Source organism: Monodelphis domestica, chromosome 1 (assembly GCF_027887165.1).
Source record: "Monodelphis domestica isolate mMonDom1 chromosome 1, mMonDom1.pri, whole genome shotgun sequence".
NCBI lineage: Eukaryota > Metazoa > Chordata > Mammalia > Didelphimorphia > Didelphidae > Monodelphis > Monodelphis domestica.
Window position 1 is genome coordinate 518,162,643 of NC_077227.1, and position 71,568 is coordinate 518,234,210.

General features: G+C 45.2%; 1 protein-coding gene and 1 long non-coding RNA gene across 2 annotated transcripts; one reads left to right on the forward strand and one right to left on the reverse strand.

Moving 5' to 3' along the window:
- Nucleotides 1–14,126: 14,126 nt before the first annotated feature.
- Nucleotides 14,127–21,084, reverse strand: LOC103102946 (uncharacterized). The gene is made up of 2 exons (XR_008915475.1): nucleotides 21,010–21,084; nucleotides 14,127–14,641 (listed from the first exon to the last, which is right to left on the reverse strand). It is a non-coding gene; the product is annotated as an uncharacterized LOC103102946 (long non-coding RNA).
- FOSL2 (FOS like 2, AP-1 transcription factor subunit) lies at nucleotides 20,822–56,904 on the forward strand. Its single transcript, XM_056813214.1, has 4 exons — nucleotides 20,822–22,778; nucleotides 36,015–36,266; nucleotides 46,456–46,563; nucleotides 50,874–56,904. Exons 1-4 carry the CDS (start codon nucleotides 22,674–22,676, stop codon nucleotides 51,387–51,389), a joined length of 981 nt encoding a protein of 326 aa, XP_056669192.1. The 5' UTR covers nucleotides 20,822–22,673; the 3' UTR covers nucleotides 51,390–56,904.
- The last annotated feature ends 14,664 nt before the right edge of the window (nucleotides 56,905–71,568 follow it).

Here is a 71,568-nt window from a genome sequence, read left to right on the forward strand (position 1 = left end):
CCAGCCACCCAATCCTGGGCAAGCCATTTAACCTCATTTGCCTTGGTTTCTTCATCTGTTCAGTGAGCTGGAAAAAGAAATGGCAAACCACTCCAGTATCTTTGCCAAGAAAACAGAAAAAGAGGGGTCCCAAAGGGTCGGGCTCGAGTGAAAACCAACTAAGCCACTCTCACACGTTATCTACGCAGGTGTTGTTTCCATTATTAAACTAATAATAATAAAATAAAATAGAGGAAGCTCCTTGAAAAACAGGGGCAGTTTTATTTTCATCTCTGTATCCTCAGCCCTTAGCAGAGTGCCTGGAACATAGTAGGTGCTTCATCAACCTTGGTTGAAGAGTGAGATCCCAGAAGGGGGGGGGGGGGGGCTGGCCACCGAGAGAGGGAAGGAGCCCGGAGTATTCTGGGAGGCACTTGGGCCAGGACTTGGTCCCAGCAGCCAAAGGACAGAGCTGACCTTGCTAGTGAGACAAAGGGCACCCTTTGGACGGAGTTAGCCAAGATTGCAGAGGAGTTGGGCGGAGAGGCTGGGGTGGGGATGCCCAAGGCTGGAGTTCATAAGGGCTGGGTGAGGCTCGGGGAACAGGGCGACCTGGACAGGGTGACCCGGGAGATAATTAAATGAGACACCAACCCCTTGTGTGTGTGTGTGTGTGTGTGTGTGTGTGTTCCAGGGGGCCAGTTGGGACATCTTCCAGCAGCCCAGGAGGTGCCGCTGGACGCCCTCCATTACCTGTGTTTGGAACCTCCAGAAGCTTTTCCTTCTTTCTTTTTCTTTTTCTAGAAAGGTTTCCCTGTGTGTCCAGGAGGCATCTGAAATGTTCTTTTTTTTCCCTCCCATCAGGTGTTCAGTCACCTGAGTGCCTGCTCAGGCCTGCCCACCCCCACAATGTACAGCAGGGAACTCCCTCGGGCAAAAAATGTCTCTTCTTGAAGCCAGACAAGAGTTTAATTAAGCCCTAAATGCACATGGTTGAGCTGAAATTAAGGCAGTGAGGGGTGGGAAGGTACTGAAAGCAGCTGAGGATAGAAGGAACTTCACCCTTAAGCTGCCCTAGAGGCTCTTGGCATAGTGGGAAAGAACTCTGGCCCAAGACTCCAGGGACCTGGGTTCAAATCCTGTCTTTCTCACATGACCTTAGACAAGTCATTCTAACCTCTTTGGCCTCAATTTCCTCAGCTGAAAAAAAAAATAAGTGGGTAGGATGGGTGAGGCCTTTGAGATCTTTTCAAACACTCAGTCCAAGAGAGTATAGACCAGTCCAAAGAGAGGATAGACAAGGAGAGGAGATTTATTTCATCAGACTTAGAAAAAACAAGACTCCAAACCAAAATATTTACAAAACCTCAAATGTTCATTTACTAAGGTATTTTCTGACTCTTGGACAAGGGAATGCCTTTTTTTTTTAACCTCACTTCAATAACTTTTTTTTTCTTTTTTGGTTTCTCAAGAGTTGGAAGCAATAAATACTTACAGCTCTGGCTGCATTCCTGTCTCTGCTGGGCTCTTGCATAAGGGATGGCTGCCTTCAGAGGCAGGCAGGTGGGCCCACAGCACAGGCCTCGAGGGTTGGGGGAGAGGGGCTGCGTGAAGCGCCAAGGTTCTGGCAGCCCCAGCTCTGGCTGTTCTGTCCAATATCGCACGGATGGTACAAGATAAGACGGGTGTCTGCGTCCGGGCAGCCAAAGCCAGCCGTGGCAGCCAGATGTTTTCAGGAACTGGCTGCTGCTATCTGCCGCTGGGTCTCAGTTTTCCGGACAATCTCATGTATTTATGTATCTCTTTATTTTTAACAAATGAAAGAACTGGCCGGAGTACTGGTTTGTCCAGCTACGTGCACACATTCTTCAGGAAAGGTCGAGGTCTTGGCCTAGAAGAATAGTAAACAGACTTCTAAAAATTCAGGCCAAGGTTGGGGGAGAAGCAGGGACAGGACTTGGGAAGTTTCCCGAAGGCGGGAGGTTGCTTTCTTCCAGAACCCCCCCCCCCAAAGGCCTCTACAAGGTGCAGTCTCGTTTCCTGGGTAATTGATGTTCTTTTGCCCTGCAACTTGGGCTGGTCCTAATTCGCCTGGGTCTGAGAGCAAGAGTAGACGAGACAGGCAGGCGTGTTATCTCTTGTCTGTCAACAGCTTCTCAGTTACAACACAGGGAGTTCGTGAAGAAGTGCATGCATGAACGTTAGAGAACAGGCTGTGTGCGTGTGTTTGGGAGGACATGCTCATGAGCCTAAGGGGAAACGCTTGTGTGTGTGTGTTTATGTTCTGAACCCCTCCGAGAAGACCCAAAAGACAGGTCAAAAAGGTCTCGGATACCCTAGTGTGCTGAATAAAATGGGCTCTGGTCCTCCGCTGGTTGATGTCAAAGCCAGGCCTGACCCCTTCTCTCGCCAGCTTTTGGGGGAGGATAAAATCTGCGCTCGAGAGCCAAAGAACCCCGTTTCAAGTCTGTCGCTCTCTGGGACGACTTCCCCTTCTTTGGGACTCAGTTTCGTCTCTCCTGAGACCAGAGGGTTAACTTGGAAAGCTCCTGAGATCTCTTTTAGCTCTAAAACGCTGATCCAATTGTCAGATGGGATTTGAGCATCCAGGAGCCTTTAGCAGGTGGTGGGGATCTTCCACTGGGGCAAAACCTGGGCGCAGCTAGCCTGGAGCCCAGCCGGAAGGGTCCAGGAGAGACAGGTGCCAGCAGGTTTCAAGAGCTAATGGGGTTAGCAGGATTCTAAGAGGTAATTTTTTATCCCATCGAGCTGCTTCTACTTGTCTTTCCAAATAAATGCTGCCTTGACCTTTTTTGTATCCCAAGTGATATTCTTTCCAACCAGGAAGAAAGGGCATTAAGACATTAAGTTAGAAGGTCAACTGCTGGGTCACTTCAGAGGGATGATTTAAATCATCTTTTCTTTTTTCCAACTAAAAAACAACAACAAACAACCCTGTCATTGCTCCCCAAAACAAAACAAAAATGGCAGCAGAGTAGAAAGCATAAGAATAAATTTCCTTTTTTCCATTATTTTTTTTTCAAAACTCTCTCTTCTCTCCCTTCCACTTCCCAAACCCAATAAAAAAAAAGCAAGGGAAAAAAATCCTCTCTTAGAAACATGTATCGTCAAGCAAAACAAATTCCAGCATTTACCACGTCCGAAAAAAAAAAAGGCTCAGTCTGCCCTCTGAGGCTGTTACCTCTCTACCCAGTGGTAAAGTAGCCTGTTTTCAGTGCTCTGGTACCATGGTTCGTCACTGTGCTGATTAGAGTTCAAATAGATTTCCTTGATCATATCGTTGGGGGTAGCTAGGTGGTGTGGTGGATAGAGTGCAGGGCTTGGAGTTAGGAAGATCAGCTTGTGCAAATCTGGCCTGAGATACTTACTAGCCGGGTCACTGGATTCTGCCTCAGTTTCCTCATCTGTCAAATGAGCTGGAGAAGGAAATGGAAAACTATTCTAGTATCTTTGCCAAGAAAACCCCAAATGGGGTCATGAAGAATCAGATACAATTAAACGATCCAACAACCACCATGTTGTTATCATACAAATTGTTCTCTTGGTTCTGCTCACCTCCCTTCATACAAGTCTCCCTGGGAATCTCTGAAACCTTTCTCTTCTTTATTTCTTACATCGCAACAGTATCCCATCACATTTGTATGCTGTATCTCCTTCAGCCGTTCCCCAATCGATGGATACTTTCTTCAGGTTCCAATTCTTCACCATCACAAACGAAGCTGCTGAAAATATTTTGGGGGCAGAGAGGACCTTTTCCTCTTTCTTTGATCTCCCGAAGAGAACCCCTACTACTTTGTGTGATCTTAGGTAGATCAGAGGAACATGGAGCTCAAGCTAGGAGAAACTTCTGAGCTTGTCCAACCCAACCCCCTTCTTTTACAAATGAGGAAAGTGGGACCCTGAGAAGTCAGATGATTTGCCCCAGTTAACAACACTGGGATTCAAACCCAGGGCTTCTGACTTAAAAATCCTCTCCTCATCTCTAGGTCTTGGTTTCCTGACCTGTAAAACAAGGGAGCTGGATTAGGTGATCTCTTCTATCCTTTGTATCTCTAAAATTCTGGGTCCAATTTTGTGTGGTAGAACTTTCCTTATTAGAATTCAGAAGGGGTAGAATTTCTGAGAACTAGCTTTGTGGTTTTTTTTTGTATGTGTGTGTGTGTGTGTGTGTGTTTTTTGCTTGGGGGATGGCATTTCCCATTTTCAGCCCCGTCTCTAAGTTGTTTATTGTGGGAAAAAGGCAGATTTGGAAGGTGAGTTTCTGCTGTTTGGCAAATGAAACAATCCCTAACTGGCAGGTAGATGGTTGGCCGAATGACCTCCCGGGAGGGCTTATTCTCTTCCTGGAGACAGGGACTTGGTCACAGGGAATAGGTCAACCCATGCACCTGGGACCCACAGGAACTGGAGGAGGAAGGAAGAAAAGGAAGGCAGAGTTTCCGCTGGGAGGCTCATGGCAGAACATGGCAAAAGCTTGGACCCTTGGGATTTAGACATCTTCATGTGCAAGAGTGGCTAAGCGGTGCTCAGGCCCCACTCCCCTGGGCCCCCCCAGAGTGCACCTGACTCTGAAGGTAGGCCTGGGAGAGGAGATGGGACACTGATGCAGAGGAAAAGAAAATGAGGCTGGGTTTAGCTCTTGGTATGAAGAGAGGAAAAGGAATATTTGATGCAGAATTTAATTTGCATTTTGAAGTTGGGAAGAACATAACAAAGCCTCCAAGTCCACCTCTTTGCCTTCAGGCAAGACAAAACTTCAACCTAAGAGAAACATTTTGGTGCAGCTTAATGGCTCAGTGGATAGACTAATGGGTTTGGAGTCAGGAAGATCTGAGTTCAAATTTGGCCTTAGACTCTTTACTGGCTATATAATTCTCCATACATCACTTAATCTCAGTTTGCCTCAGTTCATTGGAGAAGGAAATGGTAAACCACTCCAGTATCCTTCCCAAGTAAACTGGACAACAGACCAACAGCAAGGATGCCATCTTTCTTAGCCAATCAGTCAATCAACAAACATTTTAAAAGCACCTACAGTGTGCCCAGAACTGTGATAAGTGCTGGGAGACACAAAAATAAAAAGGAAACAGTCTCTGCCTTGGATCAGCTTCCATTCTGCTGCCCTGAGTTCTTTCAGTGCAGGAAGTTTTTCCTTAGGTCTGTCTCACCTGAGGTCCTCCTGGCTGAAAAGGTTCTGGGCTGGTTGGCTCCTAGGGCAGAATCGCTCCACCCCAGCCTAAGCCTTTCCCAGTGATAAGCCTGGCAGCATGAGGGAGTGGACTCCTAATTGCTGGGGTGGGAATGTTTGCCTTTTGCTAATGAAAATAAGTGAAGGAGATACTAAAGAAATGCCCAGCCCAGTGGAGCAGTTCAGGCAGTAATCAGTGTCCCTAACAATCAGACCATGTATTTGCCCATATTTGTGCCCTATAGTTATTGGCTCCAGTCCCTACTTAGAAGCACACCTCTAGGCACAAGGGCACAGTTGGGACACCAGGATAATGTCTACCTTTTGCTCTGATTAAAAAAAAATTATTTAAAAAAAATCTCACCTTCTATCTGAATTGTTACTAAAGTACCAGTTCCAACACACTAGTGCAGTAAGGGCTAGGGAATTGGAGTTAAGTGACTTTCCCAGGGTTACACAGCTGAAAAGTGTCTGAGACCAGATTTGAACTCAGGACCTCCTATCTTTAGGCCTGGTTCTCTATTGAATGAACCACCTAGCTGCCTCTCTGGCTTAAAACTAAATCAGCAACTTGGAGAACAAAGTCTGTTTTTGAAATTAAATTCCAATTCAATTCAATTCAATTCAATTCAACAAATATGTGTTAAGTGTAAGCTAGTATACACTGCCCTGGAGAATATAGTAATAAAATGGAGTCCCTGTCTTCAAGGAGCTTACATTTTAGTGGGTATAAACATGAAGCAAGAAAAATAGAAAGTGAAAAAAATATTCTGCCCTCTATTTTTAGAACATATTTTTTCACTTTCCTTTTCTTGCTTTTTGTTTTTGCAATACAGCTAATATGGAAATCTATTTCACATGACGTCATACGTATAATGAGTATCATGTTGCTTGTCATCTCAATATGAGGGTGGAAGGAGAGGCCTGAGAGAAGGGGTGAATTTGGAACTAAAAATATAAAAAAATGTAAAAAACAACAACATGAGATGTATGACTCTCGTTTAGCCCCAGGGTAGGGTACACAGGCCCCTTCGGTGTCCTTGCTGCTTGAGAGAGAAGTCCTTTCTTCTTTTCTTAATTCTAAGGCACGGCATCCCTGGGCTTCTGCATGCTCCTAGTCTGTGGAAACTGACACAAAGATAGACCCAAGAATCATTCCCAAAGGCTGGCCAAACAATATAGGATCTGACATTCATAGACTTAAAACTGGAAGGGACCACTCAATCCAACTCCTTCATTATACAAACAAAGAAACTGAGGCTCATTGAATTTAATGGACCAGGAAGGTCACCCAGGTAGTAAATAACAGAGATAAGATGATCCAGGGTTCCCCAACTCCATATGTAAGCCTCTTCCCCTATGCCTATGGGAAAATGCCTCTACTAGGTTGCCTCTCCATACAAACAGTTCTCAAAACCAGTGTCTAGATTGCTCCAAATCATAAAGAGAAATGCAAATTTAGAAACAACAAGAGACCTCTGAGGTTTCCCTCCACACCCAGAAAACTGGCAAAGACTCTCTTTTTTTTAAACCCTTATCTTCTGCCTTAGAATTTCTATTGTGAATTGGTTCCAAGGCAGAAGAGCAGTAGGGGCCTGCCTGGGGTCCCACAGCTAGGAAGGATCTTGAGACCAGATGTGGACCTAGGATCTCCCTAGTCTCGAGGCCTGGCTCTCAAACCACTGAGCCACCCAGCTCCCCCCATTCCCAAAGATTCTCTTAAACAAAAGAAGAATCAGCGCTGGAGAGGCTGTCACTGGGAAAGACAGGCATGCTGATATGCTCTGGCTGGAAGCATGAACTGGTCCAACCATTCTGAAAATCAGTTTAGAATGATGACAAGAAAGTGATTAAAATGCTCACATCACATCAGATCTCTAGATCTCTTTGCTTAATCACCTACCCCAAGGAGGCCAGTGATAAAATGAGAATATATATAGATGTAGATAGAGAGAACCAGGCTTAGGAACATGGTCTCTACTACTGTAAAATACTTACACACATGTAATAAATATAGATTCTATGTCATATTTCATATAACAGATATTATATATAATCTCATATTCTATATGTTAGAGATAGAAATAGATATGTACACACATATAATACGGATTCTTTATCTTTTATGTCATATCATATATTCTATATATTAGAGATAGAAATAGATATGCTAGACACACATACATACACATAATAAATATAGTCTACATAATAACAGATATATAATATCACATTCTACATATATTAGAGATAGAAATAGATATACACACATACAAATAATAAATTCTACAGAATATTTTCATATAATAAATATATATAATCTAATTTATTCTATATATTAGAGATAGAAATAGATATGATATATAATCATATATGCACATACTAAATACAGATCCTACATATTTTCATATAACAGATGTGATATATAATATCACATTCTATATATTAGAAATGAAAATAGATGATATATGCACACATACACATGATAAATGCAGATTCTACATATTTTACATAACATATCATATATTCTATATATTCAAGATAGAAATAGATATGATATATACATACATACAATAATAAATATGGATTCTACAGAATCTTTTCATATAACAGATGTTATATATAATATCACATTCTATATATTAGAGATAGAAATGGATATGATATATACACATATACAAAGAATAAATATAGATTCTATAGGATATTTTCATATAACAAATGTATAATCCAATATAGTCTATATAATATAGAAATAGATATACATATACTTGATATATGATATTTTATATGACAGAAAAAGATATCACATAGCCTATATATTAGAGATAGAAATAGATATGATTTATATACATCTATATGACTGAAATAGAGAGTGCCTTCCTAAGCTTGTTATAAGAGAGTCAAGGGGACAAAGGCCCCCTTCTCTGCTGGGAAGACGCGGCACAGAGAGAGAGAAGCTTCCGTCCTTCCCCAGGGTAGCCCAGCCCATGGAGGGACAGAGTTGGGAGCCCTGAGAAGTCAGGCCACTTTCCCACAGACACATACATGGGCATTAAATCCTGCTAGCTCTTTCTCCAGACCTCTTCCTAACCCCCATCGTGGGTATTTTCAGCCGTGTCTTATTCCTTGATGGATGGATTATAAGCTCATTGAAGGCAAGACTTTTTTTCCTTCGTCTTTGTAATCCTTGGAGCCTAGCATAGTGACTTTCTCAGGGTAGACAGATGGTTTATAAGTGCTTATTGGATTGGACTGGATTTCCTATTTCATCATCTAACGAACGCTTGAGAGCTTTTCATCTTCCTCTTTAACTTCCTTCCTTCCTTCCTTCCTTTCCTGAACAGCTCATACCCTTTCAAGTATGATAGAGTCACTGGCAGGAAATGGTGTGATTTAGTCATTTCTGAGGACCAGGAAACCAGAGCACAGGAGAATTTCTCTATTTGTGAAGGGGGTGGGGAGAGGAGGAAGTGGTGATGGGGTAGACTCACAACTCCAGAACTCCATTCCCTACAGGTGTCCCATCCCAAGGGAGCCAAGGCGATGAATCTACAGAACAAAAGAAGCAATTTTGTTTTGTTTTGTTTTTTTTTGGTGAGAAGCTGGTTGACTTTTATAACTAGAAAAGGCCTTAGAGTTTATAGTTTCGGAGCTAGAAGGGAATTTCTTCATGGAAACCCAGAAAAGTTCAATAATTTTCCCAGGATCACTCAGCTATTAAGCATAGAAGGTGATAGTTGAATGCAGACACTGAAAATCCATAATCACAGATCCCAAGCTGAAAGGGGCCTCCTCTAGTCCAACCTTTTCTCTATACCCTCATTTTACAGATGAAGAAACTGAACAAAGCCCACAGAATGGAAGTGATTGGCTAACATGTCAGAGTCAGGTTTCCAAACCAGGTCCCAGAATTCAAATCCATTCCTCTTTTCATGACATCTTTGTTTTCTTTTTTAATTTTTGATATTTTATTTCCCCCCAATTACATGTAAAAAGAGTTTTTAACATTCTTTTAAAAAAACTGTTAAGCCAAATTCTCTCCCTCTCTCCTTATCTTCCCCCCTCCCAGAGATGGCCAACAATCTGATATGGATTTTATGTGTGCAAAATTCCATCTTTTTAATTCTTGACCTTGCTGTCCGTGGAAATGGTGTCATTTATGTGACCCCCAGTATGTGCCTGGCCGCCCTTTCCATTTAAAGACATAAATTAGTGGATATGTCAGCACCTGCCTGACTGGTGTCATAGACCAAGGGGCATTCCACTGATGCTGCTGGATGAGGTTTCTAGTGACAGGGTCTGAGGGATGTAATGGGGAAATTTAAGGCTTCTGGGAGAAGGTTATAATAAAGTAATGGTTACAAATGTGGCTTGAAGTTCATCCATCCTTTTTCTTCCTGACCTTTCTCTAAGCCAATTACTATCTGTACCACCTCAGAAAACCTTGATTCTTAGATTATCTTGTACTTGGGTGGTTTCTAAAGCTTTACTGGTCTCCCCAGAAAGATTTTAAATTTAAAGGACAAGAAATATGGCTTATAAGATTATATTTATATATGTATATAGTTATTTTTTTCCTTTAAACCCTTATCTTCTATCTTGGATCAATGCTAAGTATTGATTCCAAGGCATAAAAGTGGTAAGGGCTAGGAAATGGGGGTTCAATGACTTATGGGGGGGCCCAAGGCTAAGAAGCAACCGAGACCAAATTTGACCCCAGGACCTTCAGTCCCTAGACTTGACTCACAATCTGCTGAGCCACCTAACTACCCCACGATCATAGATTTAAACTTGGAATGGACTTAGAGGTGATCTACTTCAACCCCCTCATTTTACAGATGAAGAAAATAATCCCCAGAGAGTTGAGGTGACCTGCCCAGGAACACAGGGACTCAGTAATAGTAGAATTAGGATTTGAATTCAGGTCCTCTTTCAAAATCAAGCTATCTGTCATGCCCGGCACTCACACACTCCTACCTTGTTTCTTCTTTTAATGACTAACTTAGACATTATCTTTTCTCTGGGAAGTCTTTTGGGATTTCCCCAGTCCACAGTGAACTCCTCTTCCAAAAATCCCTCCTATTACTTGGTCAGAAGAATCCTCTAATTGTGGTCTGCCTGAGAGGAATTCAAGTTCCTGGAGGACAGGCACTGCTTCCTTCTTTGTCTTTGTAATCGCGGTGCCTAGCACAGAGTAAGTGTTTTGACAAATCCTTGTTAATTGATTGAATATTTAGTTGAATTCTGAGTCTTCATGGCTGTGCTTCTTGACTGATGGCTGACCCCTTCTGTAGGGGCGAGGGATGGAGCTCGCTTCCAAAGCACTCATCTAGGAAAGGCCATGCTGGGAGGACGTGGGACTGAATCATAGTGCTAAGTGATGCTGGGCAAATTGCTTACCCCATCTGGACCTCAGTTTCCTCATCTCTAAAATGAGCAGGGTCTCTGAAGTCCTTTGTAGCTCTAAACCTATACTACCACGGTTCCGTGAGTCTTGTTTTTTAGCTGTGTCTCGCTCCCTGACCCCCTTTTGGGATTTTCTTGGCGAAGATTCTGGAGTGGTTTTCCATTTCTTTCTCCAGCTTATTTTCCAGATGAGAAAACAGAGGCCAACAGGATTAAGCCTATGGTCACACAGTTAGTGTCTAAGGACAACTTTAAACTCAGTTTAAGTCTTCCCAACTCTAGGCTGGACACTAGCATTTCACCTCCCAGCTTCCCCTATTCCCATGTAGCTCTAGGTCAAATGTGTCGGACATGCCTTTGTTGGTCACATCCCCTCTTTAATAGAGGAACGAGTGTTGGATGTGGAGTCAGGGAACTTGGGCTCAGATCCTGGTTCCTCCATGTCATACCTGTGTGACCTTAGATAAGCCACTTTACCTCTTTGGACTTCAGTGTCTTCATCTATAAAATAAGAGGGTCTGGTGAACTGGATGCCTTCTAGGTCCCCTTCTGTCTCTGAATTAGAGAGCGGATGTCCAGTTCCAGAGTAGCACAGCGGATGATCCTCACACGGATAATGGAAATGGACATGACCCATGAGCTTGAGGCTGCCCTTCTCCTGGAGATGTAGCATTCAGGGCCATAAAGAGCCAGCCCAGAGGAAATGTGAGGAAGCCTTTGGTCACTGCAGCTGAGCCCCAAGGGGTGGACTGGTTATCATCTTCACTTCTCATGCCTTTAACGTGAGGCAACCATCACCAAAGATGGACCCAGCTCTGTCCCTACCCCAATTCTCTCTTCTCCAACCCAGATATAGACTCACCATCCGGTGTGCATGCATGGGGTGCAGCTGAATCTTGTGTTCCTTCTTACCTACCATCTGAGCTCACATCTATGAATCTTTAAAACAGTCCTGGACCAAAGCACCGGAGAAGTAAAATCTGCCGTGGCCATGTGTGGGAAGCAGAGGTGCTAACTTGGTGACTGAGCAAGATCTCACTTCGGTTCTTTTGATCTACCAGAGTTAAGGAGGACAGAAGAAGTGTGGGTTCAGGGCCTGGCAGGTGGTGAAGTTTTTCTGGTGACTGGAGGAGTATGGAAGAAATGCATCTTTCTAGTATTTCTGGCTTCTCAGCACCATTACTGGAAATGACCATGATTATGTTCTTAAGTCTCCCTATGTGCACCTTTATGAGTAGTTCCTCCCCATAGCTCTGACCATATTATTCCCCTGCTCAAGAAACTCCAGTGCCTCCCTATTACCTCTGAGATCAGATAAAGACTTCTCTTTGGCATTTAAAGCCTTTCACAATCATGCCCCGATCTACTTTTAAGAAAAATTTATTTTTAAAAAACACTTGCCTTGTGTCTTACAATAAATAAGTGGGTATTGATTCCAAGGCAGAAGAGTAGTTAAGGACTAGACGATGGGGGTTAATGACTGGCCCAGGGTCCCACAGCTAGGAAGTATCTGAGGCTAGATTGGAACCCAGGACCTCCCATCTTCAAGTCTGGCTCTCAATCCACTGAGCTACTTAGTTGCCCCCATCCCAATCTGCTTTTCCAAATATTACTCCCATTCATGATGTCCAAATGGGTAGGCTTGAAGTTACTCATGGCGTGTCTTCTGACCCCTGCCTTTGCACAGTTGTTCTCCCAGTGCTCAGAGCACCCTGCCCCCCATTTCCTCTTCTTAGCATGGCCAGTTCCCTTCTGAGCTCAGCTCGAGCATCCTTCCCTGTCCTGATTCCTGTCAGGTCCTTCACCTTCTCTGCTCGAGTGCCCCCGTGACTGTGATTCACTGGAGTGGCCCTCACCGTGCTCCATTGGAGGAAGTCCTGAACATTCCAGGGCCTCTTTCAGGGGGAAGTGACAACTTTTTCCAGAATAATATGAAACCATCTTTATTTCTAAAATGGGAACTACCGATAGGTATCATCCACACCAACAGAGGCTCTTTGTGTGTCCCCAACAATCTTTAAGTCTAAAGAGACCCAGAGGCCCAAAAGTGTGAGAACTGCCAATTTACTGTTTTTTTTTCATAGTCTCACAGTTACTATTCTTTACACATCTATAGGCATTTGGTTGAAGGAGTGCCAGGCAGAAAGTCAGGAAGACTCCTCTTCCCGAGTTCAAATCTGGTCTCAGACCACTACTGGCTGTGTGACCTTGGGCAAGTCACTTAACCCTGTTGGCCTTAGTTTCCTCATGTCTAAAATGAATTAGAGAAGGAAATGGCAAGCTACTCTAATATCTTTGCCCAGAAAACCCCCAATGGGGTCATGAAGAGTTAGACCTGCCTGAAAAAAGACTGAACAACGAAACATATGTGATACGCTGTCTCTCCCCACCCTGCCCAGACCCCCAAGTAGAATGTAAGGTCTATGAGAACATCAACTCTTGCCTCTTTTTCTCCCTGGATTTCTAGGGCCCAACTGGTACAGTAGGAGGCTGTTGGGGTATAGTGACACAAACACTGATCAGAAGATCACGGTTCAAGTTCTGCCCCTGCCCCTTATGAGTCCTGTGGTCTCAGGCCAAACATAGAGCTTTTTTGAGCTTCCATTTCCAAATCTTTAAAACAAACAAACAAAAAAAACAAGTAAAAATTAGAAAATAGTGATTTCATCCCTTATAACTCTGTTGGGAAGAAAGAATTGTGTTTTGCAAACCATGAATACTTTTTTATTATAGTATCATAATATTTTATAATATATAAATAATATCATAAAAATAATCCTTAACATTTATGTTAAAGTCTGTGGTAAATTATATATAGAGAGAATATTTGTATATATGTGTAATATGGTTCCTATATGTATGTATATATATATATGTATACATATATATATATATATATATATATATATATATATATATATTGGGCAGCTAGGTGGCACAATGGACAGAGCACCAGGACTGAAGTCAGGAAGACCTGGCCACAGACACTTACTAGCTGTGTGACCCTGGACAAGTCATTTACCCTTGTTTGCCTCAAGTTTCCTCATCTGTAAAATGGCAAATCACTCCAGTATCTTCACCAAGAAAACCCCCCAATAGGGGGACAGAGTCATGAACAATAACAACAAATGCATCTATAGGCATATCATAGATCTAGAACTAGATGGGGCCTCAGGGGTCATCTAGCCTAGCCCTCTCATCTTAAGGATGAGGAAACTAAGACCTACTGTTTTAAGTGACTTGCCCAAAGTGATACGGTTAATAGGTGGCAGAAGTGGGATTTTGATCACAAAATCCAAAGCCACCTCCTTACCCTGTTGTCTGCCCATTAAAAAGCTTTCGCCTATTTATCTCATCTAATGTGCTCAATAATTCTGTGACTTAGGCACGGTGGGTATTATTATCCTTGTTTTACATGAGAGGCAGGGTGCAGAATGCAGGGGTGTCAAATAGAAAGGGTGGGAGGGGGCATTTCTAACCCATCAGTAAGAATCCCTGCAGGCTGCATATAGTCTTAGAAAATCACAAGTTTTCATATTTTCTCTTTTCTTTTAATAATGCAATTTTTTCAGGTGACATGTCAATACCATTTGTAATATTCATTTTCTGACATTTTTCAATCCATGTTCTCTCTCTCCGTCCCACTCCTCCTCCCTCCCCAAGAAGGCAGGTAATTGGATATCGGTTCTACACAGATGATCATACAATATCTATTTCCATGTCCATCATGTTGTGAAACAAGACACATATTGCCTACACTAGAGAAAAAAATTCACGGAGGAAATAAAGTAAAGAATGGGCTGTTTCCACGTGCATTCAGACTTGGTCTGTTTCCCCCGTGGCAGAGGATAGTCTTTTTCTTCACCGATCTTGGCGTGGTCCTGGATCTTTGCTTTTCTGAGAACAGTCATTCATTCATAGATGATTGTACACTGTTGTTACCGTGCCCCACTTTCTCCTGGTTCTGCTCACTTCACCTTGCATCATTTCATATAGATCTTTCCAGGTTTTTTCTGGTCATCTCATTTGTCATTTATGGGTTTCCTTTTAAAAAAATATTGACACATTAAAATCGGATAGGAATCACCTTTCAGTCTGGCTCGGGAGCATCGTGTACGTCAATTGGCCTCCCCGTGTCTGACACCTCTGTGTTATTTTAGACATAACCTGTCAGTGATGGAAGCAGTTCTTTAAGACCGTGAGCTGCAGAGAAGATGTTGTGCTGGCAGAAGGAGTTTCCTCACCTGGGAGGTCCCCGTTTCCATGAAATCACAGATCTTTACAGGTGGGAGGAAACAGAGAGGTATGATCAGCTCTAGCTAAGGCTGGAGCCCGGGGCTCTGCTGTCCTTCCCCTTCGACACTGATCTATCTCTAGAAGAGGAACCGAGAGGAAGTTTTTCCCTGTTCCTCTTGGCTGGACACGGCAAACATTCCAACCATGGGTGATTTTTGTTCCTGACTCATAAAGATATTTCTGGAGATCGTTGCTGCTTATTTATCACGAAGACGCAGCAGACATAAAAAATAATCTTTGTGAAGAAGTTCCCTCTGTCCATCCTACGTCCATCCATCCACAGTGCCAAGCGGACTCCTGGAGGAGTTGAATGGGGCCAAGTTTGGCTGTTCAATAGTAAGAAAGACCTTATCTGCATATGGTTTGTGGGAGATTTTGCATCTAATTTAAATGTGCATGTATCAACTGTACCATCTGATCTTAGGAAAATTTTAGTGTTTAAATGTTACCATTGCCCTTAAAGTTATAATTTAAGAAAAAAATTTCCTCCCTATATAGATTCCTGGAAAGAGAACTCGCAATTGGAGTCACTAACCTCTTTGAGCCTCTGACACTTTGTTTTTCATCCTGACTTGGCCATTTTCTGTGTGACCTTGGGCAAGTCATATCTCAGAATTGAAAAGAACCTTTGAGACCATCCAGTTCTTACAGCAGTGAGAACATATCTGACAATTGGTCATTTAGCCTGTACTTGAAGCTTCTGGGGACTGGAAGCCCAATACATCCACCCCTTTCTGCTTTTGGATGTTCCTAATTATTTGTTGAGGTAGCTAGATGGCTCAGTGGATAGAGCACTGGGTCTTACACTCAGGAAAAGCTGTCCTCAGACACTTAATAGCTGTGTGGCCATGGACCAATCAATTTACCTTTCTTTGCCTTGAAGCAGCAAGGTGGCTCCATGGGTAAAGTGACAGGCTTGGGGTTAATAAGTCTTTTAAAAACTGTATTTATTTAATAAATTAATTTAGAATATTTTTCCATGGTTACATGATTCATGTTCTTTCCCACCCCTCCTGCTTCCCCATTCCTGGAGCCAACAAACAATTCCACTGGATTTCACATTCATCATTGATCAAGACCCATTTCCATATTATTAATATTTGCAATAGAGTGATCATTTAGAGTCTATATCTTGAGGTTAATAAGTCTTGAGTTCAAATCCTGGATTAGACATGCATAAATTGTGTGACTCTGGGCAAGTCACTTAACCTGTTTGCCTTAATCCACTGAAGAAGGAAATGGTAAGCTGCTCTGGTATCCTTGCCAAGAAAACCCCAATTGGGACAAAAGTCCAACCTGACTGAACAATTGTTTGGTAGGAAGTTTTTCCGCATCAAGTCTAAATTTGCCCTCCAGGCAACTCCTGTTTCTTGTTCATTGTTCTGCCCTCTGGCCAATTAAAACAAATGTTCTCCCTCTACCTCAGAAGATAGCCCTCCAAACTCTGGGAGGCAGCTATCCTGTCCTGCTTTTCATAAAATCATGGGATTATAAATGCAGTCAGAAGGGACCTGGGGAGGACATCTAAGGCCAGATAAAGATACGGAACTATAGAGAAGTGAAATGACTTGTCCAACATAGGAAGTAAAAATATAGAGATGGAATTTGAACCAGGTCCTCTGATTCCAAATTCAGTGTTTCCTCTTTTCCTCAGAACATGGAAAAACAATCTATATAATGATGTCAGCAATGTAAATGGAAAGAATTTTTAAAATGAAGCTGAATCTTATGTAGTTAAAGAAGAGATAAGAAATGAATCTCATTCCCTTTTTTGTAGAGGTGGAGGACTATGGTTATGGAACATTGTATATAATGTTGGATGTGGTTGATGTATTGATTTTGTTTTGCTGAGCTCTTTTCTTTTTGGGGGGATAAAATGATTCTGGGTGAAAGAGAGAAGGATATATTTGGAAATGGAGAGGTCAAAACAAAAGATATCAATAAAGCTTTTAAAATTTTATTTAATCTTTTAACCTTTATTTAACCTTTTAAAGAGACTCTATGAGGCTCTTTCTTCATCTATAAAATGAGACTTAAGTTGGATTAGGTGATCTCTCAGTTCCCTCCTAGTTTTAAATCCTAATATGATACTTAAATTCCATACCTCAAATAAGGAATGAACTTGGGGCAAAAGGCATGTACGTCAAACCTGGAGCACTAGCTTTTTGAGGAGCCCTACCCTCTCTGCCTTAGAATCTGAAGGCTTAGGAAAGATTATGGGAGTCCTCAGCAATTTGTGAAATCTTTCTCTGAGAGAAACCTTTCCCTTTGATAAAAACCAAAAAAATAGATAGCTTCAAGAAGGACAGAGAAATTCAGGGATAATAAATGTAGATTTTATACATGTATATTAGGAAAATGTACAGATGTTTGTCTGTGTTTCTAGAACAACTGCCAAGCTCTCTCACTGCCAGAGACCAAATGTGACCCTGAGTGGACCCAGTCTGGGCAGGGAGAGTGGCAGAAGCCAGTAAAAGACAACAGAAGTCAGACCTAGTTTCTAGTGCCCAGCTCTGTAACTGACTCATTGGGTAAAATAATACAAGTCACCTCCTTGCTCTGGGCCTCAGGTTCCCCATCTGTAAAGTGTGGAGGACAGACTGATCTGCAAGGGATCTTCTAGGGCTAAGATTCTATGATTCTATGACTTCTGGTCCATTTGAGGAAGGATGATGGGAAGTTATCCTTTTCCAGCCTTCTTTCCTCCTTATCCCATATTCTTTTTTAGCTTCGACTTAGTTAAAAAAGAAAGGTTCAGTCATTCATTCATTCAACAAAATTATTGAATGCTTTTTAGCAAGACTGGTCAGGGGTTGTGAAGAATTAAATAAAAAAAGAGGGATAAGGCAATCTCTACTCATAAGTATTTTGTAATCTAGTAGAAGAGAAACCTGGTATAGGTATACTTGCCCCTAAGGTACTTAACCAGGTCTAGCAATATATAGTGTGGGGTAAAACAATGTTATTGGTACTATGCTTTCCATGAAAAGAAACAGGAAATAATAAATAGAGTGTTGGACTTGAAGGCAAAAAACCCTGGGTTTAAATCCCACTTCCCGTTCTTTTGTAGCTGTGTGACTTCTAGCTAGTCACTTAAACTGGCTGCGTCTCAGTTTCTTATCTATAAAATGGGGATAATAGCCTTCCAGGGTTATTGAAAGGCTTAAATATAAAAACATTTGTAAAATACTATATCCATCTCAATATGATTATGGGAACAATATTCTAACAATAACTCATGTTTATATAACCTTTTCAAGTTTGCAGATCTAGCATGTCTTCTAAGTTTCACAACTTTTAAAATAATAAACAATCTGGGGAATTACAACAAAGTATGATTTGCTTATAATGTATTAATTAGGTTGGGTCAAACTTATGTCACATATGCCTTTTATATATGATATACTATGATATAATGTGATGTAATATAATATGACATAACATGATAATATGATATTATATGATATATGATATGACATAACATCATAACATAACATAACATAACATAACATAACATAACATAATATAATATAATATAATATAATATAATACAATATAATACAATATAATACAATATAATACAATATAATACAATATAATATAATATAATATAATATAATATAATATAATATAATATAATATAATATAATATAATATAATATAATATAATATAATATAATATAATATAATATAATATAATATAATAATATATATTCCGGCACTTAGGAACAAAGCAACATTTCCCAAGTGCCGTAAAGCAAGCTGCTATGAGAGTTCCGATCGAGATGGGCTCCCTTAAGATTGCGATGATCAGCCCTTGATGGGGGAAAACATTCAGTTGGGAAGGAAGGGAAGTGGTAAAGTGCAAGGTGAAGATGGAGGATAGAGTAACCCAGGCTAGCGGGCGCGCAAAGTAGTAGTAGTAGTAGTAGTATCGGAGGAACAGAGGGGTGTTAGGCTGTCACTATTCCAAGGTCCAGAGTTTGGGCTTTTTTTAATGAGCGCGGGGGAGTCCTGGAAAGCTTCTCATAGGAGCTATAGCTGGGGGAACAAGGGGCTCTTGAATGTTGCATCAGCACAGGTTCCATGATGCTCTGCAGACGTGTCTGGGACTCCCCGGCTTTGCTGGAACCCACAAGAAAAGAAAAAGAAGGGGGGAGAGGGCATGGAAGCAGAAGGTGGTCGAGAGAGAACATCTGGGAGAGAACGGCTTAGAGTCACAGGGCGCAGCATCTCGCTCATATCTCTGTAGTTGCAGCCCAAGAGGAAGCTCTCCCCCTCCCAGGTATTACTGGAAAGGGTGTGTGGGTGAGACCACGCAACATTAGGCTTTTTGAACGTAGAGGTGGGGGCGGGGAGCTCAAGGGGAAATAGTTTCTATCTTGAAGAATCAGAAAACAAAGCAAAACTAAAAGTGATTGTGAGCTTCCTGCTCCCGCGCTGCACTGGGTAGGGATCAGACTAGTGCTTGGCCCGGGAGGGCAGCCTCAGCCCAATGCCCTTCCCTTACTCTTCTCATCGTGCCCCCACATCCCTCCGAATTTGGTAGGGGCAGAGAGGAAAGTCGGTTTCTGCTGTCCCTGCCCAGGGCTCTGAGCTGGTGGAAGAAGGAGGAGGGCGGGGAGGTGAGTGGAAAAATCGCGATTGTTCTTTCTCTGCTCCCCCCTCCGTCCTCCTCCCCCCTCCCCCCGCCCTGAGCTTTCGGGGTTTGCTGCTGGTGAAGGATCTGATCCGTTTTGCGTCAAAGATCTACATTTGCTCATCCTTCTGGGAAAATTACATAAATAAATAAGCCGGCGAGGCCAAAAAGGCAAACCAAACACAAGCAAGAAACCAAACACAAGCCCTTAAACCTTTGTTTCCACTGCCTCCGACCTCTCTCCTCCCCCAGCAAGCTCCGAGGCCATGGCTTGCCTCCTTCCAAGCGTACTCTAGCCTGGGTAGGAGGGGACGTGATGCACACTCTCCGGGCTGGCTGGGTCAGGGGCCGAGGCACGGCCTGGGCCGCCCGGAGCTGGCCTCGGCAAGGACTAAATGTGCGTTAGAAATGTAAACAATAGCCCTGAGCGGCACCCCTAGGTTTCGGGCGGTTGGAGAAAGGCTTAAATGATCCGGGACAAGCGTCCAAGAGACTGCTCGGACGGAATCCAGGGGCCCAAGCTCTGTAGGAGACTGTCCTCTCTCCCGATCCTTCCCCTCCCCCATCAGACACCTTGCACGGATAAACCTAGTCACGAAATGACGGCCACAGACTAAGGAATCATTTATATTGTGCCAATTATGTGCCTGGCACCGTGCTGAGCACTTTTAAACATATCTCATTTGACCTGAGATGGAGACTCAGGTAAAGTTATATGACAGATCCAAGGCCATACAACCAACCAGCGGCAGATCTGGGATTCGAATGATCGCAGATCCCCTGACTACAAATATTCGCATTCCGCAGAACCACAGATTAGCGGCTCGGGGAATCGACTAGAATTTTAACCCTCCTCGGCTGAAAGAAATGAGGACATAACCTAGTCCACACCCCTCCTTTTACTCCTTTTCTCCCCCCTCGCCCAACCAATCAATTATAGTTTGGGATTGACGTATTATTAACACGTATCAGAAGCGTTTTAATTGTACTGCACTGAAGCAAGAGGGATGTCATTAGAATCGTTCATTCCATCTTTGAGGATCCGAGGAAACAGTCAATCTAGCTACAAGCAACTGGCGTTACCCAACCCGGCACCCAGGTTCTATGGCGTTGTGCCGGGGCCAAGAACTGTGCTCTGGGAGTGCCCGAGTGAACCAGACCCCGGCCCCACCCAGGGCTGCAAAATGCTTTGGTCTTTGGACCTCCACCTCCCAGTGGCCCTGAACACAGCAGGCAGCCAGGCACCAGACAGATCTCTCCGCCGCGCCTCACAACGTTCCCTAAGTGTCCTTTGTCACTGTAATTAAAACGAGAAAAGAAAAGAAAAGCTAAGCCGAAACCCGGTCGGACGAGGCCCCTCTCTCTGTTCTCCCGCCCCAGTTCCCCTTTAAGTGGAGTTCTCAAGCCTCTGGTAAGCTAGGGAGCTAGGGAATCCCTCTCCCACCACGTCACCCTAACCAAGGAAACCCGCACTCACGTCCTGCAACGCAAATGACCATCTTTGGCAAAGTGCGCCAATGGAACAGACCAAAGCAAGCACGGGGGGAAGGGGTGGGGGTGGAGGGGAGAAGTGCCAGAAATCCACTCCGGTGCGTTCCACTCAGAGGGGGGGGAAGAAGTTCGGACTCCGGGAGTACCCCCTCCCCCTTTCTTCCCCCTTCCCTTGTTTTTACTCCCTCCGCCACCTCCTTCCTTCTTTCCTCACTCCTGGGTGTCCGACTGGTGTCAAGTGCCTTTTAGCTGAGGAAGGGAGAGAAAGAAAGAAGTCTCCTCTTTCTCCCTCCTCTCTCTTCCTCCCTCCTCTCTTCTTCTTCCTCCTCCTCTTTCTTCCCCTCCCCTCCCTCACCCTCCCGCTCCTCCCTGCAAGGTGGGGTTTGGTGAGCTGGGGGTTGACGTGAGTGAACGATCCACATGGTACTGGGGGCTGGATAATAAAGAGTGTGGAGTTGAACTAATGCCATTGCACTGAGTCATCCCAGGCAGGCAGAGCTCTGGGGCTCGGAGCGCACTATCGGGAGAGAGCGAGAGCTAGAGAGAGAGAGAGAGAGAGAGAGAGAGACCCACAGAGACGGGGACAGGGCGAGGCAGGGAGGGGAAGCTGTAATTGCAACCAGGAAAGAGAAAGACAGAAAAGGAGAGAGGGAGAGAGAGAAGAAAGAAAGAAAAAAAAATCCCCGTCGCCACCTCTCGCGTGCAGGGGTGAGGACAGGAAAGCCAGTGTCAGAATCCCTAATTAAAGGAGAGCGCAGCTCTGCTCTAAAAGGCCAGAGGCTCCGCTCGCTCTTGGGCTTGACTCTCTGCAGTCGGGAGGATTAAGACAGGAGACACAGATCTTTGTTCCGTGTCCATTCAGAGGGAAAATATTTTTTTCCTACCCCTTTGGGTGGTGTTCGAGGGGAGCCTCCGGGCGGCTGGAGAGAGGCTTAATTTTTTTTTTTCCCAAAGCATTTTTTCAGATTATCATTTTGTCAAGTGTCAGAGCCTCTCTGAAACTCGGGCTATTCGATCCACAGGAAGTTTATTCTCAGCCTCTTTTTTTTTTTTAAAGGAGGAAATAGCCGCAGAAGTTTCTCAAAGCGAGCTCCCTTAACTGAATGTCCACCGCTCCTACCGACTGGGCTCACTAATTGGGCTTCCAGGCTTTTTTTTTTCCCTTCGCTCTCTCTGTCCCATTTTTCTTGTTGGACATCGATTCCAGTCCCCTTCCCCAAGGATCTAGGTCCCCCCGCCCCCCCCCCCCCCCCCCGCCAACCCCCGGCTCTTCGGTTGAGAGGGGGAGGGCAAGTGGGAGGGCCCGAAGGGAGGGTCGGACTTTGGAGAGAGAGACTGAGGGAAAGGGCCAGGCGGCCAGCTGGTGCCCGGCAGAAGTTCTGAGCGCGCCACTCCAGGGCTCTTTGCAGTCGACTTCACGCTTCTTGCCTCTTCGTCCCCTCCGAGAGCATTTGGAAACACTCGGCCCGGGGGTGGGGGGGTGGGAAGGATTTAAAAATACTGAGACTACCGGGAGAGGAGATCTTCGGGGGCGAGAGCGCTCAAGCAAGTGCGAGGCCGGGAGGAGGAGAAGGAGGAGGAGGAGGAGGAGGAAGAGGAGGGTGGAGGAAGACAAACACCCTGTTTCCTCTCGGGCTCCCACCGCGGATCATGTACCAGGATTATCCCGGGAACTTTGACACCTCGTCCCGGGGCAGCAGCGGCTCTCCAGCGCACGCCGAGTCTTACTCCAGCGGTGGCGGCGGCGGCCAGCAGGTAAGCAGGAGAGCTTGTCGGCTTCCTGGATGCACCTGGCGAGGAACGAGCCCTTCCTTTTCCTCTTTCCCTCACTTCCCTCCCCCAAACAGCCCTTTTCCTGCCTTTCTTTCTCTCTCTCTCTCCTTATTCTTTGGACCAAGAACCCCCAACACGACCTATAGTTTGGGGTCTCGTTTCTTCTGACCTCTCCCACCCCGTCGCCTTTCTTTTTCTTCTGGGGAGCCTGTAGATGTGAAGCGCTGACAATGACTTCCCACCTACTCCATCCTCCGAACTCCTTCCCAAATGAAATTCTATGATACTCCAAGACTCCATCCCGTCACATAAAATAACGTGCTCCCCGGGGCTAGCCGGCTGGCTTCTTGGTGTTTTCCCAGAGTTGGACAGGAAGGCCTGGAAAACATACACCTTCCCCAGAAGCCATACCCGCGGGGATACCCTTCCCTCCCTTCAGCTATGTTTCTAGAAAGACCTCCTTGTGGAAGCCGTTGGGGCCTAGGAGATAGTCTTTGAGGTATTTCTAGCGGGGGAGGGGCAGCGTACCCAGGGGAAAGAGGGCAGGATGGGGAATCATAAGAGTTGGGTTCAAATCCTAGAGTGCCAGTTTAGCCGTTGGGACCCGGGCAGATAACTTTGCCACTCTGGGTTTTGGTTTCTTCAGATGTAAAATGAGGAGATGGGACTAGATGGCACGAAAAGCTCCTTCTAGCTTTTTAGATCTAGAATCTACTCAGTTAGGTGCCCTGGGGAGTGAGGGTGAGAGGTTAGAGGTCCAGGGCATGGCAGGAGTGAGAGCCTCATCAAAGAGTCCGACTCCTGCTCAACGAGGTAGCCTTTCAAGGCCATTTCATCCAAAGGCTTCAGCTGTCCTCCTTGGGAGGAGTGGACCTTGTTATGGAAAACAAAGCTTTACCGAAGAGAGGTTAGAGAGAAAAGTAAGGGAAAGGGGCTGCTGTAGCAGAGCCCTCTCTGGTTTGGGGGTGGTACTTGCAGCTGAAAAAGCAAGTCCTTGGTATATTTTCAAAGTAGCTCAACTGGTTTGTTGGAGTATCAGTGATGGAGTATAATATGGAGCTGTGCTTGCAAATACCAGAAAGATAGTGGTGGTGAGGGGGGCCCCATGGAATATTATCATCTTCACACAGACCTTTACCTGTATGGACTTGTCTTGTGCATTGGATTAACTCATGGGGCCCACCAAAATCCAGACAGTAGCCTCTTCTTTCCTAGATTTACAGGTCTCCCTTTGGTGTGGTGGGGTACAGGCCAGAGGCTGCCATCTGCACCAGTCTTCTGATTTGAGATCTATACGGGAGGGGCTGTATGAAGAGCCCCAGAAAGAGGGTTAGGAGAACTCTGCTTTGGACTTTGGGATGGGGGGGGGGGGGAGAGTAGAGACATCATAATTTTTTGTACATATGAAAAGATACCTTTTTCCAAAGCGATATTCAGGACTGGTGACATTCCATCCCTTAGTAGATCTAGCCATGGTCTTGAATTCTACTTTTTCTCCTTCAAAATAACAACCACCCACTGTCACACGCATACACATATACGCTTCCCTTTTCTGAATTGGACAGTACAATATTCTGAAAATGTGAATGCTCAACTGTTTTACTACTTAAGTCCAATAAAGCCAAACTAAAAAAGTTGCCTGCTTAGATCTCTCTCCTAGTCAGAGAGATGCCACTGATTTCATGCCCATTTCTACAACTGGGTGGGAATCATTTGCTCTCTCTGCCTTTCCCATTCCCTCCAATCTCAATCTCCAATCTCAGAGGTCTAGAGCAGACCACCTTGGAATCGTACCCATTTGGTTTTTCCTCATTTCTTCCCTATCTGCTTTTGCTATTGTTTTAAGTGAGGATCCTCATTTTCAGTGTGATCCTCACTTTGCCTAACCTAGCTGGGATTGGATGAGAAGTTAGGACAGTCAAAGAATTGACCCTGACTGTACAAAGTGTGTCACTGAGGCCTTGGAGCCCATGAAATAAATTGAATTGAAGCAATGCCTTGCTGTAGATCAAAATCCAACCGGGAAACAGCAATAGGAAGGAGGAAGAGAAATGACTCCAGCCGACCATAATGGAGATTCATTAGCTAAACAGCAAGCAAGTGTTGGCTAATTCCTAGCATGCTGTAACACATGAAGGTTTTGCAATTGATAATAACCTGGTATACTGCTTCTCTCATATGGCCTGCCAGTTCTGCTCAGCCATCCAAAGTCTGAGGCGCCTTTCAAACCAGAGATTTTCAAGGTAATGCGGACATTAGACAAACTCTGGAGCCACCCTCTCCTTTTATAGTTCTGGAGGATTGGGGATTTTTTTTTCTTTTTTGGTCTGGTCACTAGGGTTTTTTTTTCCATCATGGTTGCAGCTTCTGTGCAAAACTGTAATGAAGTTAGGGAGTGGTTGCTGGGCTGGCCTTAGTTACTTCACAAGTAGGTGCTAGGCCCCTTTCAGAGACACAGGCTGGCAAGGCTCATGGTTAAATGACTGTGTGACCCAGAGAACCCGCCATCACTTTATTTCCCTTACTTTCCTTTAGTTCGGGACATGAATGGTGGGAAGAGGATGGACAACTTCCCCCTTTTCTGACAGTCTCCATGGACCTCGTCTACCAAGTTGGGTCATTTTCCTTTCCAATTAAGTACCCCCACCCCCTCTGTTTTCCCAGCCGTTTTTTTTTTTTTACGGGTTTCAAATCTTCTGGGTAGCAAAAACATGTTGCCCTAACATGAACAGCAATCCTTTTCTACCCATCTCCTTCAAAGGACTTGGGCTGACTTAGCACAGGACCATGTGGGAGAGTGACATTTTTTCCAGAGGACTTTTTTTTTAAGCTTCTAGTCTTGACTGTGGCTGGAACTTGAAGCATGAAAAATATTTCCTGCTCTAGTTCATAGTTTTATTCCCAAAGATTGCTGTCTCTGATTCTTTACTTCCCTCCCCCCACCCAGTTTTCTTTATAATATATATATATATATTTTTTTTTTAAGGGGATTTTTTTCCTTCTTCTTTCTTCCTCCCTTTCTTAGGAAAACACCTCCCAGATCTGTGTGCTCTCTCTGCCTCCCTCCTCAACACTTACGGTCTCTGGGAGGGAACATTACGCAATCTAGCCAGTTACACAAACATAGGTTATTTCATAACTTGTTTTCATCAGCTGGGCCCCCTCTTTATTAAAACACACACACACACACACACACACACACACACAAGAAAACAAAAACAAAATCCAGAACTTTTCCAAGGCTGACTATTTCTCAGATGACTTGGGATAATAAATCAGGGGCACTAGATATTCTTTTCCTATGGAGGAATATTAGAATCAATCTCCTATCCTCATAGACTCACTCTTCTCCTCCTCCCTCTCAGCCCCCTCACCCCATGCATGCTCGCACACACACAATATTTCCCTGGGAGTGAACTTTACCAACAGTACCAGGCTGGGACATTCCTGAGTTCAAACAACTTTACCAGAAATGACTGAGATTCCCAAGGCATCTCCAGCCATACTTCTTGAGTGCCCCCTAGGGGGCACTCTTAAAAATTTCCCTGGAATTCTAAGCTTTTAACTTGACTTTCAAAGCTTTTTAGAGAGACAATGTATTGAACTTGTCTTTAATTGAGAAACTTGTTTTCCATTTGAGCTGTATCTCCCAATGAAAAAATCTGTTTATTAGGCTGGACACAGCTGGTTGAAGCAGAGATGTTTTTCTCATGTCCCCAGGTCCCCAAATGTATATGGGTGCTCTCATTCATTTTCCATGGTTACTCTCCTAATGATACTGAAATAGAGGCATAGAATTTTTTTTCTTCCTTTCCGAATTTGGTAATGCGGTTAGCGGTATGTTGTTTGTGCCTTGATCCTGGAGATGCTATAAATCAGGATCAGATACAATGGTGTTATAGGAATTTGGTTTATTCTGTTGGTTTATCATCTTCACTTTATGGGCAGAGTGAATGAGTGTTTTGGCTTTTTGGGTCCTTCTCTCAGAAGAAAAATTGGGTGAGTGAGGGCTTTGGTCCTCCGGATGAAATCTTGATTAATTTCCATCACTTGAGTCTCCTCCTGTTGAGTACCATCTTGCTGGCATAAGAGGCCTGAGTATAAAGCAAAGATATTGCTTTTCTAACTAGTAGATCAAAACTTTGATCTCCTGATGAGGTTTTCAGAGCAGCCCTTTGGGGAGGCCTCCTTAATGCCTCCTCGTTTCATACATTTTTGGAACTCTTTTGGGCCACACCTTCGAAGCCTACAGCACATTCTTTTGGATGATCTCCATGGAGGTTGGGAGGACTGGGAGGAAGAAGGAAAGCAGCAGTAAATCCTTGGCCTCTGAGGGTAAATTTGATCTTTGAAAGTGGTTTCCAACCTTTGGAAGCTGGTTGAAGAAGGCCATTGGTCAAGATATGACAGGCTGTCTATGGTAGAAAACTGATAAGCCTAAGCAATGGTGGCATTATGGAAATGAAGTATATATCCTCCTGAGATAATTGCTCTGGGAGATGGCCTGGTATAGTGGAAAGGGCTCTAGGTTTGGTGTCAAAGGGTTCAAAGGCCAGTTTTGTCCCTTAATACTTGTGGGCCATTGGGCAAATAATTTAATTTCTGGGCATCAGTTTCCTGGTGGTTAGAATGTAATGATTGGACTAATTGACCTCTAAGGTCCCTTTCCATTTAAATCAATCCTCTTACTTTAAATGACAGTGCTCATTTGCATGTATGTGTAGATGCTAATTTTAGTGGAATGTTAGCTCCTGAAGGATAGCTACCTGATAGTTTATTTCTGTTTTGCCTCTCCCTCTTCTCCCCACCCAGTTTGGGGCATCAGATGGCACCTAACCGATGCTTGTCATTAAAAAATGCCCCTTCTCTTGATAACCTTGCCACCCGTGTCTTGTGTGTGGCATATCCTGGAAGCCACAGCCCTTGTGAATGATGGCAGCAACCATACATTCTGTAACTCTATACTGCTTCAACTGACTGGCAATTTTAATTTGTTGGGTTTGGAGAGGGAAAATACACAGCTTTTCTTGGTCTCCCCTGCTGCTTCTCAGACCTGCAACGTGGCAAGATTTGCCACTGTGCTCAGGAGAGAAGAAAAGATGGATGTTCGTCAGTAAAAACAGAACTGTTAGGATTAGTGAAGCAGGGAGTAGATGATTAAGTAAATGCTTGTTGACTTGAGTAGAGAATGGAGCCTCATCCCTGAGCTAGCCCAGGGGGGCATCGGGAGTCAGTGCCTTCTCTAAATGGTAGAGAATTCAGTCGCCTCTGCCTAGGCTTTGGGATCAGAAGGACCTGGATAATCAAAGGATCTTTCTGTGGTTTCCTTTTCATAGAATCTTGGGAAGAAGGGACCCTGAAAGAAGGAATATGCCAATTGCTACAGTAATCATTAGCTTATTCAGCAGCTGTTCTTAGGATAAGTGGTGGTTCCTAGCTTTGGGTCTAGTATTGGGACCCCCTTCCCTTTTTTTAAACATCGGAGAATCTCTTAGTCCCTTCCAAGGGGGATAGAGAAAAAGATGGAATACAATGGAAAGAGTATGGGTATGATTTGGGGCAAGTTGTTCAACTTAGAGTTGGTTTCCTCATCTGTATGTACATCAAAGGGGTTGAACAAGATGACTTCCAAAGTGCCTTTCAACTCTAATTCTATGATTCTGTGATCTTTCATTCTGATAGCTACCCAATGAATTAACTTATCTCTAAACATGTCAAGCTCTGAGCCCAGGAAGAGGTAACTTACAAATCCCTGCATCTTAGTATAGTGGAAAGAACACTGGCTTTTGAGTCAAAGATCTAGATTCAAATCCTGATTCTGCTGCTACCCATGTGATCTAGAGCAAGTTAATTCACTTTTTTGGGTCTCAGTTTCTTGATCTGTGAAATGAGATCAGACTAGATGTGGCCCATATCCCTTCCAACTCTAAAGTCATGATTCTAGGATTTTAAATGATTCCAGATTTTTCTTTTTTCTTCATTTCCTTGCCCTGCTGAGGGAGTCAAATGAGGAAAGATGAAGTAGCTTTTCCTAAGCTGAGATTTGCTAGTTAATTTAAGTAGGATAATTTAGTGCAATTTGATTTAATGTGTATTTAATGAAGTACCTGCTATGTCACCGGCACTGTGCTTGGTGCTCAGAGACAAAAATGAAGCTATTCCTACCCTCAAGTGGCATACATTCTACTATGGAGAAGAGACTGATGGGAGACAAAATACAATTCCTTGTGAGATGAGAGGGAGCTTTTTTAGATAGATGAAAGTCCAATGGAGGATTAAGATAAGAGGGTAGGACACTCCAATCATTTAATCAACAAGCATTTATTAAATAACTGCTGTGTGCCCTATCTACCAGCACTAAATGCTAGGGACCCAGAGACAAAAATAAAATTGTCCTTGCCTGGAATTTCATTTAGCAGCTATGTGTCATTTGCCACTTGAAGGAAAGAAAGGTAAATAGAAAACATTTGGGTCTACGTTTACTCAGAACCTTTTTTAAGGGCCTTTTCACAAAGCAAAGAAAATGAAAGGTTATCTAAGGAATACACACTCATTTCAGAACTGTGTGCTCACCTTACTTGCTATGTGTCTCATGAAGATAGTAGAATTTCTCCTGATCACTGTAGGAGGCCAGAATGGGGATCCAAGAGAGGAAACACAATTCCATGAGAGATATCAGGGAATTCCTCCCAGTCCTGTATCATCAGGAATAAGTCAATGTTGGCAACCAAAATGCTAAGGAGCTCATGTATGACACTGTAGCATTAATGGATAGAGGACTGAATTGAAGGCAGAGGATTTTTTTCCCTCAGAAATTGGCTCTATTCTTTACCTAGGTTTATATCTAGCTCTGCCATCTATGTGATGGGGCAATTTTATCCCTTAAGAATCTCAGTGTTCTCAATTGCAAAAGAAGGTTGTGAGACTAAATGGCCTCTAAGGTCTCTTCTGGATCCAGATTAATGACTTTATAATTCAGAAATTCCTAACCTTTTTTGTATGTGACATGGACCCCTTTGGCAGTCTGGTAAAACCTATGGACTCCTCAGAGCACTGTTTTTATGCACATATATATTTTATACAATATATAATGTGAGTATAATACACAAATATATTTTATACAACCAAGTAAATAAGATTACAAAGAAAATTAATTATGTTAAAGTATAAACTATTTTATAAAAAAAAATGTCCACAGACCCCAATTTCAGAATCCCTGCCGAAACCCTTTTTGGAAGTCTGGACCAAGATACCAATGAAAAAATGCCCCAAAATGGGAATGGAACAAGACCAGCTGCCTAGGATTTGCATCTCAGATGCCATTTTTTGACTAGCTCAGGTGACTCTACCTGGGATAAGCCAAATAGGATCCCAAATCCTGATCTTGAGAGACACTTGAATAAGAGCCTAAAGGCATTCACCCTCTCTAGCAAACTCAGAATTTGGGAATAATAGCCTTTTAAAATATTGGCTCCCATCCAGGACATTTCTGAGGGACTTACGAGAAAGAACACTATCCACATTCAGAGGAAGAACCATGGGAGTAGAAACACAGAAGAAAAACAATTGATTGATCACATGAGTCAATGGGGATATGATTGGGGATGTAGACTCTATAAATGATCACCCTAGTGCAAATATCAACAATATGGAAATAGGTCTTGATCATTGACAGGGAGGGAAAGAACATGAATCATGGAACCATGGAAAACTATTCTAAAGTAATTATAATTTTTCAATTAAAAAAAAGTAAAATATTGGATCCCAGATCTTAGAATTCCTCAATCTCCCTAGTTGAGAGAGAGCTCAGAGATCATCCGGTCTAATCCCTTTACAGCATCTCCAATTGGTCATCCAGCTTCTTCTTAAGGGCTTTCTAGTCACCTAGAAGCACACTGGAAGATGGCTGGAGTTGTTAGGAAGTTCCTTCCTCCAACTGGCTGTGGCTTTTACTCTTTGCCTATCAGGGAGCAAGCTACATGAGTCTAATCTCTTTCGCATGACAAGCCTCCAGATACTTAGAGAGGGCTATGGTGCCTGACTTCCTGTGGTGGTGATGGTGGTGGGATGTGTGTGTGTGTGTGTGTGTGTGTGTGTGTGTGTGAAGGGGCTGGTTAGGGGGGAAAGGATGGGGAGAGGGGAGGAAGGAGAGAAAGGAAAGGAGACAGACAGACAGACAGACAGACAGAGACAGAGAGAGAAACATAGAGACAGAGAGAGAAAGAGAGAGGCAGAGAGACAGAGAGAGACAGACAGACAGAGGGAGAGAGAGTGTGTTTCAGAGGTCTGGGTCCAGATCCAGGGCAATAATGTGGCTTCTCAGAAAGGCCCTTTTCCCTGAGGCTCAGACTTGCCCTTCATCCTTTGGACTGCAGTGACCTGTCTGGCTGCTCCATTGCATACATCCTCAGGTGCTGACAATAACCCAGTGATGTCATTTCCATCCCTGGTTTGGGTGGAGGTGGGGGTGGGGTCTGAGCCCAAGATTTTCAGCCAACACCCTGCCAGGGTGTTTTGGATAACTGGTCTATCCAGGAGTTTATTAGGCCTCTGGAGCTGAAGATGAAACAGCAGGAATAGGCTTATTGACCACTGAATGCTTGAACTTCCTCCCCTCGGTCTGGAGTCTCAAGAAGCTTAGGGAAAAGAGCCAGGGCATCGTGGCCTTTGGGGTATGCTGAAGCTGATTTTTATTTCTTTCCTCCTGGCTTCTGAGGATTTTGTTTCTTTGAAGTTTCCCAGAACCTCAGTAGGTGATACCTAATTTGTATTTGTTTGTTTTATTTTTATTTATTATTTTACTGAACCTTCTGTCCCACCTGGAGACTACCAGAATGTATCCCAGGCTATGGTGTCTAGTGTACAGCACTTCATCCAGTGCTCAATACATAGTAGATGGATAATGCATAATACAATCAATATATTGATTGATTATTTATTACCCAGTTCCATGCTATCTTCAGGTCTGTCCAAAGATGGAGAGCCTCAGAGTGGCCAAAGGCACCACCAGGAAGCCAACTCAGCTCAGTAATAAACACCGACGAGGTGCCAACAAAAATGAATGAAATGGGCCTTTCCTTCTGCATTTGTAGATGCAGCACCCTAGTATATGCCTAAGAAATGTTTGTCTATTCCATGATTCTACTTCATCAAATTAGATTTTTGGTTTCCTGCCCACTATAGTATTCTCCACGAGTATAGCACAGAGGCTTGGCACATCGTGGGAATTTAATGAATGCTTATTAGAGGGGGCAGCTGGGTAGCTCAGTGGATTGAGAACCAGTCCTAGAGATGGGAGGTCCTAGGTTCAAATGTGGCCTCAGCCACTTCCCAGCTGTGTGACCCTGGGCAAGTTGCTTGACCCCCATTGCCTAGCCCTTACCACTCTTCTGCCTTGGAGCCAATACACAGTATTGACTCCAAGACGGGAGGTAAGGGTTTAAAAAAATGCTTATTAGAACTGTTGAATGTGAAGGAACCTAACCTCCTACCAAGTAGGTTGTGAAGATCTGGGTGCCCTCCTTAAGTATTCTGTTGATGCTAACTCATTTCTGAGAATGGATGATTTATTCTCAATGTGGCATCATTGACCTGATTCTTGGGTCATGTTTGCACAAGGGGATGCCAGGATCATTTCAGGGACCACAAACTGCCAATCTCATGACTCTCCTCCATCACTGTAACTTCCTGAATAATGCTTTCGGAGCTGGAACAAGGCACACCTGCCAGATCTAATTTAGACTTTTGTGTGTCTCCCAGAAAGGCTCCTCAGAGACAAAAGCACTCTTTATCAGGGCCCCAGGCCCCTCTGGGGATGGGACATGGTTTTTCTTGCAGTTCTGTGCCAGGGTGTTATCCAGATGGATTTACCTCCTGTCTGAAACAAGGTGTACAAGCATTTTAGAGGCCCTCATTACCTACAACCTTGTTTTTACTGCTGGCTTGTTTTGTCTAGACAGGACCAATTGCTGCAAGGAATCTGGCGGCCAGGAACTCTGGAATACGTTTAGTAGACCTGCTGTCTACAAAGCAAACCAAAGTGCCAGCAGCTACCTTAGCAAAACTTTACTTGGGGGCCATTTGCCTCTTAGTCTCCCTTGTCCAAACCCTGTTTTTTTCCCAGGAGTTCAATATGTGAATTTGGGGGTTCCAACATTCATTTGAAAGTAGAATATATTTCTTGGGTGCTTTCCTCCAAGCCAATGGTTGTCCTTAGCTCAGGAAGGGTCGTGTCAAATGATCCTATCACTTACTTCCAGAGGACTCCAAAAACTCACTCACTGAGGACCCCAAGAACATTCGTGAAAAGTAGAGATGGAGAATGTAAATTTGAGGTGCCCCCTTTAAAGGAGAAAGAGGAAGCTTTTTTCTTGCTCACTGCATAACACGGGGATGCAATGACTATTGATGTGATTTGGGACAAATCTCTCTGAGCCTCAATTGTCTCTTCTTTAAAATCTAGGGATCGAATGAAATGACCTCTAAGGTTCCTTTCAGCTTTATATCCTGTGATCTTCTGAAGGGTAGAATCCTGGATACTATAAGTTTGGCTCCTATATACATAAACTCTCTTCTTCTTCTCCCCCATACATCACCTTGCCCCCCATCCGTTCTCTCAATGGAAAATGATTCCCATTCACTTCCCCACTCTTTCTTTTCCTTCTTTCCAAGCTTAGCTTGTGTCACCTCCCTCGAGAGGTCTTTCTTCATTTCCCCAGTGATTAGTGCTTTCCCTGCCCCTTGAAATTTCTTTTATGTTCATTATATATACATAAAAAATATTTTGTATCTAGTTCTACTTAGCTGTAGATGCATATTTTCTTCATGGTATTATATAAAGTCCTTGAGGAACTATTTTAGTTTTTCATTTGAATACACAGTGCCGAGCACATAGTAGACCCTTAATAAGTGGGCATAGAATGCATCTGTCTTTGAAGAAGTTCTCTCTCAAGTGCCCCACCCAAATCCATCCCCGTGGATAGAGGTCCGTGTCCAGTTCCTTGTGGAGAATGGCTTTGGCACTGGGTCTTGGGGGCAACCGTGTTCTCCTCAAAGACAAGGATCCTATCTATGTTGATAGAGGCCTTCTGTACCAGCTCCCTCATGTTACAGATGAAGGGATCGAGGCCTCCAAAGTAAAATGACTTGCCCAGGTTGTCCAGGTAGTAAGTAGCCAAGGCAAACTGGAACTGACTCTTTCCTCCGAACCACATAGCCTGTCTTAACTCTCTGAGGCAGCGTTCACACGCCCGTCTTCCTGAGTCTGAGTCCAACACTCTTGTTTACCACGCCAACGAGTTGCCTGCAGGTTGGCAATCTTTAAGCCTGGTGGCTCCTTGTTTTGAAATGAAAACATTCTGGCCCCACTTTTTTCCCATCTCCATTTTCACTGAAGGAACCCAGGAAGAGTCGGTGGGTGCTTTTCCAGGTGCCCCTGTGGGGAGCTGTGGCAGGTAGAGGGTTCTGGCCCCTCTGGGCAGACCCAAACACAGTGATGCTGTGGTCACAGTGAATACCACGTCCGAAGATGGATCTTCTAGCTAATAGGACAGATGCCTTCAAAGTATGGGCTATCTGAATGCTATCCAGGAGATCTATGGAGACCTTTAGCAGGGTCAGGATGGATGCCAGAATCTGGGCTGATGCGAGGACAAAGAAGGATGTTAGCCTGTCCATGTGCTCTATTCCATTCATCCACCAGGTTCATTTGGCCAGTCATCAAGCATTCCGTGCTTACTGTATGCATGGTACTGTGCTCTATAAGGGGAAAAAACTGGCAAAGATGAAAACAATCCCTTCCTCCTTCCAAAAGCTTCTATTCTGTCTGTTAGACAGAGGTGGGAACATTTACAGACACTTAGGTGGAAACACCAGGAGTGGGAGGTTTTCTGATACTTTGCAGACTAGAAACTTGGGGCAAAGGATTCCAACACCCCTGGGTCTCTGTTCCCTGACCATAAGAGGAAGGAGTTGTACTAGGTGACTTCTAAGGCCCTGTTTGGCTCTGAATTCTATGGCACTGTGATTCTCTTTTTCCACCTGCATCCCTGAAGGATGCTGAGCTAGTCTGTGACGAGCTGACCATGCTATCCCCCTTGTTTTTAAAATATATTTCTTCATGAAGCATACTGCAAGAAAGCTTTATAGTACGGTATGCTGGGGGCAAGGTAGAGACAAAAAGAGTGCTCTTTGACACAGTAAGACAAATCAGGGTCCTCAGGAAACTCTCTTAAGATTTTAAGTTCCTGATTTGTTTCAGTGAAGAATTTTTAGGCTCTGGGAGTTTCCCACACTCATGAAGCCACAAATTTCAATATTATTGTTATCTTATCTGCATTTCTTGGATAAAGGAAGGAAGGAAGGAAGGAAGGAAGGAAGGAAGGAAGGAAGGAAGGAAGGAAGAAAGAAAGAAAGAAAGAAAGAAAGAAAGAAAGAAAGAAAGAAAGAAAGAAAGAAAGAAAGAAAGAAAGAAAGAAAGAAAGAAAGAAAGAAAGAAAGAAAGAAAGAAAGAAAAAGGTAGAAGAGAAAGCATTTTGTACCCATGAAGTTTCACAATTAGGAGAACAAGTCTTCCAAATAACCTTTATGTGGATGGCTAGATGGATGGGTAGAAAGGTACATGATGTATATAGACTCTGGTATGGATATGCAGAAAGGTGAGAAGTATTGAGTCTGAAAGTGGAAAAAGCTGCCTGTTTGAATCCTCGGGGGCCCCAGAACCCTCTCCCACAATGAGAGTGGGATGCTCTAAAGGCTTCTGTCATCAGCCATCGGCCACAGAGACCCTGCACCTAGGGGAATGATTGACAGCTGTGAATCCCAGGCCCCTCTGCACCCCCAGGCAGGAGGCCCTTCTGCTGAATACCACGACAGCTTGCATGGGTGAGGTGCAGAGAGTGCCTGGCTGTGTGCATACTGATGGGCTGCTGCATCTATTTTAAAAGTCAGCTTTGGATGTGTTGACAGCCTTATTTCTCTGTCACATTCCTATAGTTGGGCCGCGGCTGGAATGGAAAGACTCATGCCCAGGCAGGGTTCCTTTGCGTCATGGATGCAGCAGGCTTGGTTCAAGGCTTCTGGGTCAGTCCCCTCTTGGGTCCCACCTCCTCCTGGTTTCCTCCTCCTCCTCCTCCTCCTCCTCATCTTCTTCTTCTCCTCAGATTTGCTTCTCATCTTGGGCTCATTTTACTTTGTTTGTCTTTTTTTTCTTCCTCTTAGAAATTCCGGGTAGATATGCCAGGATCTGGCAGTGCTTTCATCCCCACCATCAACGCCATTACCACCAGCCAAGATCTCCAGTGGATGGTACAGCCCACAGTCATCACCTCCATGTCGAATCCGTACACCCGCTCCCACCCCTACAGCCCCCTGCCGGGCCTAGCCTCGGTCCCGGGACACATGACTCTCGCACGACCCGGGGTGATCAAGACCATTGGTACCACCGTGGGCCGGAGAAGGAGGGATGAGCAGGTAAAACTTGGACTTGTGAAAGTGAGCCAGGCTGGGGGTGGGGGTCCGGGAAACTTGTCAAGGCAGGCATACAGAGATGGAGAAGAGAGGGCTGGCAGAGCTCTGGATCTGCTCCACGGGCCTTGGAGACAGGAAAATGGGTTTTGAATGTAGCCTGAGACACTTATCAGTGGTGAGACAGGCAAGTCACTTAATTTCACACCTGATTTCTTAGTCTGTAAAATGGAGCAAAAATCACAGATCTGATACTCTTATTATTATATTATTTCTTCTTTACTTCTATTATTTCTGTATTATATCTTCATCTCTCAGAGAATGAGATAGGAGAAAAAGGGCATTTTATACTAATGAAATTTTAGTACCTTTGATACAATGGGAAGTCAGAGGACCTGGATTCCAATCCTGTATCTGATATTGACTGCTCTCCCTTGGGTAATCTCCCCGTGCCTCAGCTTCCTCATCTATACATTCAGTTAGATGGCCTCTGAAGTTCTAAGGTGAGGTTGGAGCAGAAGTGACCTCGGGACCTGTTCTAGCTCAAGCCATTCATTTTACAGTTGAAGTAATGGAGGAGGCCTGAAGAAGTTACTGGACTTGCCCAAGGTCCCACAGAGGGTCAGTGTCCGCCATGGGATGGGAAGCCTCATCCTCTGACTGGCCAGTGGGCATGGGTTTTGTGACCAGAAGGCAGGGAGCCACGATGGCAGGCCATCTTTCTGCTCTAAGCATCCCAGGAGGCGGGTAGTAGCCAAATGAAGGATGAGCTCATGGAGGGCTCTCTGGCTGGGGAGCCCGTATTTTTTAGAGGGGCTGGTTGGTCTCTCCAGGGGCCTCTCCAGGGGCCTGGGCTCCATCAGGGCTCAGAGTGTCTCCCTGGAGGATTCAGGAAACTGCTGTAATGGAGCATTGGTGCAGCTCTTAGAGAAGCTTCAAAGAGCATGTCAGGCAGTTTTATTAGCTGCTTTTGGCAGTGTCCTTAGGAACAGGGTCAGCATCAAATTTTTCATGTTACAAAGGAAAAGGAGGCATAGGTTGGGAGTCCAGATTTAGAACATTTTGGCTAGAAACCAGACTTGGATCTGGTACTGTGGCTGATAGCTAGCGGGGACCTGAGAGGTCCTCCAGGCTCCATCCCTGTCATTTTATGGCTAAAGAAACTTTAAGGCCAACTGAGGGGAAGTGACTTGTCCAAGGTGACAACAAATAAGCACCAGAGTAGGGATTTGAGCCTTGCCCCTCAGATTTCTTACTGCTGAATGTTCTAATAGTATTTAAAATGTAAAAGGGAAGAGTGCTGGCACTAGAGTCAGAGAACCTCTGATATCCATGGAATTTCTTGGCAAACATACTGAAATGGTTTGCCATTTCTTTCTCCAGTGGGATTAAGGCAAACAGGTTAAGTGACTTGCCCAAGGCCATGTAGCTAGTAAGTTTATCTGAGGTTGTATTTTAATTCAGGTCTTCTCAACTCCAGCGCCAGTGCTCTATCCACTGAGCCACCTAGCTGCCTCCTCATATAGCCTATACACAGATAAATAAATGCATGACCTAGAGTAGGGAGAATGTAAGGTGATATTTGAGAAGAGAAAGGGATCCTGAAAGGCAGAGATGAGAGGAGAGTTTGTTGCAGGCATGGGGGCCAGCTTGTGTAAATTCAGGAGACAAAGGTTTGGAGGAGGCTCTGCTCTCCAGGAGGGGCATCTTTCCCTCCCAGCCTGGCCACACAGCGCCCCCCCCCCACCTCTGTTTGGTTCCTGTCGCATTGTATTGGCATTGATAACTTGGACCACACCAGTGCAGGGCAGTCATCTCCACCAGGCAGACTAGAGTGCCTCCTTGGGATGCCCAGTCTACGACAGACATCCTCCTAGAGAGGGAGCAGCTCCAGGTCCTTCCTCACTCTGAGCAGTTTATGAAGATGTCCTTCCATTGAGGGGTAGGGTGGGGGCCTGGCTGTTTTCATGGATAGTTTCAGTCTTCAGTGGCATTAGAGAGCTCATTTCTCCCAGAAGCTTACCTGGGCGACCACGTATGCATCCTAGCAGGGTTACAGAGGCACTATTCTCAGTCCTTAGAAACCATCCAAAAAGCGCATTTTAGGAGGGACATTCCCAAGATGGTCAAAGACTTCAAGATCAGGCTCTATGAGGATTGTTTGAAAAAAACTGGAACTAGGGGAGAAGAGAAGATTTGATGGGAGGGTTGGGTGGTTGGGGTACATGGTAGCTGTCTTCTGTTATTTGGAGTGAGGAAAGACATCAAACTTACTCTCCTTGGCCCCTGGGGGTGGGGGGGTAGTGGGAGAAAGAACTAGGAGCAAAGAGTGGAAGTGCCAGTAAGGGAGATATTAGTCTAGAGGAAGTCAATGAGAGTTAGCAGTTAGAACTATCCTAAAGGGAGTGTCTGTAAGTCTTCACTGCGGGGGTCTGTATGACAGGAGTTCCCCGCCTTCTCCCTGTCCTACTTTGCTTCTGGATGGAGTGCCCTCAGACAGAGCCCAAAGGGGAAAGAGAAGGGGAAGGTGGAAATTGTTCTGTGGGGATGACGTCAGGGGAGCCCTCAACTAATCTGGGACACCGTCTAAACTCTGCAAGTCAGATGGGGCAGCCCATATTAATTAGGCTTCATTCACTAAGTGCCCTGATGTTTCCAGTGAGGTCTCTTGTAATTGAGCCACCCTTCAGGAGCAGCCATCATCATCATGTCTCCTATTAATGTGCTTTTCTCTACGGACCTCAAAAGATTTTACAGATGTTGGTGAGCCAGACTCTCCCAGGACATAAATGACCCCAGGGGTGAGTCAGACACCCTGGGAGAGGCATGGACTCTTTAGGGCTGCAGAGGACCACGGCGGGAAGATGCTGAATCTTCCTTCCTCTCGATGAGTTATGCCTAACTCACACTAATGCCCTAATGCCATGTGGCTGAAGGCTTTTATTTGTGAGAGGAAGGGAAGGAATAAGAGACATTTTCTGATGATCCATAATGGATTAGAAACTAAGAACCATCCCTCATCAGGAAGAGTAGAAATATCACTGGACTGGCAGTCAGGAGATCTGAGTTCTGGTGCCAGCTCTGGCACTAACTTGGGTCTGTGATACTGGACTTAACTTGAGTCTTAGTTTCCTAGTCTGGACATGGGGGTGGGGATTGTCTTCTTTTGTCCAGAAAGCATCTGGTAGGGGGTCAGGGACTTACTGGGTGCCAGATACTGGAAATAGAAGTAAAAAAACAAATATTCCTTGCCCTCAAAAGGAGCTTACATTCTCTTGGGGGAAAACAACATGGTTGTATTAGGTGATATCTAGGGTCCTTTACACTTTTTGTGATTCTATTCTAGGACCAAAGATCTGGGGATAGGAAGAGATCACAAAGGCCATCTAGTCCAATCCTCCTTATTTTACAGATGAGGAAACCAAGACTTAAAGAGGTCAAATGGTTTGACCAAGTTCACCCAGTTAGTATGCATTTGAACCGAGATTCTTTGGCTCCAGAGTCCTCTATTTTACCATCCAATGCAGCTTGATGGTACCAGGAGTCAGGAAGACTCATCTTTCTGAGTTCAAATCCAGTCTCAGACACATACTAGCTGTATGACCCTGGACAAGTCACTTCCTCCTGTTTACCTCAATTTCTTCACTGGTAAAACCAATTGGAGAAGAAAATGGCAAACCACTCCATTACCTTTGCCAAGAAAACCCCAAATGGGGTCATGGAGAGTCAGACATGACTAAATAACAATGCTATCCTATCCTATCTTATTCAGTTTTCCATTCCATTCCATCTCCTAAGGCTTGCTCCAAAGTAAATGGTTCTTTTTTTTTTAAATCCCCCAAACTCCTATCTTCTGTCTTAGACTAGATACTAAGAATCCGTTCTAAGGTAGAGGAGTATTAAGGGCTGGGCAATGGGAATTAAGATGGCAGATGGTAGAGACCCACTCAGGAGCCATAACAGGGATAGGGGAACTCTCCACACCATCCCTCTACCCTGCGTTGGCCTGAGAGGGCTCCACGTCGACCCACGGTCGGTCAAAGCACGTGGTTCTTTCACCAGACTCAGTTTTCTTTTGATGATCCCAGAAAGCATGAAAGAGAATGCTCAGTAGAGGAGATGCGTTCCCATCCTGGATACCAGGAAGCCTCTCTTTTCCCCAAAGCATAGCAACACGAGGAAGAAATGGAAACGTTAGATTCATTAACAAAATCCCTGGGCCCTCTGGAAGGAAGGTGGAATCTGAAGTCGGAGGACCCGGAAATTCCACTTCCATTTCCTCCTCTGTAAAAGGAAGAGACGGGACTGTAAGGCTGTAGCCCTGGAAGTCGTGTCCTCCTCCCAGGTGGCGTGGTGGGTGGGGAGGGCTCTACTGCTGACACATACACGCTCCCGCAGTGTTGATCTCATGTTCCCTGGATACTTCCTATGTTGACAGCTCCCACAACTTGCCACACACCTCCCGAGGTGGAGGTTTTGGAAGGAGAAGTTGGGGGCGGGCAGACTTTTTCCAGGATCCAGGCTGGTGGGCAAGGGAAGGACTTGGCCCCCGGTACGGATCCTCTGTACTTCTTGTACTTGAACCTTTCAAGGGTGTATTATCTGGGTGCCCCCTTCACCCACCCAGAGGGCAACTTCTCTCCCACTTAGGAAGATGGTCTTTGAGAGTTTCCTTGGTAAAAACAAAAACAAAAAAAGCTGCAACCTTTACCCGGGCTTCTGATGAGCCTTCTAAGCTTCACTAGGATGGTGCTCAGACAGCACATGTAAAACATGGCGCCTGGTAATAACCGTGGTAATAAAAATAATAGTAATAATTTATTCTGGACCCGACCTATGATTTCACTGGTATAGGGAACTCCCTAGAATTCCTGTGTGCCGCAGTGTCCTGGCAGCAGTCTCAGAAGGGCATTGAGAGTTTAAAGGACTTGCTTAGGGTCACCTCGCCAGGACGCGTCGGAGATAGGATTTGAACCCATGTCTTTCTGCCACCGAGGCTTGGCTCTCTATCCAGCATGCCACGCTCTGCCTCCCTAATGGTAATCATAATCATACATGTATATATGATGCGTCTGCCTTGTGTGTGCCTATCTACCTATCCACACACACAGCTTTATAGTTTATAAAGGGCTCTCGTATCCCTGCTCCCATTTGTTCTCATACTCAGAAAGGTAGACAAGGATCTAAAGGGATGAGCAGCCCCGAGTCCCTGCTAGGAAGCTGATCTGCCGAGGGCACTTTGCCATCTTCTCTACAACCCCTCACCTGGGTGGATGCTGAAGAATCGGGAACAGCAGCATCTTGCGGCTACTAAACTTGTTTCGGTCTGACGCCCCCAAAGTTGCCAACGTCAGGGACGTCCAGCCCTGATTATCTCAAGCCTTGGTGCTGCCACTCGGAGCCTCTTCCAGCCCAGACTCAAGTGCCAGAGGAGGCACTCCCTCTTATTGTTACCCGGTCCCAGATCTGCTCAGGATGGCCCTCCGAGATAGAAGATACCCATCTCATCCCATCTAGAAAGGGCTTTGTCTAATCAATTAAGGTGCCTGCTGTGTGCTAGGCCCTGTGCTAGGGACTCTGGAAAAGAAGCAGTCTCTCCCCTCAGTCTATTGAGGACAGACAACATGTTGAATAAATGCCAAATACCTAGCAAGTAGTTTAGAGACAGAGGGCACCAGTAGTCGGATTCATCTGGAAAGACTTCGTGCCATCCTGAATCTTCAAGAAAATGAGGCAAAGATGAGGAGGGAGGGAGTATGGTGACAGCCGTGAGTGATGGTAAACACAGGGAGAGGGGATGGAGAGTATTGTGTGAGGAAATGCAAAAGGGCCAGCTTGTTGTATGGAGGGGAGTCCTTAGAGAGTCAGATTTTGAAGAAGGTTGTTTCATTATTCATTCATTCATTCATTCATTCATTCATTCATTCATTCATTCATTCATTTTTTTGGCTGTTTATTTATTTATTTATTTATTGGGCCCTTACCTTCAATACTGGGTATTAGTTCTAAGGCTGAAGAGTGGTAAGGGCTAGGCAATGATTGTTAAGTGACTTGCCTAGGGTCACTCAGCTAGGAAGGGTCTGAGGTCAGATTTGAACCCAGGACCTCCTTTCTTAGAGACAGGCTGGTTCTCAATCCATTGAACCACCCAGCAGCCCCCTTGAAGAAGTTTAAAGGTCATGGAGAAGAATTTACTTTTAATCCAAGAGTCCCTGGAGTTTACTAAGTATAGGGGTAGTACCTGGTTAGATCAACCCTTGAGGACAATTCCACTGGCAGCTGGGCAGAGAGAGGATGGATTGGATAGAGGCAGAGAGGCATTTTAAGGGAGGGAGGCCAATTGGAATAATCCAGGTGAGAAGGGATGAAGAGGCGGCTACATCAGTTGAGAGAGGGGACAAGAACAACAAACGTACAAATAGAATCAATAAGATTTGGAGATTGATTGGCTATTGTGGTGGAGAATGAGGAGGCTAAGGAAACACTGAGGATGGGAACCTGGAACACTGGAAAGATGGTGGTGGAGGGAATCTCCAAATTAGCGGTACCATTTATGGAAAAAATAGGCAGCTGGGAGTTAGAAGACCTGCATTTGAAGCTTTGCTCTGCCATTTACTAACTGTGTCATCTTGACAAGTCACTTACCTTTACTTCGCCTCGATATCTTTGTCTATAAAAATAGGGATAATAAGATCTTGTCCTGCCTGCCTGGCAGGGCTGGCAGGACGTCAGATGAGACGATGGACATGAACACCCTTTGTGGTAAGCCTTCAAGTGCTCTCTGCAGGGGAGGCAGCGGGACACAATGGAAAGAGCCTTAATTTGGGGGTCAGAGGACTTGGATTCCTATCCTGTCACCTACTAGCTGAGTGACTGTTGGGCAGGTCCTTCCTCTCCTCATCTGTACAACTTTCTCTCTAGTTATAAACTTGTAAGCCCATGAAAGGCATTGTTACTGGGACGATTCTTATTATGATCATCGTCCTTGTTAGACACCGTTGGCAATTTATTTGGGGAGGCTCTAGGGAATGGGTATTTTTGCTTCTCTGGCAGAAAACAACCATGTTTGTGGAGAGCAAGGGTGGGCGTAGAGCTGCCATGGCAAACCCTTCCCGCAGAGCCCCTGGGAGTAATTGGAGAGACAGAGTCAAGGAGCCTGGACTTAAGCCTCAGCCCCAAGGAGGCTGGGGTAGACAAGGGGCCCCAGGAGCTTCTGGGTGATGTCAGCGCTGCCCACACCACATACTTCACTCTCTCTTCCCCTTCTCCATACCCCTGGAGAGCCTTCATGGCCAGCCAATGGCCTCCCATATTTTGGGGGGATATTTCTGACGCGTGGAGATGGGAGGCACAGTCTGGTACCCCAGTGCTGAGTCTGCACTCGCTTGAGTGAGGATGATACGCTCCTCTACAGAGAACAGAGGCAGGATCGCTTTTGTCCTTGTCTATTCTGTGCCTCGATGGGCCCACAGGAGATGCTCACTGGGGTCGTCAGATGTAGAGTCAGGGGCTGAGTCCTCTGATGCCCTTCTCAGTCTTGTCGCAAAGGATCATGGAATGAAGAATCCAGACAGTTGTGCAGACTGTAACTGCGTTTCGCTTTTGTTTTTTTCATTCTCCTGGGCTGTCTGGAGCCAGATGCTCAGTTCAACACGGTCATCATTCAAGTAACAAGCATTTATGAAGCATCCAATATGTTCAAAGGCCTTTGTGAGGTGGGTTCTGGAAATACAAAGACAGAATGAATTTTCTGCCCTCCAGGGGCTTGCATTCTTAACAACCACCACACCAAAGGAGCTATTGGATGCTTTGGGGTTTCCGTCATAGTTATTTCTGTAAACGTTCCCCCCTTTGTCCTTTGTCCTAATGGTGGCGTACCTGTATACGGGCATCTCTTTCTGGGAGGTGGAGAAATGCCTCAGGGAGCTGACTTTGTAGCGATGTCCCTCACAGTGGTCGCCACACTACGTCCTTGGGCCAGCAGCAGTCTCTCGCATCCTGTGCCCAGTGGGGATGATTCAGGTTTTCCCTGTAGAGGTCACTCCGTTGTGGCCACCTTCCTTGAAAGCAGCGTCCGCCCCTGCCAGCACTTTAACAACAGCGTGCTCTTCTACTCAGTATTTGTTGATCAAGTGGGAAAATGTGAGCACTTTGTCAACGTTAGAGTATATAAACGTCAGCTATTATTAATAAAATTGTTATTATTATTACTATATTTACGAAAAAAGCTGTTCTTCAGTCATTTTCAGTTAGGCCAGACTATTCTTGACCTTGTTAGGTTTTTTTTAAACCTTTACTTTCCATCTTGGAATCCATACTGTGTGTTAGTTCCAAGGCAGAAGCGTGGTAAGGGGTAGAAAATGAGGATTAAGTGATTTATTTCTCCAGGATCACCTAGCCAGGGAATATCTAAGGTCAAATTTGAACCCAGGACCTCCCCTCTCTGGACCTCATTCTCAGTCTGCCGATCCACCTAGCTGCCCTCCCCCTCCCCTGCCCTTTAGGTTTTCTTGGCAGAAATACTAGAATAGTGTTCCATTCCCTTCTCCATCTCCTTTTACAGATGAAGAAATGGAGACAAACAGGGTTGAGTGACTTGCCCAGAGTCACACAGTTAGGAAGGGTCTGAGGTCATATTTGCACCTGGGAAGAGGAGTCTTGTTGATTCCAGGCTGCTTGATTCATCGCACTCTCTCGAAGCCCAGTGAAAAAGCAAAGGACTGTTCGAAGCTGCCATTGACTTTGGTTACCCTCCCCTGAATTTCCGCCTTGGGATCATAAGATCAGAGAGCTAGAAGTGCAACCCCCTGCATTTCCCCAAACCCACAGGGAAGAAGCACTGTGCCTTAGATTGGAAGGTAGTCCCAGCCCTCTGACTCTAAACCCCGGGCCGGTGCCCCCCTCGAGGCGTGCCCCATCTTGGAGGGGCAGTTCTGTACTGCAGGCTCGGCTACTTAGGTCTGTGGCTACCCTGACCATTTGGACGGCAGACTGGCCTGTATCCTCAGAGTGTCTGTGAGCAGATTCTCCAACACTCAGGCGGTATTGGGGGCGGGAGAAGAGACTCTAAGCTTGTTGAGAGCTTATGTTATGGCCTTGCCTTCTTTTCTACCCAGGATCTCCCCCAAGACACAGGGCCAGGAACACAGTTGTTGTTCAGTTGTTTTCGGTTGTATCTGACTCTTTCAGATCCCATTTGAGGTTTTCTTGGCCACAATACGAGAGCGGTTTTCCATTTCCTTCTCAGGCTCGTTTTACAGACGATGAGTGATTTACCCAGGGTTAAACAGCTAGTCCGTGTTTGAGGCTGGATTTGAACTCTGGTCTTCCTGATTCTGGGGCCCCTGTAGCACCTCCTGCTCCAGGAATGAAGCGGGTGTGTAATAATGGACCATAGATTGAGGAAAGGACCTCAGAGACCATGAAGGTCCACTCACCCATTTACAGTGGAGGAAACTGAGGCCTCCTCAGTTGTAGATTTCCCAAGGTCGGGGGTATTCAGGGGCAAAGGTAAGAAGTAGAATGCCTTCGACCAATTCCAAATGCAGGGCTCTTTCCCCACTGTTCCACGTGGCCTCGTTTTCAGTCGCATCCTGCCTGCCCAGGCCTTTCTCTCAAAGAGGGTGGCAGAGCCTCGGAGGCAGCATCCAGTGTCCCCAGGCCCTTTCTGACTCCTTGTCTTGTTCTGGCTCCTCCGGGGGTTCCAGGGCTGGGCTCCTCGCCTGCCAAGTGCGGATCATGAGTCTGGCAGGGATGACAAGGTGCTGAGAGGGAGAACTCCTCAGAGCTTGGAAGAAGCTGCTGATGCAGGTGGGGTCAGGCCAGGCAATGAGTGGAAACGTCTCCAGCGTGGATTCCCAGATCTTATGCTTTGTTCTAGGAAAAGCGTCAGGGGCCGACATGACAAACTTTTGTTCCTCTTGCCTCAGAGAGCTCCCTCTTCTGTGTGTCTTTGCTTAGCACTCACTCCTAACTCTGAAAGAGCCTTGGATGGTGCTCTCAAGTGGGCCGTCTCTCCCTCCCGAACCCCAGGCCGGCTCCCTTTCTGCGCCACTTTCTCCCATCTCCTTCCCCAACTTGTATCTTACTTACCTGCTTTAAAATGTTGCCTTCTGAAAAACCGTGTAGCCATTGGCCCCTTCTCACCTCTTATCGCTCCTTTGTTTTCTCCTCTCCTCTCTGGCCACACGTCTAGCTGTCTCCCGAAGAAGAAGAGAAGCGAAGGATTCGGAGAGAGCGGAACAAGCTGGCTGCCGCCAAGTGCCGGAACCGACGCCGGGAGCTGACCGAGAAGCTGCAAGCGGTAAGAACTGTCTTGTGGGGAAGGGCACTCGGCTTGCTGCTCTGACCCTCGTCCTTTCTAGGCCTCTACAGCCCCGTCAATCCTTTTCGGAGTGCTAGAAGCAGGTGACAGCATGGACCTCCCCTCATAGCAAAGTCTCCAGCCTCAGGAGCCAGTGCCATTCTGATTCTGCTCATCACCAGCCCACACTCCAGAGTTGAGGCCCCTTCACTTTTCTGTCTTAAAGATCAATACTAAGTATTGATTGAGTGGTAAGGGCCAGGCAATTGGACTTTAGTGATTTGTCCAGGGCCGTATAGGAGGAAGTATTTCACTGGGATTTAGAATTTAAAATCCTTGGTGACCAACTAAATATATATATATATATTCAATCCAACCATAAAATTTACCCCTTACAAGGTCAGATTTGAACCCAAGACCTGGCACTTTTATCTCCTGAGCCACCTAGCTGTGCTCCCCTTCACTTCTTTTTTTAAAACTCTTACCTTCCATCTTAGAATCAACACTGTATAATGGTTCTAAGGCAGAAGAGTGGTAAGGGCTAGGCAAATGGGAGCTAAGTGACTTGCCCAGGGTCACACAGCTAAGACGTATCAGAGGCCAGATTTGAACCCAGGACCTCCCATTTCTGGGCCTGGCTCTCAATCCACTGAGCTACCCAGCTGCCCACCTTCACTTCTAAATACCCCAAATGTTAGGTGCTACTTCGATCAGAAATTGTCTCCCAGTCGAAGAGCTCTCTTCAGTAAAATGATGTTTTCCTTGAACTCCATAGTCTGGGTTCCATTTTTGACACAGATGAGTCATACTCTATGACTGTGCACCTTAATTTCTTTATGTCCTTTATTGGCATGAACATCCTAACCTCACTCCACACCATGCCAAATAAGCCTTTCTCTGTGGTCTGGGCACTTCCATTCTGACCTAATGAGTCACTCTCCCTAGCTTCTTAATCACCCAAGCTCTTGGGTGTCCATGACCTTTCCCTCCCTGACCCTCGATCTGACCACTGTCCACATCATCCCAGCTAGAGCACCGAAGATCTAGACTGGGTCCCAACCCTTCTAGCCTCATTCAAAGAGATCTATGAGGAGAGCGCATCTTGGGTGCTACTCTTTTGGCATGGGAGATACCTTTCCACTTGAACCTTTCCTTCAGTCTGCCAGGAAGCAAAGCATCTGGAGCAGGAAGGGGCCCGGACGTTCATCTAGTCCAGCCCCCCTCATTTTATAGGGGAGAAGGCCAGGGTGCAGAGAGATGAAGGAAGAAGTCAGAGGCAGGCTGTGAACACGTGTCCTGAGTCCGAATCTAGGGTTCTGTCTCCTTGGACACACCTGCCTCTTCCTGGAGCCCAGGGAGGCCTTTGGTGGCGACTCTTTCCCAAGTGAATTCTGTGGGTCTCCTGAAGGGAGTCGATGGCAGGGGTAGTCAGAGATTGCACGAGGATGCTCTTATTCTTCAATCCCTGGGTGAGTGGGCAAAGCCAGGATGCTAGGTCCACGGACGTGGGCAAAGAAGATGAGGAGAGGGGGTGCAGAAAGAGGAGGTAAGGACAAGACCCTGTCCTTCAGGATCATCGGATCCCAACTCGAGGATAAAAGAACTGAGGTCAGGGGAGGTGACACGACTTGCCCCTGTGGGTAAACGGAAAGTTTTCTTTGATCACTTTTATTCCTATCCTTCTCTGTATATTTCTTGTCTACTTACTCTTCCTTAAACAAGAGTTGGCATGGGGTGGCACAGATGATTAGGCTTCATCTCGACATCTTGACATTGTTTTTATTGGTATCTGAAGAGCTGTCCGCTTTCCAACTATGTCTTTCCCCATAAATTCTAATTCAGTTCATTTATAGAATCATAGATTTAGAGCTGGAAGGGACCTCGGGGACTGTCTAGTTTAATTTCCTCATTTTACATGTAAGTAGACCGAGGCCCAGAGAAGAAAAGCCATGTGCCCAAAGGTCACAAAGTTAACAGGGAACAAGAGTAGGATTTGAACCCTGGTTCTCTTGATTCCAGGGCCCCCATGATTTCCATTTGACAAATATGAATTAAGCATCTGCTAGGGGCTGAGGATATAAAGGCCAAAACAAAACAGTCCCTGCCCTCAGAAAGCTGACATTCTCCTGAGCCCCAGAAAATCCTGACCCTCCAAAACCTAGGGTAAACTGGGCACACCCCACACCCTCGCCTTCGAGGCTCCACCATGCACCTTGGCCCTCCCTTCCCCTCCCGGTCCCTGGGCCACATCCTCCACAGGAAACCTCTTAGAAGCCCGTGACGCTCGCTCGTCACTCTTGTGGCAGATGGAAACTTTTCTCTTCTCCTGTAACTTTCCTTCACATTCTGCTTTGTATAATTCTTGACTGCTTTTCTTCCTTAACTAGGAGTAGGCGTGGAGTTGGGGGTGGGGGTGCAAAGAGAGGAGTAATTTGGTATTTACTTCTCTAGAGAGTTTCTTGGTAAGCCTGATCTGACGATAGGGTCTAGCTTGGAAGGCAAAGAACAGAAGTTGACTGAAGTCTTGAGATCCATTCTGTTGGAACTGGAGGGGAAATGAAGGGAAATGGGGAGCAGGGAACAAGCGTTTATAGAGCACCTGCTATGTGCTTGACACTATTCTCTCATTACATTCCACCCTAGAGATAGGGAGATACACTTATTATCTCCATTTTACAGTTGAGGAAACTGAGGCAACCAGAGTCACCCAGCTAGTAAGTGTCTGAGGCTGGATTTGAACTCAAAGCTTTCTGACTCCAGACCCAGCATTTTATCTTATTCCATTAGGTGCCTGGAAGAGAAAATGGGTTTGAGTTTGAGGATAGTTGTTGGGAGGGAGAGTGGGGATAGGAAGAAATCCAGGAGGTACTGGATTTTCCGTTTTTATTTTAAATATGTTGAGCATGTGATGCACATGAGAGATCTCTCTGTGACACTACTGTTATCACCTTGGGCAAGTCAATCATCCTCCCTAGGCCTCAGTTTCCTCATCTGTAAAATACAAAGATTGGATTGGATGTCCCATGAGGTCCCTTCCATCTCTAAAGCTGTGGTCCTCTGACCTTGTTAAGCATCCCCACATACTGGCAATGGACATCCAGTGATTATTCCAGGAGACATTTCCCTCTCTTTTCCAAATACGCCCTTCTCCATTTAGTGGGCCAACCTAGCTGGGACTTGGGAGACAAGAAAAATCGAGGTCTTCCAAGTGTTTTAGAATTCTTAACTTTGGGTCTAAGATTATGAGGTGCAGTGCTATTATTCATTCATTTGCTTACTCATTCATTCAACCAAAAGACCTTCATCAAATGCCTACTGTGGGCTAGGCCCTGAGAGCTTAAATAAAACAAAGGATCATGGGATGGCAGATCTAGGACTAAAAGAGACCTCAGATCATCCAGCCCAATCCCTTTCATATAATTTCTTTGTGATGGGGACCTTACAGTCTAGGAGGTACTAGTCTAGTAAGGTATCAACAGAAAATTGGAACACAAACGGGATAAATTAGTTTGAAGGTTGCAAAACAAAATGCTATGTGAATTCCTGGAGGAAGAACCTTGCCAACTGGGGATATCAGGGCAAGTTTCATAAAGGAAGTGGCATTTGAGTTGTAAGAATTCAGCAGGCAAAGAGGGGAGAATGAGGCATTCCAGGCTTGGGGGGGGGGGGGGGGGCTAGAGAGCTGCTGAATTGACTTAGGGAACAGGGAGAATGATGGGAGACAAGAATGGAAAAGAAGGGTAGAATCAGCGGCAGGTTCCTCCTGATTCATCTGGGCAGTCCTGTTCAGGTCCAGGTTAAATGAGAAGTCTTCACCCATTTTTTCCCAAATCTTTATAAAATTATGATTCTCTGATCTTGTGTCTGGATCCATAGAAATTATTACTGGTCACTCCTGAGTCTGGATTTGAGACATTTAAAAATGGTCTTCTGGAATCAGAGGGCCATCCTCTTTATGTTTTATTTATTTGGATAAATTTATTTAAAAAATTGTTTCCATGGTTACATGATTCATGTTGTCTTCTTCCCTTCTTTCCTCCCCCCCTCCAGGAGTTGACAAGCAATTCCACTGGGTTGTATGTATATATATAACCACTCAAAACCTATTTCATGGGATCCATTGACTCTTAGTACTACTTGTGGGAATGTGGGGCTCAGTCTCCTCATCTGTTAAATGAGGGAGTTGGATCAGATGGCCTCTGAGGAGCCTTCCAGTTCTTGGTCTATGACCTCTAATAACAGAGAACAAAGAAGTGGAAATGGGGGTTCCTTCATTGGACTTCACTTCACTTCTCTTCTTCTTCCCACAGGAGACTGAAGAGCTGGAGGAAGAGAAGTCGGGGTTGCAGAAGGAGATAGCCGAGCTGCAGAAGGAGAAGGAGAAGCTAGAGTTCATGCTGGTGGCACACGGGCCCGTGTGTAAAATCAGCCCCGAAGAGCGTCGGACCCCACCATCCCACAACCTACAGTCCATGCGCCCTGGTGGAGGAGTCGGGACTGTTGTGGTGAAGCAAGAGCCCTTGGAAGAAGAGATCCCATCCTCCTCCTCTTCAGCCCTGGACAAGGCCCAGCGGTCCGTCATTAAGCCCATCAACATTGCTGGGGGCTTTTACGGGGAGGAACCCCTCAACACCCCCATCGTGGTGACCTCCACTCCAGCCATCACCCCGGGCACCTCCAACTTGGTCTTTACCTACCCAAACGTGCTGGAGCAGGAGTCCCCGGTGTCCCCTTCTGAGTCGTGCTCCAAGGCCCACCGGAGAAGTAGCAGCAGTGGGGATCAGTCTTCAGACTCCTTGAACTCTCCCACTCTCCTGGCTTTGTAACCCACTTGGGTGCTGTCCTTCCTGGCTCTGGAGGGGAATGAAGGGAAGCCACCCTCCCTCGGCCTTCTCCACCGTCTCCTTCCCAGGGACCAGCACACTGGCAGTGAGTGACAGCACAGAGAGGGACACCACAGGAGAGCTTGGCCCTGGGGAGGATAGAGTGGAATCTGGCCATGAGGAGCACGAAGGACCTCGGGGAGGGCCGGGGGATGAACTGGGGGCTTCCTCCTTCGTCCCACAGGCAGTTCCTGTTACCTTCAAAACTTGGGAGAACTTGTGGACTGATGCATCTTCCCGAAGTTGCTCTGGACCGTTGCTTTCCTTTTCTTCTGATGTTCTATCTTGGAGTGATGGTTTCCTTCCCTTGGTTCCTCTCCCCGGGGAGGGGCACGCTGGGTGCCCTCCCTCCCGCTCAGACCATTCCTGTTCAGCTTTATTCCCCTCATAGCAATCTCTCTCCCCTTTTTGTCTCTCACCCTTCCGGGACATTTCATGAGGGTGGTCCGAACACTCAAGACTTCCTAAAAAGAATCTCTATTTGTTTCTGGAGGTAGGGCTGTGAGTAAATGATTTTCCTTGAGTCTGAAGTGTGTGGCTTGGGATACTGGGCCTCAAACCAGGCGAGGGGCCACCAAAGGCTCCCCCAGAGACATGCCCCTCCCCCCCTCCTGGAGCTCGCGCCCAAACCAGCCCCTGGGCCTTCTCCACCCTCTGTGCGGAGCGGGGAGAGGCAGCTGCTGGGGCTGCTGGAAGAAGAGGGTGTTCGCGGAGGCAGGAGATGAGAGGCATAGCTCCCCGTGGGTGCGTGCCTGCGTGTGTGCGTGCAGGCAGAGCTGGCTTTGCAAAATGCTTAATTACCAGCCCAGGAATAGCGCCAACAAAGCCAGGAGGGTGCCAGCGCTGGCTTCCCCCTCTTCACTGCTGCCTCGAACAGGGCGTCTCCCATAATTACTGCCTTTCCACTTGGGCCAGGGACCCTTCTCTCTCCTGCCTGACTGCCTGCCCGCCTCCCGAGGCCTCCCTCCCCTGGGAATCGAGGCAGCGCTCGCCAGGCTCCACCCGCTCCCCCCTACAGACGCTCAGGATGACGCCACCCACGGAGTTTTAATGAGCGTGGGCCAACTCTCCCTGTCCCTGCCGAGGCGGCCCCTCCCGGCAGCGCGCGGAGGGGAGACCCGGTGCAAAAGCACTGGCCTCCGATGAAAAGGGAATGGGGAGAGGGGTGGGGTGGGGGAGGGAGCCAGTTGCTAGGATGCTGTTTTGCAGCTCTCTCTGGCACCCAAGCTCAAACAGACCCATCTCAGCCCTTCTGCCCTTACTTGTCTGTTATTACACGGAGAAGGATAGCTCCTGTCCCCTCTGGCGCTTGGCTACCTGGCCCATGCAGAGCTTTTCCCCATTTAATCTCCTCGAGCTTCTCTTGTGGCCCAGGCAGCCCAAGGGGGGTTTCTGGCTGGGGGGGGGGGGGTGTCATGGAGCTGTTCTTGCGTGTGTCACCCCTCCCCCATGGCGGATGGCGCTGCTTTTGGGGAGAGAGAGCCGCCTCAGCCCCCTTCCCCTCACCCTCCTCGCTGCCCCCTCCCTCTCCAGCTCACTGAGAGGGTTGTCTTTTGGCTCCATTAACTTGGTTCCTATTGATCCTCCTGACACCTTGACAGGTTTTCCTTTGGTTTAAGGCCATTCCTCCTGTGGCACTCCTGGGAAGGAGACTCACTCGTTGGCAAATTAGGCTCCAAAGTTTGGGTGGTGGGTTTTTAGACATTTATTTAAAGCCACCTCAGTTAGTTTGGGGAAGTTTTCTAAATTGAACTCTGGAGTGGGCCATTAAGTTGTTGCCTCACGGGCTCACCCAGGTCACTTTACATGGCCGTATTTAATAGACATGGAGCACTCACTCAGCATCCGTTGGTCTCCTGGGGATTCCACATGGCTCCTTTCTAATGGACGCTCCCTTTTCGGGGTGGTGCGTGTTCTTGCTACATAAGGTGCTGGGGAAACCTAGGTTAGGAGAAGGAGCCCCGTCTCATCAAAATGCACATTTTTCTGAAAATAAACAAACACTCGAGTGCAAAATGCTTTAAAAACAATTTCATTTCCACATTCCCTGGCCCTGGTGGAAACTCATTCCCGGTTGCCCAGGAGGCTCTGGGAAGGGGAGCCCTTACGTGAAATTGGCTGCTTAGGATTTCTGATTTCCAGTTGAGAAAAGAGCTCCTGAGTCAGCCAAGACCGGCAGGAGGTGATGGAAAGTGAATTGAGGTATGCCTTACTCTTAAAGGGTTAATCATCTCTAGTTGCATTGGTATCCAAGCCGGAGCCCTTTGCCTTTATATGCATATATATCTATATATATATTAAATGAAGCTGCTTTTTTTCTGGTCTTAAAAAATATCCTTTAATTCCCTCTTTGCCCAGGACTGACCCGAAGGCAGGTCAAAGTCTGTTCCACCAAGACTACCCTGAACAATGACCAGGCACCGATAATGGGACTTTGTTCATTCAACAAGCATCTAATAAGCACCTCTATGTGCCAAGAACTCCACTAGGCTCTGGGGATACAAAGGCAGAAGCAAAAATGGTCCCTAACCTTAAGGAGCTTACATTCTTTACATTTAGATCAATCAGCCAACAAGCATTAAGTATCTATTAGGTCCCAGTCACTGTTAGGTACTGGGAATACAAAGCTGAAAATGACAGTCCCTGCCCACAGGGATGTTTGTTGACTTGAACAGAAAGCCATGTTGACTTTGGGATCATTTGTGGGCCAAAGCCAGGACACCCATAGAACGCCTTCAGAAGGTCTTCTAGCTTGAGGCTTTCTCCACTCAGGACCTGCTCTTCTGTGGGAGCTTTCACAAAGACAGTGGTTTTATTCAGGGAAGATGAAATTTGCACCTAAGGGATGACTAATATCTTCAGTTTTCTAACCACTTCCTTCCAAGGGAACAGTCGGAGTGACTGATACATCCACACACACATGCACACAGAATTTTCTCCCCAAGCAGCTGGGTCCTGATCCAGCCACCATCTAAAAGTGTTGGAGTTGTTGGTTGGGATGGGGACCGCTCTGCTTCCCAGGTTATTGGGGTCACTGAGGTAGCTCGTAGCCTGGAGTCAGACTTGGCTGGGAGCAGCTTTGCAGCTTCCTGAGAAGGCTGAAGCATGTTCTGAGCCAGAGTATGGAACGCTCAGTCCTTTCTGCTGCCTGGCTGACCTCTCTGAGAACAGGCTATTCCTTGCCTGGACGGAGGAGGGCCAACTGATGGAGGAGAAAGAGGGTCTAGGTGAAGCTTAGGAAATTGCCTAGGCCAGTTCCAAGAAGAGAAGATTGGTTTTTGCTTTTTTGGGGGGGCGGGGGATAAACATTTTCTTTTGCTGCCTGGAGGGTTTTGCACATCCATTCTGGTCCATTGTCTTGAGTAATTCTCTGAAGAATCTGACAAAGCTGAGCAAAAGCTGGTGGTGCTGATTCCTCCCCCATGGAGACTTAGCTTCCTCCACTCCCATGCTCTAGAGGATGAAAGGTTCTTTCTCCTTTTCCTTGAGGATCAGTCAGTGCTGCTACATCCCCTGCCCTGGCAGTTTCCTTTCCCTAATTAGACACCCTCAGGATTGCTGGTTTCCTCCCCTCTACCTCTGTCTCTTCTGAATATCAGAGCTGAGGGGACAGTCTAGCAAACTGCTAGGAGCAATGATTCTCATTATAGTCAATGTTGTCTTTTCCCTTTTCTCCATTTCTCCCTCCCATCCCTCTCCTTCCTCATTCTCTTAATGAGGAATTGGATGATATAACATCTATGATCCTTCATACTTCTAAACTCTGGCCCTCTGATTCTCTTTCTCCTTTCCATCTCTTCTTCCTTCTCTGTTTTCTTCCTTTTCTCTCCAAGTTGATTTTTTCCCCCATTCTTTTACTTTCCTTCTTCTCTTGGAAAGAATACTGGCTCTGGAGTCATCGGATCAGGGATCAAAATCCATCCTTGCTGATTCCTACCTTTGTGAACATTAGGCAAGTCTCAACCTCCTTGAACCTCAGTTTCCTCAGCTGTAAAACAAGGCAATTGGACTAGTAGTCTCTGAGGACCCATCAGGCTGTAGATCTATGCTCTGGTAATTCTGTTACTTCTCTTTCTTCTCTTAGCATCTTCACTTCAGGGTACAGTTTAAAACCAACTTGGATAGTCGAGGCCTTAGAGGACAGGCAGTAAATTCAGGGCAAGAAGATTTGTGGCTGATAGGATTTTATTTTGGATGTTTAACCAAGCCTATCTGAGGCTGTTATCATTGGCTTGTTTGGGCCCTTCTCTTTTAAAAGCCAACATTTCTTTATTGGCAAGCAAATGTGTGTGTATGTGTGACTGCTCCAACAAATTAAAAAAAAATATTGTAACCACCACTAACAATAGCTTCCCATGCTCCTTTTTTTCTTCTAAAAATCAAAAAAGAGGTAATTTGTATGTTTTTAATTCTTGAATTCTCTAGCATGCTCTCAACAGCAGGATCCTAAAGGTTAAACATTGGGGGATGGAGGGGGAACGCAATCTACATTTATTTCATTATTTATTAAAATGTTTACATTTTTCTTTGTGTTATTCTAAACCTAACTATAAAAAGGAAGCATTAAAATACTCAGTTCTGGGTTTTTTTTTTTTGGTAAGGTTTTTTTTTTTAGGCTGATGATGCTTTTTTTCCTTCTAAAATGGTTCGTGACTTGTGTTTGTATAAAATGTACAAAGAGGTTTTGTGTCTAAAAATGGATGGTCATTCCTTTAGGGGCAGAGGTCAGGAAGACCAGCATGATATGAAAATGCGAACAGAGTGCCTGCCCTGTTCCCTAGAAACTGTTTTCTTTCCTTGTGTGATTAAAAGTCAATTCCATTTATTCTAGTTTGTGGTTAATTAATAGTGAAAAAGAAAATACTCATCTATGTATAGAGAATAGGTATCAGGGTGTCTCTTTTTGGCAAAACGGAGGAGAAAGGAATTGTATATATTTTGATATATGTTCAAAATTATTGTGTATTAGAGATATGTCATTGATAGACATGGAAGCCTGCTTTGAAGACCTTGAAAGGCAAAACAAGTCAAAGAAGGCTCATACAGAGTTATAGGAAACTGAACTATTTCTTGAGCATCAGTTTGGGGGTTTCCTTTTTTTCTGTTTCCTTCTTAAAGTGATAGTGATTTTTTAAAAATCTGGTATGAGGCCCAAGGCAGGGCCTAGGGCCCATGCTCATGCCTTTTGTGTAGTTGTGGAGATCATGGACTCACTTAGCTCCTGAAGCATCTCTGGTGGTATATGTTTTTTGTTTTGTTATTTTACTGTAACAAGCCTACAGTATTTGCACTAAACAAAAAAAAAGAAACAAGAAAAGAGAAAGCTTATTAGAAAAAGCTTGCTGCTATGGAAGAAAACATATTGAAAAGTTTTTTTTTGTTTTGGGTTTTTTCATTTTTTGCTTTTTTCAATTTAAACTGAGTAGCATTTTGTAGAATAAAATTAATTAAGATCGAAGAGCTTGATGGTTTTTTTTTCTTTCCCATTCCACCTCTTGCCTCTGGTATTGCCTCTAGAGTTTTTGTTTTGTTTTGTTTTGTTTTTGAAACTCCACACTTGTGTTTCTTATGTCCTTTCTTCTTGGTCCAACTGAGTTGATACCTGGACAGTAAGAATTCAGCAACTCAATTCAATAAACATGTAAACCAGCTGCTGGAGCCCTGAGGGAAATGAAGACCAAAAAAACAAGAATTGGCTCTCCTTCCAGAAACTTCCATTCTACCGGAGGAAAGGGGGAACAAGAAACACCTAAATAGATAGGCAAACACAAAAGGTAGACAAAATCATTTCAAAGGAGGGAGGACTGGAAAAGACTTTTAGTGGGAGGTCACCCAAGAGCTGAGCCTTAGAGGGAACCAGGGTTAGGAGAGATGGAAGGGAGGGAGAGCCCACTGGAGGGAGAGAACAGACTGGGTCCTGATGCTTTCCTGAGCTAGTCTAGGCTGGGGTACGAGTGTGTGTGCCTCTTCACTCTCAGAGCTGATGCTTCTCCCTCCACCCCACCAGTTACCCAACCTGTATCCCATTTCCCAGGCCAGTTCAAGCCTTCAAGCCTTCTTCACATGTCACCGGTTCTAGGGTTGTTGGTATTTTTCATGGAGGACTGGGAAATACCAAACCTTCAAAGCACAAAGAAATGAAACTCTTCATGGTGAAATTTCAGGAGTTGGATCTCTCTAGGAAAGACATTTGGGGTGGGAAGAGGAAGGTCCTTCTCAGATCACACTGGCTGCTATTCTGCCTACTCTCTGTGGACCCTCCCCATCCCCCCCCAGTGTAATAATTAAAATGATGAGGCTGAGAGTAGCTTAATAACTTTATTAAATCAAAGTAATAGGAATAGTAAGGAGAGGGAAAAGTAGGAAAGAGATCGAGAGATACTTAAGTTATTAAGTTACTCTCAGCCTCATCATTTTAATTATTACACCAAGGTTTAGGAGGCAAATTGCCCCCACTCCCCATCCCCAGAATTCACTTGGGGAAGGTTATGGATGTAAGGGTGGGGCTCTCTCAGAAAGGGCAGTCCTAGCCTATAGACACCTCTTACTGCTGGGACAGACCAGAGCTGTGCAAGCCAATGTCTGAACATAGAAAGAGGCACACACGTATTTATTGAGTGTCTTGCTAGGAGGAAGACCTTGTCCTCAGTACTAAAAAAGACTTAAGCCTAGGTTTGATTTCTAAAAAGCTTACGGTCATGTGGAAGAGATGAGATGTTAATACTGTGAACAAGAGAGAGATACAGTATGTACTGCAAGGATCTGATTTTACAAGGAAGCCTCATGCAAGAAAGAAATGGAACTTTGGCTGGCAAAGGGGGATGGGACTGGAACTTCTAGCTAAGAAAAGCAGATGGACAGTTGGAGAAAGGGTTCTTGTCCCTTCTGAACTGAGGGGGGAAAGAACAACTTCACTTAGTTAGCCTACTATAATCCCTCATTGATCTGAAGAGACTCAGATTAGCCATCTTTCCTTAAAAGTGGTGAATAGAGACTGGGGAAGGCAAGAGACTATCCACTCAGAAGATTTCCTATCAATATCTTCAAAGCTGTATCTCTATATCAATACCAATAAGGATGGTGCAATATGGAACTGTAGAGGCCACAAGAGCACAAGTGGTGACTTAATTTGGGGTATGGTAAGGAGATTCTTCTAGAGGGGTGATTTGAGAAAGCTTCATGGAGGAGAGGGGCTTAAAAGATGGAAGGAGTTCAGTAGGCAAAAAACTGGAGAATGAGGAAGGGAGGAAATCGTTCCAAGAAGAGAGAACAGAAGAGACAATGATTTGAGGTAGGAGAGCAACAATTACATCTAGGAGATGTGAAAGGTTCACCAGGCTAGAGAGGACAAGGAAGAAGTGGGGGATAGAGTAGGATGGGGAAGTGGGAGCCAGGTTGTGTAGAACAATAGGCAATGAGGATCTGTTGAAGTTTTATGAGGAGAGAAGTGATAACATCAGAGCTGTGTATTAGAAAGATTGATCTAATATCCCTGCATAAAATGGATTAAAGTGGGGAGACATTGGGCATGCTGAGGCCAGGAAGGGGCTGTTACAAGAATCCAAGCAAGAGATAAAGCCGATCTGAAACAGGGCAATGACAATAGGGTTGGAAAAGGGGAGCAGAATGCAATAAATAGGAATGTATGTCCCTGATTTCATCAGTATAGACCCTGATACAATGTGGGGAAACTCCACTGCATAATTTCTAGTAGTGGGGGGGGGGGTCTGTGTTGGTGTTCCCCCTTGAAAAAAAGAAAAAGAAAATAAAGATGTAAAAACTCTCAACCTAGGGTCAACAGGCATGTGTGTTATTCAATATGCCTGAGAATCTCAGCTGATGGGGAGCTCACTATGCCTCGAGTTACCTCGTAATTCATAGATAGCTCTAATGAACAGGAAATTCTTCCTTATATGAAGGCTAAAGCACTGAACTCTAATCAGAGCCTGGATGGCCACTGGTCAGATGCATGTTGTAGGGTTCTTTTTTTAGGTACCGATTAGCTAATGTGGCCTCTTTGAGTTTTCAAATTCTGTGACTCTGAAGGAACTGTTCTTGAGATATCTAAAAAGGGGAAAGATACTGGATGACTGAGGGGAGGGGGGGAATCACAGACCATCTTATCACCCCAAAAGGTGAGGGGACATTAGCACCTACTAACCCATATACATACTTTTACATCTCTATAAAATCTTTATGGGAAATGGCCATGAATGCATCAAAGGAATCCATCATTAAATATAAGAAAGCTGAATGAAATATGAGAAGAAAAATAAGCAGCCTTTTCCAAGTTATTTGGGAACTGGCTCCAGATTCATAGAACCTGAATTCACATCTTGCCTCTGGGTGCTCACTATCTGTAGGATCTCATTTAAGTATGCTTTGATCCCCAGATGTTTTCTTTAAAAAAACAAACAGACATACAAAAACCCCTCATCTTCCATCTTAGAATCAACACTATGTACTGGTTCCAAGGCAGAAGAGTGGTAAGGGCTAGGCAATGGGGGGTTAAGTGACTTGCCCAGGGTCACACAGCTAGGAAGTGTCTGAGGCCAGATTTGAACACAGGATCTCCCATCTCTAGGCCAGGCTCTCAATTCACTGAGCTACCCAGCCGTCCCCTCATTTTTTATCTTTTGCATGCCTAGCACACAGTAGGGACTCAATAGATAATTTTTGAATTAGAGTCTAATTAGAAGCCACTCGTGCTAGAAAGGCTCCGCTCCACCTCCTCATGTAATGGAGGAAATATAGAGCCTGGATTCAAGAGATGTGGGTTCAAATGCTGCCTCCAACATTTACTAACCACAAGTATTAATTAACCTGAGTTTTCCTCATCCCTAGTAAATTGAGGATAATACTACCTTCCTTGCAGGGGTGTTTTGAGAAAAGGGCTTTTTAAAAAGCCTTAAAGTACTATATAAATGAGTAATTATTATCAGGCTGGGCCTGACTGGCAGCATTTCTTGAAGGTTGGGATCAGGGTAAGGACTGCCATAGCCTATAAAATGAAAGGGTGGCCTTAATGGCCTCAGAGGGCCTCGTAGCTCCTACTGATCTGCCCCCACCCTCTCTTATTCTCACCTTCAACCTTAGCCCATCCTCTGGCAGGGCACAGAGCCCGAAGCTTATTGTCCCCTGCCATAGGGGCAGTTCATAGTCTGGAAGTCATTCTAGACTCTCCCTTCCTCACCTTCTCCTCTGGGCATTTTCAGCTCCTTTCCAGGCCTTTCCTGACTCCCTCTCTGGAAACTATTTTGTAGACGTTTTGTCCTTATTTCCCTGTGTCCGTTTTGTGTTCCCCCTAAACCATAAATGTCTTAGAAGCAGGGGCTATTGTTTTCTTTAAATCTTGGTATCTCTACCCCTTAATACAGGGCTAGGAAAACAGTAGGCACTTAATAAATGCTTATTGCTTTGTATTGCATTGAATGAAGGGTTCTTGCAAAAAGAGTCTGGTTGTGGAGAGGGAGGAAAGGGAAGGAGTACCTCTCCAGGCTGGGGTCCCCTAGCAGGACTGAGGGACAGGTGCCCAGCCACATCTAGTTCTTTGTAAACTAGGGGGAGCGATTCCATCCAGCCATCTGCCCAGTGTGGACACCTTGCCACCTGCCCTGCATGTACCTCTTCTCCCAAACTTCTCCCTTTGGTTCTTGCTCAGGAAACAACAATCAAAGCAACACTTGAATTCCTGTCCAGGGGCCCCACTCCCAACTCTTATCACAGTCTGGAACAAAACTCCCTTCCTGGGCTCCTACCCTCCTCTGCCAACAAATGGGGACGCAGTGGGGCTGGAATCAGGAAGACCCGAGTTCAAATCCAGTCTCAGACACTTAACTAGCTGTATGACCTGGACAAGTCACTTCACCCTGTTTGCCTCAGTTTCTCCATCTGTAAAATGATCTGGAGAAGAAAATGGTCAACCACTCCAGTAGCTCTGCTCAGAAAACCCCAAAAGGGGTTATGAAGAGTCAGACAGACTGAATAACTCCCTGCTATGTGTGTTTTGCTGTTAATATGTAATCTTCTTGAGGTGAAGATTGTCTCGGTTTTATCTTTCTAACCCCTGATCCTAGTACAATGCCTGACACACAAACCGAGCCTTTAAATAAATACTTGGTGGCTGCCTCCTGGTACATTAATTAAAAAAAAATATTTTACCTTCTTTCTGAGTATCCATTGTTTTTTTTAAACCCTTACCTTCAGTCTTGGAATCAATACTGAGTATTGGCTCCAAGGCAGAAGAGTGGTAAGGGCTAGGCAACGGGGGTTAAGTGACTTGCCCAGGGTCACACAGCTGGGAAGTGTCTGAGGCCACATTTGAACCCAGGACTCCCATCTCTAGGCCTGGCTCTCCATCCACTGAGCTACCCAGCTTCCCCCCCCCCCCCCCCATATCAGTTTTAAGACAAATGCAATAAGGGCTGGGCAATTGAGCTAGGAAGTATCTGAGATCACATTTGAACCCAGGACCTCCCACTTTGAGGCCTGGTGTTCTATCCACTAGCTGCCTCTAGTCATCTCAAGGGGGAGGGAGGTCCAGACATTATTAGAAAAGAATTAATTAGGACGCTTTTCCCTGTGAAGATGTGTGTATATGCTGTCAGCCTGTAAATAAATCAGGACTGCTAATGTAGTTATAATAAGGGCTTTTAATCAGAGCAGACGGATTATAATCTGGGAAGCCACGAAGTGGAGGATGTACAGAGAAAAGGAAGACATGAATCTGGCTCACTGTATTCAGAATTGGAGCTGGAACGGTTAAGGCTTGCCTGAGATTTGATTGTCCTCAGCTGAGTTCTGGCGTGGGGGATGGACAGGTACTGGAGGATTTGGCGTTTGATCTGGGATGAGGGTCAGTCTGGGGGGTGTCTTGTAGAGGAGGCTGTCAGTACAAATACATTTACAGCCCAAGCAAAGAAGAGGCAGAGGGTAATTGGATCAGACAACCTGGGCTACGGTGGCAGAACGTGCCCAAGCACCCTCCTAGACCCACGTGAATGACTACCACCAAGGAGGATGTTGGAGGATGGGGCGGCTGGCTGAGTGGGATGGGGGTGCCCTAAAGGGTTCCTTGTCCAGACTTTGGAGAACCTGAGATCCAGGAGGAGAAAAGAGCACTCTTGGGCCTTACCTCTATCCCTAGCTCCAACTTGGTGTAGCAAATTTGTGGCTGGGCTGGCAAGAGCAGCCCAGCTGTGACTTAGGAATACTTCTCTTTAAGGTTTGGAAAGGACAACGATGGGAGATGCCAATTTGGCTCTTTGTTAGGGATGGTGGCTAGAAGATTGAGCCAGGAAAGAGGTTGGGTCAGCAATAGCCCTAGTCTTGGAGACCCACAAGACTGGGATTATCTCCTTCATCCATCCCCTTTGGCTTTTCTCAATACAAATCACCTGAGCATCATCCCTTACCACCCTCCTGGGCTATTGCAATAGTCACTGAACGAGTCTTTCCACCTCCAATGAGACCTGCCCTTTCTAAACTCTCCTTCTTACCATAGCAGGAATAATCTTATGCATGGTTCCAGTTGTGTTACTCCTCTGCTCAAAAATCTTCAATGGCTCCCTCTCATTTCCCAAATAAATTTTAAACTCATTTGCCAGGACTTTAAGACCCTCTACATTCTCCTTCTTAGCTTCCTAGCCTTATCTCATATTGCTCTAGCCAAACTGCATTTCTCTCTGTCCCCAGATCATAAGCTCATACCATATGAAGAGTTGACAATCTAGGGGATATTTAGCCTAGCAAAGAATAGGGCAAAGCTTGCTGACTTCAAGTATCTGAGGATGGATTAGTTTTGTTCTGCATAGTTCTGATCAAAGAATTAGGAATAATGGATAGAAGATATAGAAGGCAAACTGAAATTCCATTTAAGGAAAAGCATCCTCACAAATAAAGCTCACTGCTTAATAAAAAAAAAAGGAAAGGACCTGTTTGTACAAAAATATTTATAGCTACTCATTTTGTGGCTGCAAAATATTGGAAACTAAAGAGATGTCCATCAATTGGGGAATGGCTGAACAAATGGTATATGGTGGTTAGAGAATACTATTGTGCTATAAGGAATGGTGAACAGGATGATTTCAGAAAAAAATGGAAAGACCTCTGTGAACGGATGCAGAGTGAAATAAGCAGAACCAGGAAAATATTGTACACAGTAACTGAAATATTGTGGAGTGATCAAATGTGATAGACTTTGCTACTAACAGTAATGTTAGTATATAATACTAATATAGTATTATATATATGCACTATATATATAATAATATGTAATATATATAAGTATTGTAATAAAGAAATGTAAGCTGAGTGAAACTTATTACTTGTTGAGTTGGAGAGGACAAACTGAGGGAAAACTATTACTTCTTGAGATAGAGAGGATGAACTGTGGGGGAACCTGTTTCTTCACAATGGCTATGGCTCTCTTTTCTGGCTGGCTGTGTCTAGAGAGGCTGCTGCAAGAATCTAAAACTGCTGAGGGGACCTGAGGCTGCTTATTGGTAATGGAGGACAGAGAAATGCTACTGGGGGATGCCACACATACAGGGATGCTGGTACATAGGGGACTGCTCTGGGGGATCTGCCTATTGATCCCTAATGATGGTTGATCTATTTCCTAATCTCCTTCCTCCCTCAATCCCTCTTCCAACCCTCTTCCTCCTGCCACCCTTCTCCTCCCAATTTTTCCTCCCCCGTGACTGAATTATAAAATATTCCAAGTTTCTTTCTCAGGTAAGGGGTTTATTGGGATAACAGGATGGGAAACTGAGGTAAGGGGGATGAGGATTTCCCTAGTCTAACTGAGGTAAAATTGAGAAAGTAGTCCAGTCACGAACTGTGACTATTAGACAGGGAGATGGAGGACAATGGCTTGTCAAGATCTTCTTCCTTCTTCTCCCGTTAGATTTCCCCTTCTTGTCAATTTCAACTGTCCAAAGTCAGAGAACTTCAAGTAACCAAATCAGCTTCACAAAAGTCCAAAAGCCCAGTTTCTCTTCTTAGTGTGGCTAGCCCAAAGCCTCCAGGGACAAGTGTGACTTCCAGTCCCAGATACAGAGACACAAAAGCCCCCTCCCTCAGCTCCTACTGCCCAGAGCCAGAGAGAGATAGAGAGTAAGTTCAAAAGCCAAGTTTCTCCTCTCCCACAGTCTGGCCAGCAAATCCCCAACTCAACTCCAACTGCCACCAACCCTGGGACATTCCATGGAATCCTGGGTTTTGCATTTTAGAGCTAGATGCATCTTGGGTCATAAGTCCTGCAAAATCTTCTCTCTGTCATATCTCTATCACAGTATATAATACTAATAGAATATAATAATATGGTATATAATAGGATGATCCAGGACACTTTTGAGGGACATAAAAAAGAATGCTATCCACCTCTAGAGAAAGAACTGTTGGGGTAGAAAAGCAGATGAAAATATTTTTTCACTTTTTTATTTGGGTTTATGTTTTAGGGTTTTGGTTTTATAAGATTATTCACTTACAAAAATGAATAATATGAAAATATGTTTTTGCATGATAATACAGGTATAACCCAGAAAAAAATTGTTTTAATTAAAAGCAACAATGACAACAAATAGAGCTTACTATGACCTGAGCTTTTCTGCCTTCCACCTTTTCCTCATGCTGTGCTCTTTGTTTGGAATCCCTAAGCCTTTCTGCATAGCCTTTAAAATCCAGCTCCAGGGGGCACTTGGTAGCTCAGTGGATTAAGAGCCAGGCCTAGAGAGGGGAGGTCCTGGGTTCAAATGTGATCTCAGATACTTCCTAGCTGTGTAACTCTGGCCAAATCACTTCACCTCAATTGCCCAGCCCTTATTGCATTTGTCTTAAAATTGATAAGGGGGTGGGGGAGGGGTGTAAACCTCACATTTCCTTAGACTTATAAATGTTGGAAATTTCACCATTGGGATATTTCATACTTGGAAAATTTCTTACTGATAGTCTATTGGAATGGGAACCCCATTGGCATGGGAGGTTCCTTCTCTTCCCTTCTTAAGATTACTTTAGGACAGAAACCTTTTGCTGAACAATGGAAAGGACTTTGACCTATGCTTAAGCATAGAACAGGAATTTCTTTGAGTCTTGATTGATTTTAGAATTGATACAATGGAGATACTTGGAATCAATCTCCACCCTATTCAGTCCTAACAGGATTTGAGTAAGGGCTGCAGCCTAGATCAAAATTTAATTATTCCAATCTCTACCCTACTCAGGTTAACAGGATTTAGAAAGGGCTGTAGCAAAGGAGCAAAGATTTAATCATTTGAAAATATGACCTTCAACAGACATGTGCAAAGCCTCTGGGCGGTCCTGGGTTAAACTAGAGCCTCCATTGGCACAGGGAAATTGATGGACAGTGATTGGTAGATGTGAGAACTGAGGGGAGGCAACTTGGATGGTGTCCTTAAAGATCAGGGGGTTCTGAAGACTCAGGGGTGGTTGAGGAGTTGATCGGAGTGGTGGCAGTGTACTCTGAGAAGCTTGCTCTGAAGGAAGCTGAAGGTGGGGGCCTCTGAGACTGTTTCTCCATTTTGGTCACGTGAGTGATAGGGACTGATCTCTTTTCTTTGCCCCAGCTATCTAAGGGCTTGGGCCTTTTGGCCCAGCCTAAACAGAAGGGGTATTTAAGCCCTATTCCTTTCTCTCCCTTTTTCTCTCTCTCTATCTCTAATTCCTTTCTTCCTCCTATTGTAATTAAACTCCATAAAAGATTAAAAAAAATTCTTAGATTTTAAATTAAAATACAGGGGGCAGCTGGGTAGCTCAGTGGATTGAGAGCCAGACCTAGAGATGGGAGGTCCTGGGTTCAAATGTGGCCTCAGACACTTCCTAGCTGTGTGACCCTGGGCAAGTCACTTAACCCCCATTGGCTAACCCTTTACCACTCTTCTGCCCTGAAGCCAATACATAGTATTGATTCCAAGATGGAAGGTGAGTTTAAAAATAAGATAAAATAAAATCCAGCTCCAATCCCATCTTCTTTAGGAAGTCTTCTCTGACTCCTTTTGTCAGCAAAGACCTTTCCTGCTTTGGCCCTCACGTAGCCCTCTCTGATGCATGTACTATTTTGCATTATCCTTATGTATGTCTGTGCACCAGGTGTGGAATGGCCTGTGGTGCTAGCAGGCAGGAAGATCTTAGTTCTGCCTCAGATGCTTACTAGCAATATGCTCTGGGTAAATCTCTGAACCTGTTTCCTTGTCTGTAAAATGGTAATAATAATAGCACTCATTTTCTAGGATCTTTGCAGATTGAATAAGATAATGCATGCCAAGCACTTTGTAGCCCTTGGAGTGTTCTCTAAGTGTGAGCTAGTCTGATCATTGTTGATATCTCCTCTTAGGCTGTAAGCTCCTGGGAGCTCAGGGACTCGTTTTATCTCAACTTGGCATTTCCTCCAGTCCTAGATCAGGGCTTTGAAAAATTTGTTTAATTTGTTTAATTGAATTGTCATGGTGCTCTGGGGGAGATGGAGCCAGTGTAAGAAGCTCGTCTAATCTAAGAAGGAGTGCCCAGTAGAATCAGAACCAAGCCCTCTCCATAAATTCAGAGCTGATTTCAGTTTCGAGCAAGATTCAAATGGGAAGGGGAGTGGGCAGCAAGGTAGTAGAGCACCTGCCCTGGTGTTGGGGACAACTGAGTTCAAACCTGGCTTTAGACACTGACTAGCTGTGTGACCCTGGGCAAGTCACTGAACCCCCAGTTTCCTCATTTATAAAATGAATTGGAGAAGGAAATGGCAAACCACTGCTGTAAATTTGCCAAGAAAGCCTCAAATGGGATCACAAAGAGTCAGACACGACTGAACATGACCGAACTCTTATAGGAAGAAAAAAAATCTTGGTTCTCTTTTCTGTCTCTCTGGTGAAGAGTTTATTTCTCTATTAAAAAAAAAAAAGTAGGGGAACAAGGTAGCCAACTGCCTCAGGATTTTAGATTTACCTTGCATTCTGGCCTCAACCTCTTACCTGGATCCTGCTGCCTCTTTTTGTTGTTAGACAGTTAATGAGCATTTATTAAGTGCCTACTATGTACCAGGCACTGTACCTGACATTGGGTATGCAAAGAAAGGTAATAGACAGTCCCTGCTCAGTGTGTGTGGGGAGACACCATGCAAACATGCTAAATACAGGAAAAATTGGAGATAATTCACGGAGGGAAGACACTAGCATTTATGGGGGATTGGAGAAGACTTCCTAAGGAAGGGGACATTATAGCTGGGACTTGAAGGAAATCATGAGGTGGACTTGAGGAGGAAGAATATTCCAGGCATGGGGGACAGCCAGAGAAAATGTCCAGTCAGCAGATGGAATGTCATCTTTGAGAAACAACAAGGACTTACTCTTACCATTTCAGAATGGAGCTTTCCCCATCCTGAAATTTGTTACCAGTGGCTGGCTGTCTCCCTCACTTTCTGATGGCTGTCAAGAGGAGAAAATGAGCTGCCCATATCGTTAACATTCTTCCCTCCCAAATTCTTGGCCATGCTTGTCTCTCCCCAGTTCAAGTATGAGCTTTATCCTCAGCCTTTCTTTGTGCAGGCCCTGAAGAAGATCTCTAACAAGAGACTCTTCTCAGTGCTTTGAGGGGGGAGAGGGGAGCCTGGTCACTGACTGCCTATCTGAGAACATCTGATGACTTGGGAACCAGCCTTGTGGGTTCTTGAGGGGTCTGGGTCTCCTCCTTTCATATTCCCACACCCCAATTCTTCCCATAGAGATGATCTACACAGGCCTGACCAAAGATGTCCTGAGCAAATGGTTGGATGGTCAAGTAGAACCAATGACTTCCAATAGAATGGAAGCTCCTTTAGGCCAGAGACTCTTATTTTTTGGATTTTGTGTCCCTTGTATCTATTACAGGGCTGACACACAGTGGGTGCTTTAATAACTATTTGTTGCACTGAGTTGTATTTTTGGTGCCAATAGAAACTGAGGTCATCACTGGGTGTTGAGTAAAGAGATCATGTTTTGAGTAGGACACCCTGTGCTTGCCAATGAATTACAATTCAATTCTAGGAGTCTTTCCAGGGGAGGAGAACAACCTCCCTCCCTAGAAAGGATCAGGCCCTGCTGGCAAGAGATGTGGCTTAGCTATCAGTGCTAGGACCCAAGAGAGACCAGAGTACAATTGAAGAGCTGAGCCTGTATGTATAGGCCCAGGATAGGATGGCATGGATGAGACCAGATTTGTAAAGCACTTTGCAAACCTTAAATCAATATCTAAAGTCCTAGCTATTATTATAATGATATTATTGTTGTTGCTATGATCCTCATTAAACCATGAGCTCCTTGAAAGCAGGAACTGTTTTCTATTCTTTGGATCCACTTAGACACTTAACAAAGGACCTGTCTCATAGTAGGCACTTAATAAATATTTGTTGACTGACTGAATGACTGATTCATTCCTAGTGCCTGGAGGGAGTTGTCTTGAAAATGATTGTCTAGGATCTATAGGATCTGTGGTAACTCTCCATTGACCTTTTTTTCCTTTGGACATCTCCCTCCCCTACTTCCTTGGTAAAGAGATTTCTCTCCCTTGGACTTCCAAAGAGTCACAGATCCCTCAGCTAGGGACCAGAGAACAGATTCACCCCAATTCAGCAAATCAGGAATTCCCCTGACCAGACAAAGGTCCCTTCTGCCTCTGTAGGCAGAGTCCTAGAACCCTGCTAAAGTAGGACCCTACATTTAAGCCTGGCTCGGCCTTCAGAGATCATCTACTCCAACCTCTTTATTTTACAGCTGAGGAAACTGAGGCCCATTCCTAGGGCATTGGATCGTTGACCTAGATCTATGAGGAGTCTTCAAGGCCACCTCACCTATCTTATCCAAGTCCCTCATTTTATGCTTAAGGAAACTGAGGTCCGAAGAGGTCAAGCCATTGGTTTGCCTAAGGGCCACAAAATAAATGTCAAGGGTTGAGATTAGAACTCAGAAACTCCTGACTTCAGAGTCAGTCATCGTATCCTTGTCTTCTGAGGTTCATCCCCCTCTTGTGAGGCCCCCAGAGGCCCTGAAAGAGCTCCAAAAGTCTCTTGCAGATTTGCCAAAGGCGACAAGTTGAACAGCTGCAGCCCCATGGAGGTGGGTGTGGGATCGGGTCCCTCGCTGGGCGACCCCGAGCAATTGGTTCATGCTCACAGGCTGCAGGAGGGTTTGCCAAAGAGGCCACCTGAGCTCCATTCAGAAGTTTATCTAGGCCACTGGGTCAAGGTCGGTGTCACATCGGAGAGAGCAGTCATCAGACAGGCAGCAGAGGCAGATGGGGAAAGCCCTGAGTTTATCTTGCCGACGAGGGCCAGATTACTGATACTATCAGAGGACACGGAGTACCTTGGCAAAGGCTACAGAGAGTGTTAGAAAGAACTCTGGGTTAGGAATCGGGCCCTCTGCTGCTAACCATGGAACCTTGGGCAAATCACCGAGACCTCTCTGGGCCTCAGTTTCCTCATCTGTAAAAGTAAGGGAGTTGGATTGGATCACGCCAAGGTCTTTTCATCAACGATCTTCTGAACTTATCTATCTGATTCAACTAAAACTGACTATATGAGATGCCTCGTGCTAGATTCTGGGGCAAAAATCAAACTGTTCTTGCCCTCAAGGAGTTTACATTTGGGTGGGGAGGGGAGGGGAGAAATGCAATATATTCACAGAGAAGAAAATGCAAAATATGTATCAAGGAATACAAGACAATTTTAAGAGGGAGAGGGTTCTAACAAGTGGGGAGAGCCGGATCAGGAAAATCAGGAGAAGGAGGTGGTGTATTGGCAGCCCTTGGAGGGTTGTATGAGGCTGCTGGAGGGGAAGTGCGTTGCAGACCTTTGGGACCACGGATGATAAAGGCTCAGGGGGAACAGTTAGCAGGCCAATTTGCCTAGAATGGGGAGTGTGCAAAGGGGAGGGACGTGGAATTATTATACTCTCATTTAATAGCAGAGGGAATTGAGACCTAGAAAAGATGAAATAACTTGCTCAAAGCTGGATTAAAATTTAGGGCTCCTGACTCTAAATCTGGTGTTTTCCTTCACCTCATGTGATTCAGGGAAGGCTCTTGGCTCTTTGTATGGACCGGCTTCTTCAGCCTCCTCCCTCATCTCATTGCCCGGCTCTCATTTCCACCTTCCTATCCTGTGTTACTTTAGAAGTTTCCAAACCAGACAACTTGAAGTCCTGGTTTTAATTCTCATCACAGACATTTAGGAACTATATGTATGTTCCTGGGCAAATCACTGTTTTTTCATCTGTAAAATGGGAATAAGAATAGTATCTACTTAGTATTGTTTTGAGGATCAAATGAGATAATATACATAAACCACTTTAAAACATCATATTCGTGTTAGATGATGGTTCTGATTATAATTGTTATTGTTATTCCATAGATTCCACAACCCATCGCTGTGGGTTGCAAAGAGTTCTTCCCCCTTTGCTTCTCTCTTCCTACCAGGATTGGTGATCTCTCCTCCCAGTCAGCTAGGAAAGCCTGGTAAGTGCATGAAGTCTCCATTCCAACAGTGATGCCATCCAGGATCTTGAGATGGGAGGGCTGAGTTAAATGCCTTTTCTGTTGCCCCACTGGTCTGGCCCATTTTTGCTTGTTGAGTCTGCAGGTTCTAGAGGGTGTGATGCCCTAAAGACCTATCACATACTTTGCTTATCACCCACCAGGCATTATTCCCCACTTAACTTCTATTTAGGTGGAGGTCATTTTTAATTCTCCAAATTAGGTTGGACGTTAATGAGTGGAGAAGGTAGGAAGATGAGGAGAACCATCTGAATCATAGATTCTTGGAATGTCATAGCTGGAAGGAACCTTGGTGGGGAGAGCAGTGGAATTAGAGGCAGGAGCCCCAGGTTCAAATTCTTGCAGTGTGATCTTGGGCTAGTCACTTAAACTCCCTTGATCTTAGTTCCTTCATCTGTAAAATGAAGAGGTAGAACAATATGATCTCTCTAGTCCCTTCTAATTCTAGATCTATGATCCCTTGACCCTGGGCAGCTCAGTCAACCTCTCTGAGTCTCAGGTTCCTCATCTCAGCCAGTCAATAAACATTTATTATACTCCTACTATGTGCCAGCACAGCAGAGTGTTAAACTCGAGGGGCACACATCAA

Coding starts and splice junctions, on each gene's coding strand:
- FOSL2 (XM_056813214.1), top strand. CDS start 22,674: ATGTACCAGGATTATCCCGGGAACTTTGACACCTCGTCCCGGGGCAGC. Junction 36,267..46,455: donor GGAGAAGGAGGGATGAGCAG/GTAAAACTTGGA, acceptor CCACACGTCTAG/CTGTCTCCCGAAGAAGAAGA. Junction 46,564..50,873: donor TGACCGAGAAGCTGCAAGCG/GTAAGAACTGTC, acceptor TTCTTCCCACAG/GAGACTGAAGAGCTGGAGGA.